Source organism: Helicoverpa zea, chromosome 26 (assembly GCF_022581195.2).
Source record: "Helicoverpa zea isolate HzStark_Cry1AcR chromosome 26, ilHelZeax1.1, whole genome shotgun sequence".
Taxonomy (NCBI): Eukaryota; Metazoa; Arthropoda; class Insecta; order Lepidoptera; family Noctuidae; genus Helicoverpa; species Helicoverpa zea.
This window is the reverse complement of record NC_061477.1, coordinates 901345-973433: the sequence shown is the minus strand read 5'-3', so window position 1 is coordinate 973433 and position 72089 is coordinate 901345. Positions and strand designations below refer to the sequence as shown.

Here is a 72089-nt window from a genome sequence, read left to right as displayed (position 1 = left end):
TGCGTTCTTACCCCTTCGCCCGCTATCCCCGCCGCCCGCTAAACGCCTTAGCAGTTAAACGTCAAGGAGAGCGGCGCGTGCGCGCCGCGAGCGCGCTGCAAATGCCGCAGGGCAGCAAAACGCGACGCACGCGCGGCGCCCGCGCCACTAACACGCCCGAGGATCGCGCACGCCTAATGTGGGGGAGGCCTAAGCCGGGACTCCACCGAAATGTTTGCATTAGTTCACGAATAGGCAAAATGTACGTATCTGTGAGAGTCCACTTCATGTGTTCGTACTTGAAACCTGTAGTTTTGCCAAGATTTTCAGAATGTACGCTCGCAATTTGTCATTTCTTGGTGGAGCCAGCAAATCAAAAGAAACATAAGTGTTGTATACTGTGAGTCACTACCGCACACCGGGAAAATTTCGCTCTTGCGGAGGACGTTTATATACCATATTTTGTGTCACACGTAAACAGGACGACAGTAAGTATCCACTGAAACACTTTCAAAGATCTGATGAACGAACAAATCAGACCTGACTTGGTCACCTGGGGCCAATCAGAGCTCTATGAAGTGATCATACGCTTTGGCTCCTACTGTTATTGTGGTTTCTGAAAATTTAATCACCTTATTCAACGATGAATGTAATTCTGATGGTACTATTAAGAACACTTGCTTAGCGCAGAAGCTGACGTTGGCAGGTCAACTCTTTTGACTTCTCGAATAGGATACCATTGGTTTTTGTGCAATACACACCTGCAATGCATTCTGGATTAGGATAGGATATAAGTGGATAGGATTTGCAACAGCGAACAATTCTGTCTTTTTGATTAAATGACATCAAACGTAGTTTTATATAAAAGGTGTTTTTTAGGGTTTTTTAGACTTGGCTCGGGTCTTACTGAGACTGTTCGTAATCGTGAACAGTGTATTTGCGATCAGAAGTTGAAAGTAAGCATGTCTCTGGTATGCGGCGCGTAATTTGTACGTTTTCAGACGCATAAAGCATTTTACGTGTGTATGGTATTAAATAGAGAGAGCTCCCATTTCTTATCTGCACTTTGAATCTGGGCTTGTTTTTAAAGCTACAGAATCCTACATTACCTTCCTCACGCTTAGCAGCGCTTGCGAGAGATAGATCCTCATTTCTTCTAGGATTAAGTTTACATATTTTGCATCAGAAAAAATAATTAAGGTCTACTTAATACTACTCACTCAAAGTAATTTGTTTTAAGGCCACCACATTAGTGGAAGATAAGCTAAACTATGTTTATGAAAAAATCCTGATATGAACTCCATCTGTAACTTTAAATGATAATTAATTGTTCCACTAAAGTCATCATTTTTGACATAATGTTCAAAAAATAATTTAGATGGCACCGTTTTAAATTTGGCCGAGAACTATTAATTTTCCTTTCATCAGGGTAATAATTATAGTTGGATTTTGATGTGGCACGGCAAACTGACAAACACTATTGTAATGTCTATCGAAAAATTACACTACGTGTTAAAATATGGTGAATTACGGAAAATACACAACTCCATCTGTTGAAATAATAATCCTCTATAAAGAATGTATGGTAATATTGTCATTTACCACCTCGCTCCTTTGACAAATTGATGATGTATTTTATTTACCAGAGATGGAGCTACTTTAACCTTGGCTAAACAAAATTTTCATATTTTTTTTTCTTCCGAAGTTACTTATAAAGGTGTGATTTTCTGTGTAAAGATTAATAATAGGCCGATCAACTAATATAAGTACAACATTCAAATGTACAGTTTTGACAAATAGATAGCGTGTCGTAATATTTTACATCTTGAATTCACAAAATTAATCATATCTTTTGATAGAGTGAATTGATTTCGATGAAACAAAAACTAAGTAATACCCCAAGTTACGTAGAATTTTTGTATATAAGCATTGTCTGCATTTAATTCGTAGATTTTACGTGAATCCCGAACAAACAAACAGATAAACAGACAAACAGACAAACAGACAAAAATGACAAAAATGACAAAAATGATGGAAATGGGTTCTGTTAGTTATCCTTTAACATGCTGGCTATTTTTTTTGTCAATTTCTTCAATGTACAAAAATTACTTTTCTACAGATTTATTATATGTATAGATCTATATACATATGTGCCAAGTATCATAAAGATCTATACAGCCGTTTGTACCTGAAAAAGTAACAAACATACATACACACGCGCACTTATCAGTTTTCATGCTTACCTACAATATTTATGCGATAGGTACCCTGTGTTTAAACAACAAAATGTTAAGTTTATCAGTCACCCGTAAAAAAAAAACATAAAAATACCTAAATCACAAGCTAAAACATATTTTCAATCAGCAAGCTCTCAGCCTACAAAGGTCGGGGTTCGGTTCTGCGCGTTGCATTCTTGAGCAAGGTCAGTGATGCGCTCGATAACTCCCTTTCTACACTTGGTTAAATAAAGGCGTAATCATTACCTTATTGTATTGTAAATATAGTTATTATTCTTGGTATTTTTAGTTTCAAGTATCGGGAATTTGAGTTTTAAAATATGCAATGCATATACAATTTTGGTTAAATATTATGTTTTTGATTTGGTAATTAGGTAGGCAGTAGAATTTGTTTTTTTTTTTTTGAGAGAGTGCTAGAATCTCACCAACCAAACCATTTTTATAATTAAGATTGATACTTACTAAAATGATCAGCTATCTACGATAGAGTGACCTAGTATCAAATATTAATTAAAGAAATATCCATTCCTTACTAATATGTATACTTTATAATGGAAAGATGTACCTCTATATTTGTGTATGATCTGCTAAACTAATATAGAAAACTTTCACCCTAAGGTTGACTAAAGAGAATGCCTGTGGCATTAAGTCCGCCTGTGTAATGAATTTTGCATAAAGTTAAATAAATAAATAAAACTCTTTTACCTTCAGAAAGCTGCATTACTTTTGAAATTCTTAAACTACATTTTATTTGAATATATCTACCTTCGGGGAGTATGTCCCTAGGATGCCGGAAGCGGATGCTGGGAAGTTTAGTACCTAATTCAGAACTTGGATGAAACCGCGGGCAACATCTACCTAGTATGTTCAATAAAGACAGTACCATTTAGTTTAGATATACTAAGTATTATATATTCTCTTGATATCAAAGGTTATTGTCTAAAGTATCATCAATCCCAGTAATGACGTGACGATATAATTGTAGTACATACTTACATCTGTATATACATGTATATATGTCGGTACAAATTGTTATTTAATTTACTATTATGTAATTGCAATGTCATGTGGATGGCGGTATGTGATACGGAGACAGTTTTATTCGAATTCATTAGGGATTGAGTAAAAACAATTAATCGAAACTATTGATCGGAGACTACAATGAAAGTATAATTAAATTAAATAGAGTTCTGGAAGTTAGGTTTTTGCTCTTGTGTAGCAGAAAACATAAGTGCACTAAACCTGATACCATTTAATGAATAATCTGCTTCAGAATGCGGCTTCACCCGGAACTTACTTTACGCACCCAGATAAACAGAAGACTTTCTCGATTTAATACTGAAAGTTTTTTTTTAATAATATCAGTAGTTCCTGAAATCAACACGTTCAAGCAAAAACAAAAAATGTTTCTGCTAGCTAACTAAATAATAATAACTTAGGTATAGAGGACTGTCTAATTATTATGAAAGCTAAGTATTGAATGATAAAACAACTAAGTAGGCCTACATCAAAAGATGTAACTACATCCACAGATTCTTATTTCACTCTCGCATGTCGACATTAACACACTTGCCCAGTGACCGTGCGCCCGACCTCAGCTTTGGCAAAAACTGTTTATTTGATATACTCTATTAAGGCTACGAATATGCGAGTCCCTCTGACATAATCACGACAATGTCTTAAGCAAGGTTTCACTCAATAAGCTTAGCTCTACTTGAAGATCAGAAATTGAATTTGTAGGAAAAAAAGAGAATTTTTCAGACAGTGTTTTAGTCTATAGCCGGTTAAATTGGAAGCCGACCCCCACATAGTTGGAAAAAAGGCTCGGAGGATGATGATGTTTTAGCACACAATATATGCAAATATTGTTCTCCGAAAGTCCGAAGTTATTCAACTTCACGATAGTAAAAAGCTTCTTAGTTAGAATGCAGAAACTACATATTTTGAAACGACTTTTTATTAAATAGTTCAATTGAAAATGCAGCTTAAATCAGTGTACTTAAATATAGTAATAGCAATCACCTAATCAATTGAATCATTCTTTTCAGCAGTACCTATTTATAGTTTATGTGTTTAATGTGTATTTGTGTAAAAAGAGTCTTATCAAGATAGTTTACCTTTAATTAGTACTTATTTAAACAGAGAGTACAGCTCTATGTATTTTTAAGGTGATATTCTACTACTTTTAAGTTACTGTTGGTGCTTACTCAAATAGAGGGTATGTATAGCTATCTACCGACTTTTGAGGTGGTATTCTGCTGAACCTCTAAATAGAAATGTTCGTGAATAGCCACTATATCCGAACGTTGCTTCACCGGCGCGTCTAAACATTGTGCTATTGTCTTTATTTTCCCGTGTAAATCCGATTTGTGCCAACGTTAATTATGAACTTGGGCCAAATTATGTAGCTTTACATAGATATTAACAAAACTATAAATATTGACAATGAAAATTAAAACTATTCTAGTAAAAAGCGAAAGTTACCTAAATACTAAAACCAAACAGCGTCCTGGTCCCCATTGCTGAAGCTTTTAAAAAAAATACGCTTTGCTCGGGAAATCATTAACCTATTGTATGGCGCTAATTAGAGAACAATAGAAAATCAATTGTGTCTCGCATGGATCCGCGCACCGGGATACAAGAGGTTAAAGGACCCCTCCGGCTGTGAGGGAGTGTCAGACTCTTACAAAAAACCCATCATGTTCCTGCTTAAGTCCTTTGTGTCCTATAGATGGATAAATGCTAGAAGTAAATATTACAAAATAACCAAATCTTGAAATACTATTTACTTCCGCAATATCCTATTGCTTCTAAACAATTATTATTGCTAACTCAAACGTCGCCAAAAAGTGTGACACCGTGATAATTGATCAGTTATGGTTGAAACTATTAAAAATCATCTACGGTTCTCTCATTCGACTATTATATGCATTTCTATGTCATTGTGACACGGTGGATCTAAGTGTCGGGTACACGGTGTCTGAAAGAAAATTTAATGTTTGCTATGTGTTGTTCCTATAACTACACGAGCATTATAATTAAGCGTAAGTATCGAATTTACTGAACAGAAAAGAAATAAGAATTTTTCTGTTTTTTCAAAGGGAGGGTCTCACAATACATTAAACATACCATCTGTCTACCACATTCGTTCTATCTTACAATGGAATTTTCTAACAAAAACGTTTAAAATATTTCACAATGGACTCGTGTACACCAACTCTTATCTACCTGAAGAAATGTCAGAAGTAAGAATGTCATAACATTTATTTAGATGTCACTGTGTAAAATTATTGCTGTAGTTGCTATTGTTTTGATGGAAAATCTTCAAATGAGTCCTCCCGCTGTGGGTTAGCAGCGGTGAAGGAGTATCAGACTCTTACTGACTAAAAACCGTCGTGTTTCTTCGTAGGCCTTTTATGTACCAACGCCGCGGTAACTCGCGCGAACAATCCCGCAGTCCCGGACCATTAGTGCAGCTGCGGCAGCAAGAATTCAAAACTTACCTTTATTACCTACTAGCTTCTGCCAGTGGTGTCACCCGCATCCCGTAGGAACTACTTTCCGTACCGAGATAAAGTAAAAGTATAGTAGCCTATAGCCTTCCTCGATAAATGGGCTATCTAACACTGAAAGAAATTTTCAAATCGGACCAGTAGTTCCTGAGACTAGCGCGTTCAAACAAACAAACAAACACTTCAGCTTTATAATATTAGTATAGATATTATTTTTTGCAAAACCCATTATTTGTGAACTTATGTCAAAGCATAGGTTCAAGTCCACAGACTACATAGTTCTTTACAAATGTGAAACGCTTGCATTCATTCATCGGGGAACACATTATTTCATTTAAGCGATAATTTTTTGCACGAGTTTGTTTTGCCACTCAACACTGTGGGGTAATTGATGGGGAAACAAAAAGATGGTAAGCGTGAGTCGTGCCAATGTGTGGGTGGTCTGTGGGTAATATTATTTTTTGTGCGAAGAGTTCTACAAACTTTAAAAATGTTGGGGGTTTTGTATGTCTAGATAGCGTAATTTAATCATAGAATCGTAAAACAGTATAAAATTCTCGTAATACATAAAGGAAGAAAAATCATTTAATAATATTTAGAGTAGAATAAATAAATAATAACACAAATGATGTATCTACTTATGCGATTGTAAAAAAACCTTCTGATTTTTAAACGGCTGAAAATGTACCAGCCCACGGAAGTACTTTTTGGGACCATTAAGAATTCAATGTACCTACGTATATAAAAACACGAAGTCGTGGTGGCCTAGTGGGTAAAGAACCAACCTCTCGAGTATGAGGGCGTGGGTTCGATTCCAATCCAGGCAAGTACCAATGCAACTTTTCTAAGTTTGTATGTACTTTCTAAGTATATCTTAGACACCAATGGCTGATATAAAGGTGAAGGAAAACATCTTGAGGAAACCTGGACTTTATAGTCTGAAATCACCAACCCGCATTGAGCAAGCGTGGTGATTAATGCTCAATCCTTCTCCGTGTGAGAGGAGGCCTGTGCCCAGCAGTGGGACGATAAAAAAAAGGCTGTAACAAAAAACAAAAACAAAAAAAAATATAAAAACACAAAAAAACTAGAATAGGTAATTCCTTTAATTTCACACAATTTCTTTCCCTTATGTACTAATACAAAATGGTTTCTTTTTCACTTTCCTTTCCTTTCCACTTTCTTTCAAAATGGTTCCATTTTTCTACCTTAACTCACTCCTAATTCTAACTGTAAGTTTCTGTACCACCTTGATCCAAAGTCATTGTTCTGACATTTCCTAGAGTGACTTCAGACAGTAAGGTCCTGGGTTCGAACCCCGGGTCGTGAACAGTTGATTTTTTCGAGTTTTCATCGGATTTTTCTCACAGCCTTCGATTCTGTGAGTATTAGTATAATGGACGTTTCGACAGTATTTACCTACGTGAGATTCTTATTCGATTATTAATTTAATTTATAGGTATTCAGGTTGTAAATGGTATTAATTAATGAAGCATTCTTTATTGAAACACAAGTGTGAAAATAGAAAATATTTCTTTTAGATATATTTGAAGTTTTGTATTGATATATGCGTATGTGTGTAGGTATCTATTACATTTCTCCTCCTTTTTGGAAAGTCGGTTTAAAATTGACAGGTACTTTATTAACAAACATGATGTCTGATAGTTCACAATATTTTCGCGGATTTATGCCTAACACATCGCTTTATATATCCCGCGGTTTTCTCACATCCTGAAAAAACTACTAGCGATACTCAGATAAAATATAGCGTACGATACCCCGAAATGATATATCGCTGAAATGTTGAAAAAAGTTTTTCCTAACTAAATACTGTTTATCTAAATACAAGTTTTGTCTTTATTTGTTACAGACATACAAATACCTCTTCACAAAATTACTCTCGCAGTATAGATGAGACGATATATCAAAGAGGACACACTTAATGGGTTATAGAGTCACAAATCATTTTAATATGTAGGTACACATAAATAAGGCCTAAACAGATGTACCAATACGACACACATTTATCTATAGGAACTAATATAATAAAGAGAAAACATTTTTCTGTTTGTACTCTAAAGGCTCTGAAACTACTAAACCGAATCGAAAAATTAGTTTCTTGTTGGAAAACTACACTCTTCGCGAGTAACACAGGTTACATTTTACCGGGAAACCGCGGGAAAACGGCTAATCTGTACCTACTAATATTATAAAACTGTAGAGTTCATTTGTTTGCTTGAACGCGCTAATCTGAAGAACTAGTGGTCCGATTAAAAAAAAAATCGGTGTTTTATAGTTCACTAGCAAATCTGGCGAACTCCATTTCGCCACCAGATGGCTTCGTTTTATGTTACATTTTGTTTGGTGATTAAAAGATAAAGATTTTTTTTTTTTGTTTTATATTTGTATAAACCTCACGGAGCCCGAGACCTTTCCAACGAATGCAAAACCGTGGAATTCGGTTCGTGCGTTCTGGAGTTATAGCGTCAGGAAGGGACACCCGACTTATTTTTATATAGTAGATTTATCTAGAAAGGCTATAGACTACTTTTTATCCTGATTCGAGTAGTTCAGTACAGGACGTGGGTGAAACCACGGGAAAGCGACTGAAACCGGGGTGAAACTGCTAGTATACCATAAATAAGGTCTAAGAAGATGTGCCAATGCGACACACATTAATCTTACAAATATGACGGCTACAAGTATATGTAGGATATTGCAGGTTGATAAACTATGCTTTGGGTGACTGGAAAACTGTATGTACAGTCAACTTCAGGTCAGTGGTAACAGTTTTATAGGAAAATCGTACTTATTACTATTGTTTAGGTGCATGACAGTTACCACTGATGTGCAGTCTACCGTACCTCTGTACAGTGAATGGTGATGAAGTTTCTTTGATAATTCTTCAGGATATAGGAACAGGTTTTATGTAGAGAAAATACAGTTCGAGGGAGGATCTCGGGGCTAAGTAACAGCCGCATGAGTCGATGAATTACATTATATTGATAGATCACACCTATAAGTAGGACATCTCTGGCAGTCGTTATGGGCATGTTAAATCCTTGCCAAATTATGTGCGGCTGCTTATTTTATTAATATGGTTGACATTAACACATCCTGCAGTTTAAATAATTAGTCAATTCTGACCAGCAATCAAAAACCCTATTTGGACTCCTAAAAGCCTACAATTAGGCCTAAAAACTTACCGTAACGACGACACTCTTAAGGCAGAGTCTTGTGCATTAATATTTCAAAAGCGAATTAAAATCAAATGCTTGTAAAGACGGATGGGGTAACTTGTAGGTCAGAGATCATTTAACTAATATTTTCTAATTAACTTTAACAACTTAAGAATACCCGCACAGTCTAAAGACTAAACAGTCGGCCGACAGTTGACCTGATGGTTGGCAAAAAATATTTTTTAAATAAATTCTGAAGAGAGTTATTTACAAGCTTTTGCAAAATAGAATATTATACAAGAGGCATTAACACTTAAACTAATTACTATTAATTTTATTTTCTTTTAAAAAGAGTGTCCATGAAGTTTCTTGCCGGTTCTTCTAATAGAGACCAACTCTTTGGAACCGTGCAACTAACTACTTTGACGTTTCGAAAGAGCTTTCATAGGCCTATTTGAAATAAAAAAAATTTACTTTGACTTTGAAGTCGGTCTGTTACGAGAAAAATACCTGTTACCAAAAATGTGATTTTATGTAAATAAAAATACCTGATCTTTCTTTACCTGATCGTCTTCAAACTGATTTACGAGCCCAAACAAACTATCGGCCGACTAAAAGTTTGCCGTGTGGTGGAACGCTAAAATAAGCGCCATAATCAATTATTACTATGTGTATGTACTGATGAATTTCCGAATGTAGTTATTTAGAAGCCTGAAGTAGTTAACTTAAATATTGAGTAGTATAACCACTATTCATAAAATTGAGGACAGAAAAAATGGGTCAATATCAAAATTTATTTTTAACACAGAAAACTAAAATGTACCTTAGTAGTTAGTGACTGGTAAAAGTTAAAGTTCTCCTATTTTTTTTCGCATTTTCTAAATCCAATTAAAACTTGACCCAGAATCAACAAAACCGTTTTATGTTTTTTAACAAAATTAAACACGAGGTTACCACCAAAAAATTAATTCCTATTAAACTAAGTAGAATCGGAAACATTATTATAAAACATGAAGAACAAAATGACTAGCGGAGATGTCATAACGCAAAATCTCCTAAGAAAGTAGCGCGACAACATTCGGGTGCTCGGGGGATGAGGAACGTTACTGTCTCCACCCTTATACGCTTTCTCTGGACCCGCCCATTTTTACCTATACCAAAATCGATAACTGATACCTATTTTATAGAACTTTAACGCCCCGTAAGTTCACTTGTAACTGATCGTTTTGGTCATGCCTACCTTATGAGTTTGACCTAGAAAAAGGCGCCTAACCTATCTGCCTTATGGCATCTCTGCTTATTCCTTACTCCATGTTTAACAACAAAAGCTCTCAAAATAGCGATGTTCTGATACAATTTGCTTTTAAAACGCAATATTATTAACAGCGTCCGACCGTGACGCATCTTATTTCCGCTCCATTCACTTAAGCTTTGCCAATTATACAGATAAGTTTTGCGCGTGACTTCTTCACTTGCGTTATGGAATTTGAACTTTCGGAAATTGGATGTTTTGTCTATTCATCATCATCATATGAGCCTATTCCTGTCCACTGCTGAATGCAGGCCTCACATTTTTTTTCCTTTATTTCAGGCAACTAGGGTCCATAGAAAATTTTATTTCTACAAAGTTCTATTAACTAATAGATCATACTAATGAGTGACTTTGGTTAGTCATTACTTACTCAAAAAATACAGTCTTTATATGAAAGTCCTATCTAATTGAATAAATACAGATTAGGTCACTAGAGTTTGATACACACACAATATAAATAAATTTCTATTAATTTGTTGGAATTACTATGATCAGGGTAGGGTCCCATTGCTAGTAGCCAAATATTTTCACAAGGGCTCGGACTAGGATACTATGATATATAATATATGAAAAACACTGAAAAGAAAAAAAAAAAACTATTCTTAGGTGCATCGGCCTAGAAGTCAGTGTCTAATGGGTGTACCTAAGTTTATTTCGCCACCGACTTCTAGGCCGATGCACCTAAGAATAGTTCTTTTTTTGCTTTTCAGTGTTTTTAGGAGTCGGTTTTATTTTTTAGTAAAAAGTTTTTTATTTTTAGCTTTTCAGTGACAAGCATACTTGTCACTATCCGCATAAGTGGAAAGTTCTCACAAAGTTCGAATAATATAAGCCCAAACACGAGGTAGTTTACATATTCAGTTGTAGAGTTCCCTCGACCTTCTCTGGTCTCCATCATCAGGTCAGCTCCAAACCTTCACTGCTGCAAAGGTCTCGTCAATACAAACAATATAAGCCCAAACACGAGGTTGTTTACACATTCAGTTGCCAAGTTCCCTCGACCTTCTCTGGTCTCCATCATCGGGTCAGCTCCAAACCTTCACCATTGTATAGTGTTATCAGACATACGCCTTAGTGACAAGTTTTTACTCTAAGTATGCCTACAATTTTCGAAAGTTGCCCTCGATTTCTCAGGGTTTCCATCATCAGATCTTGACCTGGTGATTATGGGACCACATGGGAGATAAACCATATCAAATAAAAAAAAAATTTGCAAATCAGTCCAGGCGTCTCCGAGTAATCGGTGAACATACATAAAAAATAATAAAAAAATAAAAAGATCCCGACGAATTGAGATCCTCCTCCTTTTTGGGAAGTCGGTAAAAATAGATTAAAGCTTGAAATATTATGATAAAGAGAGTAATTTAACCCATTTTATCGACCAACATTAAAAAATTGAACCAAATAAGGAAATCAATTCATAAAACCATTACTAGCTACGAACATGAATTTGACCTACTTACATCAATGTAGTAAGTACATCACGATTTATAGATCACTTGTAATTCATCACTATACTCATCACGATTATTACGCCCGTAGGGCAAAGTGCAATTAACTGAGTAATTTTATAATTTATGCAACTAACAAAGAAGAGTTTCCAGGGCTGCGACAAGACTCCGGGGCCCTTGAAAATAAAGAGCTCCAAAAGTCAAAATAGGTGAATATTTAATCGACTTTCTTAATTTGAAGTTATCTATTCGTATATCTGTGTGTGTTTTCAATCAGTAAAGAGTCAAACACGTCGTCACATTCACTAAATGGATCCAAACATATCTCCAATAATTGATAATCGCAAACTCCCGAGCAGCCTTTTTTACGTTGGCCAATTCTTATCAGCATATCTAAGAACGACGCCATAATGTACCGCACTTATTCGAAATAAAAGAGAGCCCTTATATCCACCCTTCAGGACTTCCTACATGTTTGCTCTTACACCACGCTCTCAAACAATTCTAATACTTATGAACCATCTAACTACCTTTATCCAATTTATAGAGCAGTCCAGCGCTAGGTAGACCTCCCCTAACATACACCATATCGCTTGATCCTCAGCTTTGACACACAACTTCTATCTGCAGACTACAGCATCTAGATCTGTACAGATCTGACTACAGATCGAGACCTATGTAACCGGACTTAAAAATGACCTACTGAAAAGCTCGAACAAAAATAAAATCGAGGCCAAAAAATGAACCCATCAATTTTTTTTCCTAACTTTTAAGCTAACTCTGAAAATATCGCTCCATTTTCATTCCACATTCGAAAAAAGATCACCCGGAAACAACCCCACCAGTAGCATCCTTGGTTGCTCAACCAAGTTAGAATTCAGAGCATCTATATAAACGTTAGGTTTTCCTTGCAACCGTCAGTCGTAGCAACATTATATGCGCGTGCGCACGTATCAAATAATTGTGTGTCTGTGATTGTGCAGTGAAGTGTAAGACCGAAGAGGCTTGTCAAAAAGTTAGTTGTTTTTTTTTTCTTTTTTTATTTATTAAGTTTTTTTTAAGTTTCGTGTGTGGAGGTTTTATTCTTAGTGTTTTTGGTCGTGTTTGTAAAGTATGATTGTATTTCTAAATAACAATAGTTCATGTTTGACAATAATATTGTGTTAGTTTATTTGCAATATCAAGACGAGTCGGATAAAATGCCAAACAAATCAAACGAAAATCGACTAAGTTACGATTAAGTTACAATTAAGTTGCGAACGAAGAATTATCATGCCTATATTTTTTTAAGTTACATCGAATCCTTATTAAAGTCAAAGTTTTTAATAACCATCATAAATAATATCTATAGAAAATAAACTGCATACTTCCTTACGAGCTAAAAACAACTTCCTAAGTTAACAAGTTGTAACTTATTTGCATAATCATGGAAGCCGAATCATTTGAATATAATACTAATTGGCGACTAACCACGTGAAGTTATAAACTTAAAATTACAGTTTTAATTGACTTAATAACACTTCGTTGCTTTTACGTGCATCACTAATGTAAAACCGAAAAAAAAAATTACAAGCTGTCAATTTGACAGATGTTTTTTTTTATATTTTGAAATATTGTAACGGTTATTTTACTTAACAATTACATAGAAACAGACAATCTTTAACCTCTCAGTAACTTGTCATTTTAACTGTAAAACAAGTATATATTGCAATTGCATTTACAAGAATTTATCTGACAACCACACACACTTAATTTCTGAATAAATATCAGCAATACGTCTTACTCCTTACTAATAGTATAAATGCCACTGTTATTCTGTATGTTGGTTTGTATGTCATACTTTAAAAGTAAAAGGCTCGAACAATTTTGATCATAGATAAGCTGTTTTTCCGCGGTTTTCCCGCGTCCCGAGATAACTTTTTCCCGTGACAAAAATCTCCTAAGTCCTTATCCCGGGTCTAAGCTACACCTCGAATTTTTAGCTTAAACCTTTCAGCCATTCTTGAGTTATAGGAAGTGTAACTAACACGACTTTCTTTTAAATAAATTAAAGGCTATATTGCCCGGGTGCTTAAAAAAAATCTCTTCATCTTTGACACTTCAAAAACTTACTAAGTATTGCACTAAATTCGAAGAGTGAGTTCATAGTTTATGAACTTTAAATAAATAATCGGCATGTTAACAATATGGAAACGGTTTTATATTTATGTCCACGTGCGTAAAAACTGTCAACAAAAACCGCGGGAAACACGATACATATGACAGCTGACTCCGCCATCTTTGTCACAAACGTCAATCTACCAAGAAGGTTCACATCGCCGAAATTACTTCACAAAACCTTTTCAATAAATGTTTAATTATAATTTTACGAGCATAGCAAAGTATTTAGGAGAATTAACTTGTGTAATACGAATGACAAAAGTACAGGCATGCAACTAGAAACATTGTAGGCGATTAGTTAAATAGTTTTAGTAATATCTCTTTAGGATTATTCGTTGGAAATTACGATGCTCTTATGAATAAAATTGCTGGAATATTTTAGTTGTTTCGCTCATAAAATTTACTTTGAAGACGTGATATAAGGCCCGTTTAAATATTTCTATGTATTACTACACTTTGTTTTTTTTTTTTTGTTACTAGCCCAAGTTTAAGGCTTGCTAGTTTTTTTATTTACGTTTTCTTTCTCAAATCTTTCAATCTTCTTTGTTTTTATTTATTTTTTAATTTCAAATTCAATCAAGATTTAAAAACTCAAAAATAAAACACCATGAATTATAATCGTCGTCAGTCTACATAGTTGAGAGAGTTTACTGATGGTTACTGACCTTCCCTAACTTTTGACGTACAGCCATAAAAAAATATTTAGAAGACTTTAGTAGTAATAAATCTTTAGTTTTCCTGCAAATACTTCTTTAATCCTACATCCTATATCCTACATCCTACATCCTACATATATTATAAATGTGAAAGTTTGTGAGAATGTATGGATGTATGTTTGTTATTCAATCACGCAAAAACGGCTGGACCAATTTGGTTGAAATTTGGTATGTAGATAGGTATACAGGATACCCTGGATTAACACATAGGTAACTTTTTATCAACACACCACGCGGGCGAAGCCGCTGGCGGAAGCTAGTAATACATATTTTTAAGTCTAGACAATTTTTTTTGGTAAAATAACATAAATAGTGATTATATTTCGGTTGAATACTAAAAGAAAAACTGCATTACAATACGAGTACAATAATTTATCAATTGTTCTACGTATAAGCTAGCTCATTTGTAGTGTCCACTTAGAACCAGTACACTCGAACGGTCATTGGTGTTAAGCTCATGTGTATAGGAAACTCTTCACCTTGACACTTTTACTACTATTTCCAGTAGATTTTACACTTAGCAATGAAAATTACTGAATTAAAAAAGTGATTATTTTTTACAAGTTTTTTTTTTGCGGTGCTATTCGTATTCCCGAAGAAATTTCCTCGCGAATTCTGCTAAAAGAAATTTACATAAATAAATAACAAGAATTGACAATTTTTATCACGACCGAGATACTGCATAGGGACTATAACTATGTACTTGTTAAGTCCTTTTTATTTTAATTACTACAAATATTTACAATAAATTCGTGCCCATTCAATCCTAACTTAATGATATATGTAAATGCGAATGTCATTCTGCCTGCCAAAACTACGTAACCCGATACGTCTGGAATCTGAGAAAGGTCTTCGGAGCCCAGGTGAAACAACAGGGAATCGGCTTTTCTATACTAATATTATAAAGAGGAAAACTTTGTTTGTTTGTTTGTTTGGTTGTAATGGATAAACTCAAAAACTACTTGACCGATTTTAAATATTCTTTCACCATTAGAAAGCTATATTATCTGCGAGTAACATAGGCAATATTTTATCCCGGTGCGGGCAGTAGCTCCCACGGGACGCGAGAGAAACCGCGGGAAAGCGGCTAGTATTAAATATTTGTACAGTAGTAAATAATAACGGCTTTTATGTCTGAAAACATCATTTAATTTGCAGGATTAAGGGTTAGTTCAAACCAAACTGTATTACCATGCATATTCGATAGACGATACGTTATTACGCTATATGCATAGACGTTGACGTTCGTCGGCTGACAATCAGTCATAGACGAAATCACTGCAACTAGTTTCCGAGATAACTTCTCTCATCATTCCATATGACTATTAGATTGACATACGCAATTTACTCTTGTATTACCTACTTTATATATTAATGGTTGTCTGTCGAAATAATTTCACATCGTTCTGACACGGGTCGGAAATCTCGTTGCATCCCATTGCGAGAGAACGTAAATGTATCAACGTCAATTTTATTTGATACTAGCTTCCGCCCGCGGCTTCGCCCGCGTAGAGTTTGGTTAATTAAGTATATCGCGTTTCCAAGAGAATTCTTCACTAGTTCGGGATAAAAACTATCCCATGTTCTTTCTCAAGGTCAACTCTTTCTCGGTATCAAATTTTATTAGAGTCAGTCAAACACGTGAAAGCGTAACAGACAGACAGAGTTACTTTCGCATTTATAATATTGAGTAGGGATGCGCTGGTTTCCGTAATTTCACCAACTGAAATCGAGTAACATTTAATTTTATGACATGACAAAAAACAAACGACCGTATTTTTCGTTCAAAACTGACAACTGCGGAAAACATTTGACACCACTATACCTCTACGTTTGTTTGCCCTGCTTTGTACATTATGTTTTAAATTATAAAATGTAACACCATTGGCTCAACCATTTTATATTCAAAACAAAGGGACCAACTTTCCCATTGTAAAAATATTGAAAAGGACTGCGTTTTCCAAATTCAAGTATTTTGGTCAATTTTTCATTGTCATCATTCTCCGAACCTTTTTCCCAACTATGTTGGGGTCGGCTTCCAGTCTAACCGGATGCAGCTGAGTACCAGTGCTTTACAAGGAGCGACTGCCTATCTGATCTGCTCAACCCAGTTATCCGGGCAACACAATACCCCTTGATTAGACTGGGTCAATTTTTCATAGTAAACTAATATTAATCAACATGGATACCTTCAAGAACATCATATATGTAGCCTCTATTAATAGAATTTTCGAAATTAGGTCAGTAGGTCCTGAGATTATCAAAGACATGCAAAATACCAAATATAATTTTAAATATTACAAATGAACGATAAAAGGAAACTAAAAATTCAACATTGAAGGTTAAAAGTATAATACTTAGTGCTTATTTAGCTTTTAAGCCTCTTAACAATAGTCTTAAAACGTTTAAGTAGTAAGTCGAGGTCTGGCCGAATGGATGCCATATTTATTTTTAAGCTCACCTATTTAGAGATAAAACTTGGGCTGCGGGATTGTTCGAAAGAGTTACCGCGGCCCTGGTACATAAAAGGCCTATGACGGAACACGACGGTTTTTAGTCAGTAAAAGTCTGACACTCCCTCACCGCTGCTAACCCACAGCGGGAGGGGTCATTTGATGATTTTTGACGTCGTTAAAAAAAATTAAAGTAGAGATAAAAATTTGTCAATGATGGCTGACATATATTTGTATTTGGGATGATGTTTCTAGGTTAACAGGTAAATTATTTAGGTCAAATATATTTTTATTATTCTTGGCATTAGGCTGAAGGATTAGCTTTTCTAAGCCTGAAATTAAATCTGGGGATAATTACTGCCAGTAACGGGATTTTAAATAGCCTATCTTCGTCTCCAAGATAGATTTATCTACCAGTGAGGCCCATTGGGAACAAAGCCTGCTGGGGCTGCGGGATTGTTCGAAAGTGTTACCGCGGCCCTGGTACATAGAGGGCTTAAGAAGGAACATGATGGGTTTTAGTCAGTAACAGTCTGACACGTCACGCTGTACCCAAAGCGGGAGAGGTCATTTGATGATTTCCCACTAAAAAAAATAAAGATGAAGATGATTTAATGTGCTAGGGTAAAAACAGACTAACTCATTTTCTAGTTTATATTATTGAGTAAGAAAGTAAGGATTTACAAATAAAATACAAAGTTGGCCATCCAATTAAAGGTAACCTGTTCAGAAAGTCTGACAAATGTGCATACTTACAAATTGCAGTTGTTGAATGCAATGTAACTGCATCGGACAAACTTAATCAAGTCTGTCCTTACGCTATTATAAGCTATGAATAGTGTGGTTTAGGGTTGTCAGAAATAAAAAATGACTTAAAAAATATAAAGATTATCATCCTCCGAGCCTTTTTATGTAATCTAGTTAAGATTGTTATGGTATGGGCAAGGATTTTTTGCCCATTATGATACAAAAGTAGTTCTTCTACAAAAACGGGCACCGCATCAGCATTATATTTACCTATTTGATAAAGCCTTACTAACATCTTAAATACGAAAGTCACCCTAACTGTTTGTCTATGCTTAGCACTTACACCAAAACTACAGAACCTGTTTAAGCCTCAGCATCATCCTCCGAGCCAATTAGGATGTAGTAGAGTATTAGTGATTTACAAGGAGCGACTGAGCGGGATCTATCCTACCTATCTGACTACAATCCAGTCGTCCGGGCAACCCAATGCCTCTTGGTTAGACTAGTTGTAAGATTATCTGGATTTTGGCTATAATTATAGTACGCATAATATAATCTGACAATAGTAGGTATTTCGTAGCTTTTAATTACATTTGAAAAATATCAAATCAAGTTCGTTTTATTTTTTTTTTGCACTGCATACGAACTGCATAAGAACGTTATTTGGTTTAGCTATGAGTCGATGAGACAGCCCTAACTTGTAGCAAATGAGCTCATTTACAATGTAACAAATAGGCCTACTCTAAGCTTAGTAATCCTACAAGTTTAAGCGTAGCTTAATAGTGCTTAATAACGTACCTATAAAGTTATCTAAGGACTTAGGCCCATTTCCTATCCATTTCCCCATCAAGAAAAACAGCCATCAGGTCAAATGTCGGCCGACTGTTTAGTCTGCAATACGCTTTTAATCGAACAATCTAAATTCGTATCATCAGTACCTACATAGTATCAAACAAAGTCGCTTTTTCTATCCCGTTGTACCGATTTTCATGCGGTTTTTTAAATAGATAGAGTGGTTAAAGAGGAAGGTTTATATATATAATAACGTAGATTAAATAGTAGGGAAATACTATTATCCTGTGCGAAGCCGGGACGCTAGTTTTAAAAATAAAGAAGCTTTATTACTCATAGCTACCCTAAATTTTGTTAATTGACAATCCGATTCACGCAAAACGAGCTCACTCTATCCTATGCCATCTGTTCAATACTCGCGTTGAGGAGTCACGAGAACCGTCATACTTAGCGTTAACTTTCGCATAATAACGTTTAGGCCTACAATAATGATGATTGTAGTTAAGTACATATTTTACTTCAGTGTTTGCCAAAAACAATTTGACTCCAAAAAAAGACAAAGAATTATCTATAACACATTGCAAGCGACCTCTTATAGACCACAGACAATAGAATACCGTGGGATTCTTGCCTCACGAAGGTAAACTTCGAACTTAGAGTACTTAACTATCTGGACATACCATTGCTGCACTTTTCTCTCTGCCAAAATATAAAGCTGCGTTGTAAATGCTAGTTGCTGACTGCAACTGCCGACCGCACTAACAATCAATTGCATAAAATCGGTCGATATCTGAGAGTAGTAGAGACACTGTTGTTGCTGCTTCGATCCAAAACGGTTTCATGTCAATATATAAAAACCAGTAGTGCAGCTGCGGCCGATTCAATGCAGTGTTCAGACACGTGCGATCGGCAGTCGGCATTCAAAACGTACCTTAATGATGTGACCGATAATCCACGAATGAGCTAACTCTATTTATTGCCTCGCTTCCCCGTGCATAAGTTGACAGACTTCTCTCATACAGATTACTATGCCTGTCAGGTCCATTCAGTTCAATGCTCCAAGAAACACAGCATAAGATATTAGCCATTCGTTACGTACGACAGACGGACGGCCTTTTTACACGCAATTTGATGGTTACACAAAATTATGATGAGTATGATAAAATTCGGCCAAGTGGTTCGCACTACGTGGACGTATGGTCTGCAGACCACATAATTAAGAATTAAACCTGCAGTAAGATATGTCCTTTAGACCTTTACCTAATTTTGTATGGTAATTGACAAAGGTGTTGATCATCATTCAACATCTTCCTGGTCTGGTCCTCTTCCACTATATCCATCCATGTCGACGCTCAAAGTTTCCTCACATGGCTCTCATTGCTCTGCATCACATGCCCAATAAATAAAAAAATAATAAATCCATGAGAGCTTTTTATATCAATGTAAATAGGTCAACTTACTTTTAGTTTCACTATTGAATGAGGCCTAACCGCGATGGCCTATCGTTTAAATTTCCTTTACACCTGTTAAATACTCCATTCTGATGACGTCATCAAAGTCTATCATTTCTGTAAAAAATCCAGATTTGGACAATTCACCACGCGCAAGTGTGCTAAGTTTCATACGATTACATACAAAGAATTCTCAAATCCGATTCTTTCGGCGTGTTTAATTCTGACAGGTGTGCATTCACCATAATTTCATTTAACCTAATTATAACTTAATAACTAGGTCAACCTCTAAACAACCTTGAGCAACCCATCAAATCACAGCAAATATTCTCACAGCATCAGATAAACGAACAGTTTAACTTACTGCGGTTGCCGTCAACCAGCGCCTAACCTTCGCGCCAACCGTTTGGTTCACGACTCTGACATATCAACCGAGTAGGCGAGATTTGTAATTTTCTAAGTTATTTCTGTTTAACGTTCCAAGCTTAGAGAACTAAATTATTAACAGAGATGTCGTAACGCAAAATGTTCTAAGAAAGTAGCGCGCCAAAATGCGGGTGTTCGGGGGACGAGGAACGTTACTAGCTCCGCCCTTACACGTCTTCTATGGAACGCGCCCGTGAACGCACCCATTATTTTCAAAATAAAACCACCAATGAATCAAAATCAATCTTTGATTTGACAAGAAACCCGACTGTCTTGTTAGTTCTAGCAACTGATCACGCCTACGTTGCTTGACCTACAAGAAAGCGCCTGACCTACCTTCCTTATGGCATCTCCGCTATATTTCCTTCCTCTGTGTTTCTAACATAATCGTGGGATTTACGGAACTTTAGTTAATGTTTGCGGCAGTTAATTCATTGAGTGAATTACTGGTAGTCGTTATTTAAAGTCGTAAAATTTTGATGTAAATGTTTATCGATGTAAAGATCACCTGCCTAGCCTTTTCCCAACTATGTGTGGTCGCCTTCCAACATAGCCGGATGGGGCTGAGGACCAGTGTTTTACATGGAGCGACTGCCTATCTGACTTCCTCAACCCAGTTATATGGCCAACATGATACCACTTAGTAAGACTGGTTGTTAGAATTCCCGTAACTACTAAAAGTGTTCAAATGACTGCCGAAACCCACCAATTTGGTGCCTAAAGTAAGGAGGAATCATAAAAAAAAACAAACGAGACAAGAGCTAAGCACTTTTATCTGGGTGTGGGAAGTAGTTCCATAGAGATGCGTCTGGATCTGCGGGGAACAGTTAGTACATACCGCACATCGCACCTCAATCTGTCAAATTTCTTCAATAGATTTTCAACCTTAACACAATAGTGGAAGGGGAATATTAGATTGGCAAAATTTGACAGATTCGGATAGGTTGACCTATTGGCGTCTATACCTTTATGTTCCAAGCGAATTCGCAATTAAACTGAATCAGTAATAGTGCTTAGATAATTGACATTTACCGCCTACTTTGTAGTTCATCCTGGTTAATAATTTACATGTTAATCGAATTTAAATTATAAATTGTGATTTTATTGTTTCTGTATTTATGCGTCGTTTATTTATAGGATGATGACTGAATAATATATACTTAACTGTAGGTTTGCCTTGCGCGTACCAATCTACGGAATTACTGTCTTTTTTGAAAACGTTAGTTATTAAGTACTTATAAGAGTTTCAGTTTCTATTGAAATTGTAACTAAGTCAAAGAAAACCAAAAAAAAAACAGTTGTATACTTGCAGCCCATTGGTCCAATCGGCGATTAGGCAACTGAAAATGATTCGGTTTTATAGTTATGGTTAAATGATGGAACTTGCCATGAACATAGTCGGGAAGAGTGTAGTTTCCAACAGTGAAAGAATTTGTCAAATCGGTTCCGTAGTTTCGAAGCCAATAGTCCAATATATATAGCCAATATATTTTCAACACTAATTTGTTATTTCGACTGTGATTGACTCTCTTAAAGTTTAAAAAAATCTTTCTGACCGTCAATTTCACTGTTTGCAAAGACTTATTACAAAATGCCTACTCCTGAAAAAAATTGCTTTATCATTCATAATTTACTGAAAAAAATAAAGAACAATAAGTTTCACACTTGCGAAATGTGATTATATCCATGTCATTACATTTTGCATACAATTAAGTTTGCAACATTTCGCTGTGCCAACAATTGCACTGTGCAATGTGAACGAGTAAATTGACAGGTGTCTGTGAATCCTTTGTTATATTAATGTCTTAATTAACACTAAATTATATCTTTATAATCTACTTAAAAACTGTTTGTTGCAATACCATTAATATCTCGAATTAATCTCTGTATATAATGTAACTTCGCCATTTTATCAATCCCGTTTTAAATTTTAAGAGACTAGATTCACCCGGATAAAAAACCTATCTCCCTCTCCAGGATACCATCTTTGTCCGTGATTATTTAATCACTATCAGTTCAGCTGTTTTATCGTAAAAGCATAGCAAACAAACAAGCTCACTTTGACGTTTGGAGCCAGTTCAGAATATTTTCTCCTTCCATACTCTTATGTCTGCCGTCGTCTCAGAAATAACGTTCTCTCTTACCATATAGGATTGTAATAGTATTTTACATTCACGTAGGTATACCTAAGGAAAAAAATATGGTGTATAATATTGTGTGACGTTTTACTAATGTTAAAATTTTTATTCACAGGTACATACATAGATCCTAATTTCAAAATGGTTCCCTCAGTCAGAAGGGTAAGTGTCATTTTATTTTAAATCCTATCAACTTTTTATTTTATCAATATAAATAAATGAGCTAGAATGAGAAGTCGTAATTTTGCATAATAGCCCTTATGATTAAAACCTCATTTAAGAGTCCATTCCATAACACCTACATAGTCTACATAATTACCTCTATAAAATATTTTTAAAATTATTTCTTCTATGCAACCCTATAGACACATGATGAAAACAAACCAAAACACAACAAAGGAACGCAACATATCAATTAGATACTAAAACAATATACCTATACCTTGTCAATCAATCATCAATACTAAAAACAATCAAGGCTTTTTATTTAAACATCAAATTAATACTTTATTACGTACCTTCATAGAAGGCCGAAAAAAAAAAATATAAAATTCTCACGCTAACGTATTGTGAAGCTCAGAGAACAGCCATTGATCGTTTAAATGCTAGACATTTGGTATAAACAATTGGATTTATTTAAACAATATATGTATGTAGTCAGGGATTCTTGATGACGTGTTAATATAAGCTGTCAGAGTAGATAAAAATATAATGATACCTATGTACTGCACTTCCTTTTGATATGTTTGAAATCGAAAGGGTTCCGTAGCGAGTCATAAAATGTATCAATCCATTTAGTTCGATATGTAACTGAAAGTAAACAATCTGAAGTGCAGAAGGAAATATGTGGCCACTTAGGTACTAAAAATGTTTCCAATTGCTTTAGTAAAATAACTTTTTTTTAATATTTATTTCCTTAAGTGACGACTTTTTTAGCTACTAATTTATCATAACATACTTATTTACCAATGTAAAGACAGACAACAAGTAGCCTTTTGTAATTTTCGCGTGAATTACGTTAAGGTCTCATAATGAGGTATGGGAAAAAAATAGCAAGTTAAGAGAAACCATGATCAAGGGATTACCACATTTCCCCCGAGTTTCCACAAAACATACCTATGTATGTACGCGTTGCCACGAATCTAAACATGCTAGTAGTCTTGTTTTCGATGGACCCCCAATTTTCAATTTCGAAATGTTCTTAACAAATGCGAAGAAAAATATATATTCACAAGCTCATAACTCGACAAAATAACTATAATTACATCAGTTAACAAACACCTTGTACATATAATTTTCACACCGAGATATCGATACCGATTTCCGATACCGATTTCACACCGATACCGATATTTAAGAATCGATAAAACACGATACTCATAAATCACTATAGTTTATTATACATTATTATAATCAACTTTTTGCACACTGTAAACTTTTAGTCGGCCGATAGTTTGTTTGGGCTCATAAATCAGTATGAAGATGAATGGCAGTACGCACATTACAAAGATCAGGCATTTAGCCGGTATCAGACCGACTGAAAACTCTGATTGGAATTATTGTTTAATGACTTATCTTTTTCTTTGATGAATGACATAATTTTGTATTGAAATTGTAATCATTAAAATTATCTATGTTATAAGAAAGACAGACGTTTGTTGCTGAGGAGTTTGTTGCGCCACTTCTTCTTCCCAGCAATAACACATAGAAAGTGGTTAAGGGTTAATATTGGGGGCTGTCCCATGGAATTCTGACGTTCGAAAAGTCCTGTTTTTTTGGCCTAATTTGAGTAAACGACTTTTGGCTAATTTGATTTAAAAATTAATTGCCAACTAAAAATAATGGTTAACTGTCGGCCGACTGTTTAGTCTACAGTATACAGGTACTCTTATTATAGTTGTGAAAGCGTCGTTTAAACTTTATTTTTTGTATGTCAGTATGTGTGTTCATGTATCTAAATTGCTGGCGTTATAACGATGTCTGCTTTTTGATTGATTGGTCCGTTATTATGTTTGGTAATAACCATCTTTGGTAAATGTGAATTTGGTTTATGAAATTACGCGTTAGTTCAGAGGTCTATTTTTGTGTGGTAATCGCCATAATTTGGCAAATAAGTGGGTATTTTTGAGCAACAATACAATACATATTATTGCAATGTAGTAATTATATCACAAGGAAAATTCTTGAAAACTCTTGAAAACCACTGATCAAAATTACCTTCCTTAAATAAATCCATAACTTTAAACATACTCGTGACACTGTAAGCCAGCCAAAAATTTATTTTTCAGGCTAATGTTTTGTTTTAGACTTAATTTGGCTGCCCTATAAAAAACTGGCCATTAAACCCAGGTTTCACCCGCGTCCCGTTTTAACTACTAAACCGAAACAAAATTTAGCTTATGTTACTCGGAAAAAAAGTGTAGCTTTCCAACGGTGCAAGAATTTTTGCAAGTACCTATAGAAATGGAAAAGCGCCTCTTACTAACCCATAAAGAAAAATCAAGCTATTCATACATACTCTTCCAAATACGAAAAAAACATACCAAACCGACATACTGAACTAAATAGTTCAATTGAATGATACTCGTATTTCCGTAACACGACCACGAGATCTTAAACCATTCACTCACTCCTTATACGGTATATTTTTTATCTCTCCAAAGGATTCTAGCCTATTTCCAAATGCCAGTTGACGTCCTCACATTCTAATTGAATGAGATATTTTATATCTTACGAAATCCCTACTAATATTATAAATGCGAAAGTTACTCTGTCTGTCTGTCTGTCTTTCTGTTACGCTTTCACGTCTAAACCACTTCTTCCTCCGAGCCTTTTTCCCAAACTATGTTGGGGTCGGCTTCCAGTCTAACCGGATGTAGCTGAGTACCAGTGCTTTACAAGGAGCGACTGCCCTATCTGACCTGCTCAACCCAGTTACCCAATACCCCTTGGGTAGATTGGTGTCAGACTTACTGGCTTCTGACTACCCGTAACGACTGCCAAAGATGTTCAATAACAGCCGGGACCTACAGTTTCACGTCTAAACCACTGAACTGATTTAAATAAAATTTGGTACAGAGATAGAGTTGACCTTGAGAGTTCTCTTGGAAACGCGATATAACCGAACTCTTCGCGGGCGAAGCTGCGGGCGGAAGCTAGTTTACTATAAAATAGTTTTAACGTAAATTGATAGGATACGAAAAGGCCGTAGTCGTAAACTGAATTAATTCGGTCCCATTCATTTGCTTTTTATGGTAAAGTGAGGTAAATGGTTACTACAAATAGTTTGTCTGATCATGTGTGCAATTTAGATTTTGATACCATCAATTAATTGAGCTGTGAAAATGCAGTTTTTACTTAAACTTTATTAGGCAATAAATGTATTGCGAAGTTAGATCCTTATTTTTTCATTAAGTTGATTTTTCGTCTTGGATATGCCTGAAAACTGAGGCTTTTCGGTCTTCCTACGCGTTTTTTCATAGGGCCCAGTTTCCGGAAATCCAGAAAACGGATAACTTAGCTAAAAGGACAATCAGCTAGTCTAAAAACAGTCTAATAGTCAAAAACATGAATTATGAAGTATTTAATTTCGAAATTGAATCAGATGACTTGTAAAAAATAAAACATTTCAAACACCTATCAATTTGAACTGGCCTGACATTTTCTAATTGATTTACAATAAATTCTTATATCCATTTCAAATATATTTCGATCATAATATTTGCAGTAAAAAATAATGGATTCCAATACTTGATATATTGGTGTTATAAATATTTTTGCTGTAGTTACAAAGACAGTTATTACACACCTGAATGATATTTGAGGAAATTGAGGTTTTGATAAAACATCTATTAAACTATAAAATGTAATGATTTGAATACTCGAATCAATTGATGAAATCGAATCTTTACGTATCTATACTAATATAAACAGGAAACATTTTTTATTTTCTTTGTTTGCACCCCGAAGGCTCCGAACTACTGAAAAATATTTCACTGTTGGATAGCTACACTGTTCCCAAGAAACATGCTATGTTCCTATTGGTAAAACCGCGGGCAAAAGTCTAGTAATTTCTTCTTCCTCCTGCCCTGTTCCCAATTTTATTTGGTTTCGGTGCAATATGTCATCCTCTTCCATTTTCCCCTGTCACTCGTCATACTGACACTCGTCTTCCTATTCATGTCATCTTTCAGGCAATCCATCCATCTTTCCATTCATACTTAGCACACACTTTGTTGCATGCGTATCATCCCTCCTCATTACATGCCCATACCACGACAACCAAATTTATATGGAGCTAATTTTCCAAATTCAAAATCTTTAATCGTGGATGGGTTATAGAAATACACCTCAAGATAGACACAGCTCATTTACTGTCACAAAGGCATCAAAAACAATGGCGTGCTGACAATTTTGCGCATACATTTCAGATAACACAAAACTGGGGTCACCAGTTTGACCCCAGCCACCACTATCACTACTAGGCATTGCACTTTCTCGTAAATAGCAAGAAACTGGTAATTTTACACTTCATACATCATTTAGGGATGTCACTGTGTCATAAAGTTTCATATATCCGAGTTTTTTTTTATCCGCAAAATGTAAAATTTGAAAAGGAATGCGTCCGAAACATCATCTGTCTAGCCTTTTCCCAACTATGTTGGGGTCGGCTTCCAGTCTAACAACTCTAACCCGAAAACTACACTATTTTCGGCTAGCATAACTATATTTTATCCGCGTACGGGAATAAGTTCCCCGAAAGATACACGGTAATATGAAACTTAATTAACTTGATAAAAAAAAAATTTTCTTCACACTGTAACTTCGCCTTTTTCATCTATACCAAAATAATAAAGAAGAAAAATTCTTTAACTCTTGGAAACCTACACTTGTTTCGAGTAACATAGGCTATATTTTATCTCGGTACGGGCAGTATTTTCCACGAAAAACGACTGGTATACCCACTAAAAACTGGAGTTAACTTAACTTAGAACATTTAACCCAGTCCCCCAATAACATTGAGCCTCTAAAGCCTAAATGTTAACTAAACACTACTTATATTTACTAACTTGAGCACTATTTACTTAAAGACCGAAGCTTGGTGTAACCACGGTAGGATCAAGTTACACTGTACATAAATATGAGTGTAAGTGAGAAAGGCCTTAAATATGGCTTTTATATGGGTCTTGTAAGCTAATAATGTTCCATCAGTGGTTGTGTGATTGTGAGTTTATGGGTAATTTTATAGGACTTGGAGAAGGTATTTTGATATGGGATAGCTTTGGTAATGTGCTAAATGTGTCTTTCAGCAGTTTAATGGTCTCCTTCGAGAATAACCGTCGTGGTACAAAATCGGTCGGATCGCCATTACCTATTAAAAAAAAACAATCACAGAAAGAAAATTGTCACTCTAAATACATCACTATCAGAAATATTGATTGTTTGTAAGTCCAAAAATGTATCTCCTGCTATGAAAAAATATGAATATTTGACCTCCAAAAAATATCGAAAATATTTTAAAGTTGGCAACCCTATCGTACACTATCATGCAACGCCTAATCGAATGGCGACATGCAATTTGTTACAACTTTATAACGGCACTAAATCATTGGAAAATCACCTCTCACTTCTTTGACATAAGAGTTATGGGGATCGCAAACAATTTTGTACGGTTAGCCATCAGACAAGATTGTATGAAGATGGTTTTAGAGTCATTCAGAGAATTTGTAATGAAACGGAACGGTAGCGGTTTTCTTAGGATATAATACCTGTCTGTAACACTAAAGAAGGTAGGCAGTATGTCGTGAGTCTGTGGGCGGTGAGTTCGGGTGGCTCATCGTTCATGTCTAGTTAATAGACAACAGACCCGTGTCGGCGGCGCGCGTTGTTCCACGCGCTCCTCAGAGAGATGTCAGCAACCCCAGCGGGGCCCAGTAGGGCCAAGGCCTGCCGGGGCTGCGGGTTGTTCGAAAGAGATACCGCGGCCCTGGTACATAAAAGGCCTACGACGGAACACGATGGTTTTTAGTCAGTAAGAGTCTGACGCTCCCTCACCGCTACTAACCCACAGCGGATGATTTTTTATGCAGTGTGTACATATTACTAAAATTTTTAACAGGTTACGTGATAAGCTAGCAATGTTCGGTACGGTCGGTTCATGGATGGGTGACCGTTTTGTCATGATTGTCTTGTGTTTCGGAAGGCACGTTAAATTCATGGGCTCTTGCTGTCATTTGAACATCTTTGGCAGTCGTTATGGGTAGTCAGAAGCCAGAAAGTCGGACACCTAAGTGGTATCGGGTCATTGTAACTAGGTAGTGTCTCATTAATGGGGTACCTGGGTTGAGGAGGTCAGATAGGTAGTTGCTGTATGTAAAACACTGGTACTCAGCTGCATCCAGTTAGACTGGAAGCCGACCCAAACTTAGGGTGCTTACATAAAGAAACAGGTTTCCGGTACAGACAAACCTGTACGGGTAGGTACCGATCAGTGCAGGTATAATATTTCAATACAATCCTATTCACTCACTTATAAAGAAACAGGTTGTAACTTACCTGTTTCTTTATAAGTGAGTCAATAGGTGTGCGTGTCCTACCCGTACAGGTTTGTCTGTACCGGCAACCTGTTTCTTTGTGTAAGCACCCATACGATGATATAGTTAACAACTACTTACTAGGTTCAACTTATATAGTATAGGTACGCGGTTCTAGAAGCCAGTCTACAATCATATGATTTAGTTCATAATTTTGCGTGTCGAAACCTCAGAGTATTGCAGTGACATTTTGAACTCTATTTCGTACGCCATAAAGTATATATTTATGTCAAAACTTTATATTGTTTATAGGTAAATGCAGTGGGTATTAGGTGCTTACAAGCTTATGAGCATATGTCATAAATAATATTACTATGTAATTGAAATTATTACTGTCTTATCTGGATACTAATATAAGGATCTATTTGTGTTTGTAGCGGTTTCACACTAGCGGATTTTCCGCTCGACTGTTCCACGCGCGACATTTACTTGTCGCATAGTTTCGCAATTTTTTGCGGTTCCACGCAGATATTTGCTTGGAAAATCTGTCAGCGTGGAAGCGATATTATGCCATATTAAAATATTAGAACAAAGAAATTGCTGTGTCCATGTCAGCTGCATCCGATTAGACTGGAAGCCCACCACAACATGGAAAAAACTAGGCAGATGATGATTAAGAGATTAGTAGTATCTCTTAAACTATGATGCAAAACGTGAGCAGTTATATAGGTAGAGATCTATAGGTATTTTTATGACTACCTGTTAGAGAAGTTTTTTTTCATAATGATACACGTATATTAGACGAATGCTGTGGACATACCTACCTATTTATAAAAATATAATATAAGCACTAAGCATTATGCGAACCTCCTTTTGCATGACCGTAATATTTTGACACAGGTCAAATATGGTGATATTTTTAAAGCAGCTTTGCATAATAAAGCTATAATGTCTCCTCTGTGTGACTGGACTGTATAGACCAATTTAACGTGCCTTCCAAAACACAGAGGAACTCGTCATGACTTTTCACTTGCAATTTCCAGTTCGAATTTCTCAGCCCAGATTTTTTCTTGAATTGATAATTTTCTTCATGTCATGCCAATATTAGCCGATTATTTAGTCTGCGGTGTTTGCCTAAGCTGCATCTGGTTCTAAGACTGGAAGCCGACCCCAACATAGTTGGGAAAAGGCTCTGATGATGATGAACCTTAAAGTTTTGTTATTTTACATTACAAAGCATTCGCTACAGCCTAGCGAAGAGCTCTCGCACGATATTATTACATATAAGTAAATTGACACAGAATCGTGCCAAATTGCGCCTCTGTGACCTCGAGTGCGCAACTCTATTGTAGGGTCACCACGTGTTGGAAATTGGGAGTACTGGGTCTTGGAAAATTGTACTTTATATTGAGAAGACTTCCCAAAAAGAAGAAAGTTAAAATAGCCGAGCCTTTTCTGAAATATGCTGGTCGGCTTCCAGTCTAACTGGATGCAACTGAGTATCAGTGTTTTACATAAAGCGTAGTGTTTGTGTGCTGTTTTATTTACAAGGTTCATCTTATTGAACCTGACTAACAATGAATTAGTTGCGAATTTGTCTGATAATGTTTTGATATGTTTCTAGTTAGAATGAGATTTTTTTCGTTTTCACGATTTTAATTATGTTTGAAGACCAAAGCCATAAGCAAACTTGGGTACATATTGAAATAACCACAAAAAAAATGATACTTTTCAATTAATCAACAAAACACAACCGATTTGAGTCTAGAATTCCCGTCCAGAAAGGTCAGTCTAGATCTAGCTATAAACATTCACATGAATACCATCAATTTCTCAGTTACAGCCGTCAAATAGTCAATTCGAATCATTAAACAGTTTACGATCGAAATAAATGCTAGAATATAACGTTTTGGTTCATAATCTGTATTTTCAATCATCAAAGATTTTAACATTACTGGATTTATGGAGTTTATTAATTACCTAATATGTCTGGTATGATCTATGGATCTTAGGAGTAATAAATATACTGCCTTTTTATTGACTTGTTCATAGATGGCTATAATACATAAACTGTTTAAATCAGCACTTCTGAAATAGGTTTTTTTTTTTCATTTTGTCACTTAAGTTATTTATACTCTTAATTATTATTTTGAGTTCACACCAAAGAAACAAGACATATATCTTTTTGGGATTTCGGGGAAAAATCGTAGGCGCTTTAAAAATGTCATTATAAAATATACAGCCGCTTACTTCAATAAATAACATAACAAAAGTTAACCTAGGTCCTCCTTTTAATAACATCTCTCAAATACTAGTACGATAGGCTCAATACACAAAACATTTGCCCTTTGAAAATCTAGGTCTAAGCAAACCTAGCTAGAAATATCATTAGCACATCATATCGCTTAACACGAATACCCATGTCAATCAAAACCTCATTTATTGCGAAACTAATAGAATAGGATACTAATTTTCTACAGAATAATACCACTCTTGAAGATCAACTGCGCAGGACATGTTAAAGTGCACAAGCATTTGCGCAGACACAGGTGCACTCCCTATTCCTTCACTCTCATAGCCCGATGGGACGGCAATCAGACACCACCGGAGAGAGATCACGTGCTCTCCGATGCACGGGTGTATCAATCACCAACTTCTAGACTACGGCCTGCTTTGTGAAAATTTCTAAAAATCTCAAAGCGATTTGAGTCCGACTCGGGAATCGAACCCGACACCCCAATCATAGCAGTCGTGGTTTTCAACCACTAGAACAACAGGGCAGTCATTTTTTCGTCAATTTTACAAAAGAGACTTGTCCTACATAATTTCGGATGCATGGTTACCCTACTGCTATGTTATTGATGATTGTAAGTCTTCCCACGTGAGTGAAGCATTCTGACTGGATTCCGGCCTTTGTCTAGACTCAAACTTAGTCTAGAACTAGTAAATTGTTGGGTGCGTTGCATTTTATCTGATAGTGGTAATGAATGGGTTACTGTTGGCTGTGTAAACGCGAATGTGAGTTTCAAGTTCAATTCTAGAGTAAAAAATTAGGTCAGCCGGTAGATCACTCATGATTATGTAAAACTTATGTGTTTGTTGAAAAGCTTCTGTATGCAATAAATCTGAAGTTAAATCAACTAAATCAGAAAAACTAAAACCGAAAAAATGTTGACATATTAATACACTATACATATACATCCCTTTTATTTCTATTTTGCTTTCGAAGGTATTTTAGAAGAAATTTGTTCAGAAATCAGCATTATCTTTGTAAAGTATTTATTTCCTGTTGTTTTTCTTTAATGTGAGTTCAACTTAAAACTTAAACGTTCTTCAAACCTTCATTTTAAAAAATATATTGTTCAAATGGGTTCGTTGACAGTAGTCGTTTATATACAATATCATATCAATCAAGCACTTTCAGATTTGTCCAGCAAGCAAGAGTTGATAATCTCTCCCACTCACAGGCATATTCACATCAAATTTTCTGAAGTCTAGGCTGCTCTAAGACCTTTTTCAGTATCTCCGAGGTCACTATGTACTTTAAGATTATTAAATTGTTATATTTTTAAAAATATCTTCGAGGTCACTACCAAAGTTCATTGACCTAAGTTATCACACACAAGCCCTACAGACGACTAATGAAGTTATAACCATACAAAGTTGCAATCGCCTCCCAATACAACACAATAGTAAACACGTCAACGTTTTGTCAGAATATAATAACCACGAATATTAATTAATAGCCAAAACGACCTTAGGACATAATGAACCATTATTTAACGTTAATTAACGGAATAGTTAATTGGGGTCATCTGTTATTTCGGCTGTCATTTTCAGTCGTTACGGGTAGCCAGAAGACAGAAAGTATGACAACCAGTGTTACTAAAGGGTATAGGGATATCCGTATTACGGTGAGCACGTTAAATTTATGGGCTTCGGCTGTCATTTGAACATCTTTGGCAGTCGTTACTCGTAGTTAGGGCTGCCATCCGTCCGGGTTTCCCCGGATTTGTCCTCGTTTGGAGGCCGTCCGGGGGCCGTCCGGGCGGGGTTTCAAGAAGTGTCCGGGGAAAACCCGGACACTTTTCATGTAACGAAGCACCTCATTTAATTTAAGTATATGTTAATAGTAAATGGATTACACATTAAGTATTATTTTGTTTTAAAAAATCGTACTCGTTCGGGGAAAAAATGCGATTTACGCCAAATGTCCGGGTTTTTTTAATGTATGTCCGGGTTTGGCAAAATTCGAGATGGCAGCCCTACTCGTAGTAGAAGCCAGTCTTACCAAGGGGTATTGAGTTGCCCGGGTAACTGGGTTGAGAGGGAAGCCGACCCCAACATAGTTGAGAAGAAGGGCTCGGGGGATGATGATTCTTCTTGAGTCCTTTATGTATCAGGACCGCGTTAACTCTTTCGGAAAACTCCGCAGCCTAAGAAAATTCTTCTATAGTAAGCTTCTCCGCTGGCAGAAGCTAGTCACTACATAAAACTAATGTCGATCTGTGTGTCCCTTGTGTTAAGCATTAACATCAATTACATAAGTAGGTATTTGCAAAAATGTACATATTATCTACTACTAACGAATTAAATACTGTTAGTCGTGTCGAAACGTCAGCCAAATGAAATACTTTACAATCTACATGTGATTAGACTGCGTGTGCGGACTGTTAATTTGAAGATGTAATTAATTTAAATTGAATTGAATGATTGAATATACTTTTATGTACCTAACTATGGTTTATCGTGATTGTGGATTGATCTTCATAGAATTTTGTATTTAATCAAAGTAGAAGATTCGTTGCTCATTGATTATCCTTCCTATCTCCTCATATAGGTCCACTATTTAATATCAAATTGAAGAACAGCAGGGTAATTAGGTACGTAATAACACCCCTCTTTTATCGTCGAGAGTTACGAAAGACTGACAAGTCGATACCAAGAAGGTTAATGTAATTTGTAAACCAATTCAATCAATGATAATAAAATGCATCTGTGTATAAAGAAAACTATAGGTAGCTTAAACAGGCATAGAAGGAATACGACATGTTCTAATATTCATACCTACTTATACATAGCTTTTTACTTGTTTTGTCCTTGTTGTAAGCATCTGAAATATTCAAAATCATTTGGGCTATCTCTCCTAGGTATTTAGATTACCCCTCACTAATCCCATAGGCGTTAAGTCGCGTGGATGCGCAAGCGTGGCCGGTGTCACCTAGAAACTGGTTGCAGACCGGCCGGACCAGACGCCGAGCCAATGTCGACTGTTCCTACACGAGTATTAACGTTACAGAGTTCTGTGTGGAATAGACCTATAGGTCATCATCATCTCCCGAGCCTTTTTCCACCTATGTTGGGGTCGGCTTCCAGTCCAACCGAATTCAGTTGAGTACTAATACTTTACAAGGAGCGACTGCTTGTCTGACCTTCTCAACCCGGGCAACCCGATACCCTTAGTTAGACTAGCCTACTGCTCGTAATGACTGCAAAGGATGTTCAATGACAGCCGGGACCTACAGTTTAACGTGCCATCCGAAACACTGTCATTGGTGTCTAAGACATACTTAGAAAGTACATACAAACTTAGAAAAGTTGCATTGGTACTTGTCTGACATGGAATCAAACCGCACTCAAACTTGAGAGGTTGGCTCTTTACCGCCTAGAGTAGTCAATAAGAAATAAATAATCATTTCGAAAGATGATTGATGTCTTTGCTAGCTTCATTTTCAGTAAGATAACTGAGCATTTTAAATGATGTTTAATTCTACAACCATGTCACATAGCCACCTTTAAGAATGAAGTTCGCACTCCATTCTCTATTTAATCATGGCACGGCACAAGTTTGTAGACCTTTGCTTCTATTGGCAATGTTAATTAGTAAACAGATATCATTGTAATTAAGGTGTGTTTCCAATTACAAGCAATGTTTTCTGATAGATTTTATTGGTACACAAATCTAATTTTACACGCATAATTTTAGAAACGCGTTGACTGGGTAAAATTCTTAACTTTGTAGGTCAAATATTTTATTCAGAACAATATGAAAAATCTTTAGTGCACCATTTTGGGGCTAATCATTTTTTATTTTTTAGCCAGAAAAAAAATGCACCAAGTATAATTTAATATTTTTTACAATAATAATACAGAATTAAAGCGCCAATACATAATGTAAAACCGGTACTATTTTTGTGAAATAGAGTTATTTATTCTATTATTGTACCAACAAGTACATACCTTATTTAGGTACCTACCTACAATTGTATTCAAAAAGGGTATTTAAACCTTCGCGAAATAAATAATGACCATTTCGTCCTCAAATATTAGTCAGCAATCAAATGATGATGGTTTTTGAATGACTCACCAAAACATTTGAATAATAATTTCGTACAAAGGGCATGAAAAATCTTCTAATGACCAGTAATGACTGCTTTAACGAGGTAAATACAAGTTTAAATATGCAATTGGTTGAATATCTACATTATTTATTTATAAATGGTTATTAAAATCGATTTAAAAATTCATTTATCTGATTGGTCTCGTTGACAGCTGACATTCGTTAAGCGATGACACCTGTCAAAGTGGATAACTAAAATGGCGCTAATATATGTTAATTACGTAATTATATTTGAAATAAAGGAAATATACTCATACTAAAAAAGTTTATTCAAATTAGACTGACAAGTCACCACATTCTATGTGTTTTTGCTGGGAAGAAGAAGTGGCGCAACAAACTCCCCAGCAAATAATACAGTGCTCAAGTTTATTTTATAAGGTACACTGATATTATTTGTCACTGTTTACTAGTTGTTTCGCGAGGTTTCACCCACTGCGACTTATTTGTATAAAAAAGTAAAAATTGTAAATCGAAAACCTACATAATATTACGAGATGCAGGCAAAAAAACATTAGACATTATACTTTAATTTCGTTTTTAAACCGATTGCGACTATTATAGTTCGGCCATTCAGAGAATGCGTTCCTGACACGTCGCGATTGAACTGACGACGTAACTTTGCAATGGCGTTGCAGTTACGATAAAAATATTTTTGCTGGTTGTTTACCGTTTTAACAATTGAGGAGCATTAAAACAACATTATTATATCAATAATCAATGAATGTAGTTACGTCGTCAGTTCAATCGCGACGTGTCAGGAACGCATTCTCTGAATGGCCGAACATAGTGAAAGTTTCATTCAAATAAGTAGGTATCTTATTTTTCAAAAAATATTGCGCTGCATAAAATTACCATAAAACTCGCGCAATAATGATTTGCATACTGAAGCGAAGATATTACAGTACTAAAAAATAAGCAAACAGTTAATTTCTACTGCGTTAATTAACAACATCTTCATTAAGAATGTTGTACTACTGTACCACTTCAACTGCTTAATTACATTATATCGTAAAACTGTATTTAACTGCTGTACAGTCAACTTCAGGTCAGTGGTAACAGTTTTATAGGAAAATCGTACTTATTACTATTGAGTTAAGGTGCATGACAGTTACTTTACGTACGTTTAATTTTATAACATGGATTAAGTAATTATAATCATTATCAGTTTTACTTATTTTGTACTTAGGGAATAATTTTGTTAGACGCTCAATCAAACTGTAATTTTTTACTTTCCGTAAAATCAGAGAAACTGTAATAAATCGAGACATATCTTAGTCCCAAGTCAACTGTACATGTTTTTTATACAATTTTGGCTCACCCCTTTGCCGAGATAAAATTTATCATATGCCTAGCCTTTTCCCCTTTCTATGTTGGGGTCGGATTCAGCTGAGTACCTGTATTTAGATAAAAGATCTACATTAAGGTCCATTTTACACTTTTGATTACGTTACGTTACAGCCTTTTTATCGTTGCACTGCTGGGCTGCGGCCTCCTCTCACACAGAGAAGGATTGAGCGTTAATTACCACGCTTGCTCTATGCGGGTTGCTGATTTCAGACTTTATAGTCCAGGTTTCCTCAAGATGTTTTCTTCACCTTTTAATCAGCCACTTGTGTCCAAGATTTACTTAGAAAGTACATACATACAAACTTAGAACTAAAAGTTGCATTGGTACTTGCTTAACCTTTTTTTTTTAACGACGTCAAAAATCATCAAATGACCCCTCTCGCTGTGGGTTAGCAGCGGCGAGGGAGTGTCAGACTCTTACTGACTAAAAACCGTAGTGTTCCGTCGTGGGCCTTTTATGTACCAGGGCCGCGGTATCTCTTTCGGACAACCCGCAGCCCCGGCAGGTACTTGCTTAATAACCTGGAATCGAACCCACACAATTATATATGATAGGTTGGTGCTTTACCCACTAGGCCAAAACGACTTGACTTTACGTACGGAACTCTAAAAAATACAACGAATGTTTAGAAACTAGTAATCACTGGTAACAGTAACCGTCTTATGTAAATACGACTAACAACCAGTTGTCTGTCTGTCTGTCTGTCTAGTCTGACAGTGATGTCTTGTTAGAGGGATGCACATTTAACTATAGGTGGGCTATTATTTCTTAATCATTAAAGTTAAAACATTTACAAGTTCGCCGACAATATGAACAACTGTTTACTTTAAAAAAATCACGTTTATTGTGGTTGTATGGGAGCCCCCCATCATATTTATTTTATTCTAGTTTTCAGTATTTGTTGTTATAGGGGCAACAGAAATACATCATCTGCGAAAATTTCGACTCTAACTATCATGGCTCATGACATACAGCCTGATGACGGACAGAGGGGTGAAAATAATAGGGTTTTACCCTTTGGGTACGGAACCCTAAAAAAATAACGTGAAAATTCGTAGTAAACAGTTATTTTAAGACAACTGACGTCGATGAACTTGGGCCTAAGAACATGCTAGGATAAATAATTTACTGTCTTTTTTTACTTTTTGAAATGTCTAGACTGTGATACAATAAACTAAGAGTAGTGAAATAACTGCATTCTAATTGTATTATCCATGTATTTACATCATAAGTGTAGCAAAATTACTAGGCCATATAAACATGTTAATTAATAGAGTAGACGTAATTTTTCTAATTCCTACTTAAGTATTTCCTGCTAACTAATTAGGAGCATAAGATTGTTCTACCATGTAAGTACGAATCGAATGTAATAACATAATTTTCTCACTTTCAAATTCCATCGAGATCAAGTCTTTTGCAATCGTAATGATTCATAAAGGAAGCATTATTATAAATATGTAACCAGCTCATAATAATTATAAAATAAGTTATAAACTTGAGTAAAAAAAGTGACACATAATTTCGCGGGAAACTTCATTTGACATATTAAACTTTTCACGTAAGACGAAGGTATGCGCGATACAGCCTATGATTATAAACTCATTTCTTGAATGTTCCAATTTTCTCACGGTATGGATGTAATCCGTGCACCTATCTCAAATTGCTAAATAGGTAATGCATTGCACTCTTATGGGAAAAGAAAATGCAACAAGAAAATTGATTGAAGGAAAATAGTTTTCCGTTTTACGGAATTTGTGCAAGAAATGGAAATGTTGAAAGCAGATTTTAGTCTTATAACCTTTTTGTAAGCTTCCGTGATTGTGTGGAAAGATATGGAGTTACTTATACTTAACTTTTTAGTTTTTGTTTTAAAACTGGTTCCGCACAATGTTGCAAATATTGTAAAAGAAGTTTTTCAGAGCTTTTCAGCTTTTCAGAGTATAGCCTACAATCAAATTGAATACATGAGGCAAGTCGTTGGAAAAAAACAAAAGTTCAAAATAATTTCATAACAGCTTTCCCATAAACAATAACATAAAACATTTATGTTTGCAAAACGGTTATGTTTTACTGGAAATAATAACCGTTTAGAAACCGATTACTAAATCGAATTGACGTTAAGGGGTATCCCATAATCGATTAAATCGATATGTCAAGTTTTTGTCAATCGTTAACGTTTGCGTAACTACCGTAATACGCAATGGCTCCCGTAAATAATTTTAAGATGGGACGTAAGAGAAAACTAATGGAAATCTGATAAATGGACATTTTGAGTGTTTATAAAAGTTTTTTGTGTAAAAGAATATTGTTTTTGACACTTCAGTTACCATGTTCGTGTATATGCTAATATTTTAAAAAATTGTAGTTTTCTCAAAAACTACTTTACCGATTTTCAAAATTCTTTAACCGTTAGAAAGTTACGTTATTCATCCTACATTATATATCCCGGTACGGGTAGCAGTCCCACGGGATGCGGGTGAAACGGCGAGAAAACGGCCACTCATTAATATATCCTTTCTGATCTAGTAAACGTCGATTACTGTATTTCTGTTATCTTTTATTTTTGTTTGTAGCATTAATTTCGAGTCTAAAGCAAGAGTCATTCAAACAATCAAACATTTTATAGGCAGCTACTAGGCTTTCTGAAGGCCATGATTAGGCCCAACGAGTCAAACACTACCTATCTTTAGCATCGCGTACAAAAATAGCAACACCTTGATAATAACCATCCAAATTGTTTGTTACAAGGCAAAGCCCATAATAGCACTTTAATGTTACATTATAATACACGTAATATTATCTAATATTAAACATGTATTTACTGTTCATCGACCTCAGTTATTTAATATCTGTCATCTGTCAAACAACAATAGACAATTCTTTGACATAAGTGACAGCTGGGATTGTCAGTGTTGCCATATTTGGCGACACGGTCAAGGGGCAACCCTGAGTGAATGAATGGCTTGTTCGTTGATTAGTGTATTGATCGATGACTCAGAGATTGAGAATGTGAATGATTTGGTAGTGGGATGTATCGACAAGAATCTTTCGTCTTTTGGTCGTAGGTAGAAAATTATCGCAATGAGGGTTTTCTAAAATGGCGTCCACGAGGTGGCAGCACCGAGTCGTCAGGTCCAGGTAACTGTCAAAGTGCTTATCTTTACTATGAATAGTGAACGATTTTAGTGTTTTTTTTTTATTTTATAATTAAAGCACTGCATTATTGTTTTACTATTGAGGTTGAGTAAATAAAAAAAACTAAATCATATTGTGTTAACAAATTTTTCAACAAGCTTTTCCTTAGTACCAGTGACTTTTGCACCCTCTCTCTTAGCTCAATTTTTAGTTCGGAAACCTTATTCTGACCGTAGTCCATAATAAAATCAATAACACTTCCAATATAACAGAATTTCAATAAACAATAAGTTCGGACCCTACAATTCCATACTATTTGACAGCTGTTTGGACCTGACGCATACGAAGCGCCGCCTGGCGGCAGAAAAAGTATCGAAAACCCTCATTGGCTGTTCTATGGAACTTGCATATTGTATACCAATTGTATATAAAGCTTTGTTGAAAGATTCTTCTACCCTACAGACAGACATGCATTGCTGGGGAGTTTGTTGCGCTACTTCTTCTTCCCAGCAATAACACTGAAGTGGTGAAGGGTGGGCATTTTGGGGGCTGTCTTTTGTAAATTCCTGACGTTCAAAAAGTGCTGTCTTGCAGCCAAGTTTGAACACTTGCTTAACTAGCTGAGAGATACCGCGGCTGGTTGACGTGGTTGACTTCTCGTGACCAAGAGGCTGGCTATTCGGACAAAGGATCAGCATGGCGATCCAATGAGGTAATGCTACCAGCCTCTTGGATACGTTCCTAGTCGACAGCGATGGGGATAATTTTTTTGACGCGATTTAATTATAGTGTTTTTTTTTGTTTTACTAGGATAAATTTTTATATGTATTGTAAAATGCAAATATCTATGTAAATAGGTGAACATTAAAGATATATTTAAAAATATATCCGAGTAAGAGAGTAAACGCACTCTCTCATTCTGATAGGGCCGTGATCTGACACGACCCTCCGTTCTGAAAACGGTCACCCATCCATAACCTGACCCTTGAACTTCAGATGCTATAGGTTATTGCTACTTTCAACATAAGAATGAAGATATAAGCCTAAAAACTTTAAAATTTCACTTTTTTATCTCCACAATAGATGAATTATCTACGCATATCTAGTATTGTGACTATAATAATGTCTTTTTACATTGAATAAGCTTATTAAGGCGTGAATATATCGAATTTGACAGAGAAAACCGAAATTATTGAATAAAGGCGTAAGTGTCATATTTGTTACATTGTCATTATGCCACCCATGGCGAAATAAAAATGTTTGATACACGGAATTTGCTATTTCATGATGTATTATCTACAGTTACTTAATAATATGACTACCTACATCTAAAGGTGACTTTCCGAAAAACTACACTTTTGTTCCAAACGTCATCATCTGCCTAGCCTTTTCCTATGTTGGGGTCGACTTCCAGTCTAACCAGATGCAGCTGAGTACCAGTGTTTTACATGGAGCGATTGCCCAATACCCCTTGGTTAAACTGGAGTCGGACTTACTGGCTTCTGACTACCCGTAACGACTGCTAAGGATGTTAATGTGTGTTTAACGTGCCCTCCGAAACACAGTCATTGGTGTCCAAGATATACTTAGAAAGTACATACAAGCTTAAAAGAGTTGCATTGGTAGTTGCCCGACTTAGAATCAAAACCACACACACATATTACATGCGAAGTTGGTTCTTCACCCGTTGAGCCACCAAAACTACAAAATTCTTATCCCTAGTAACCAAAATAACAGATAGATAGAATATAGAAATAAAGTCAAGTGCGAGTCGCATCAATTTTGTTGTCATCAGAGCGGCAATTAGGTTGATTTATGCGTGTAACTTGAACTTAGAAGAAGCTTATGTAACACTTGACACGCGACCTTACAAGCAGACGTTTTTACTGTAATTATCGTTAGAACTTCGGTTTAAGGTTAAGGGAACTTTGTAATATGTTACAAGTACAAGTAATAATGGGTTATTATATTACGCCTTTTGGTTGAAGGTTTGAAATAAATGATTAACAAAAAAATGGCGTTAAGTTTCAGTGTCATGTAATTTGGGATGAGCTTTTAGCCAGTAGACAAAAAAAAATTAAGAAAAGGTTTTTCTGAAAAAAAAAGCTGTATGAAAGTTATCCTTATACCTAACTTACCTTTAGGTACATCATCATCATCATCATCATAAGTTGCCCTCGGGAATTAGGATGGTAAATAGCCGATTGACTTTCAAATTGAAGCTTCGTGAGTATCTTCACCAGAGTTTGCAGAATTGACACAACTGTGCATTTGATTTTGTGTCATTTATATATGTATTAAAGTTTATTTAATATTATATATTTATATATATGTGTATGTATAATAAGTCTATGTACGTTTATATATTTTCGATTTGTCTTATATACATATTTAGTGCACCTGCCATGAAATTTCTCCTCCACCTAAAGGTTGACTGGTAGAGAACGCCTAAGGCGTTAAGTCCGCCTTTGTACATTGTTTTTTTTTGTAAAATGTGTGCAAAATGTATAATAAATAAATAAATAAAATAAAATAAAATCATCATCAGCCTATCGCAGTCCATTGCTGGACATAGGCCTCTCCAAGTGCACGCCACTGAGATCGAGGTATATAAGTGTATGGAAAAGTTACTCTGTCGGTTTGTTGCACTTTGCCGCTAAAACTCCTGAACATATTTAGATAATGTAGGACCATACATTAAGCTTGAGAAACGATAAAAGACTTGTTTTAATACCGGGAAACAGCTAAATTAAAACTTTGCGTAGCCATTATATACGTAATACCTATACCTATGAAATATTGTATTTAATTCCAACACACAAAAATATAGCAAAACACTTTCAACCTTCAAGAAAATCTTGAACAGCACAAGAATATAAAACTAGATAGAATCAATGTTTTTCTCACAAGTTATCAGCCCATCTCTGCCTGGTCCCCAACGATTGTGGCTTAATGATAAATATGTATTAGCGAACAAATCTCACAGATTCTAAATTATACTACATCAAAAATAAGCCTGCATTTTGTATCTATAAAAACCATTACAATTTTCAACCCTATCCTTTCTGTCATAAGATTCAAATTCACTTGACAAATATTTGTGAGCATATAAGCTTTTAATTTCAACTTTAAGGTGTAAGACATAAGGTTTAAATTCATTTGTGACGGTAAGTTTTGTGACCATTCCCACAAAAACAATAGTGACAATAATTAGGTTAAAAGTGTTGAATTATTTCACACAATTTGCGAGTACAAACATATGCGTGCTTGTAATGTATAGTTTAATTATAGTTTACCCTTCAGACAATTACTTAGAGCTCCCATGATTCCTAACTTAATACTAAGAGTATACCACTAAATGTTTTACGTGGTTTCACCCGTGTCCCGTGGGAACTACTGCCCGTACCGGGATAAAATATAGCCTGTGTTACTCGGGAGGAGTGTGTAGCTTTCCATCAGTGAAAAAAAAATTCAAATTGGGTTTGTACTTTTGACTATAAACAGTCAAAGAAGAAAAGTTTCGTCTTTTTTAAATGATACTATTGGAAATGTCTAGAAAATTGGGAAGCACTGGATGCTTGAAAAATTTACAATTTTCACATACTACGCTACAATTCAGAAGCTATACTCATTCAAGAAAATATTTTATGTTTACTTGCATATCATTCAGTACTTAGTTCACAGTTGGCCGCAAGCCTCTTATAATGTGCACCATATTTTTCCGGAAGATGTTCTGTAGAAATGAAGGAATTTAGTCTTAAAATGGTGAAAGAGACGAAACTAAGCTGAAGGAAACTCTTTGACAGAATCAACAAAGAACACTTCTGTGTACCTAATTCTATATTCCTAAGAAATGCATTACTTTTCCTGCTCCACAAAACAGACATTACAAAATCGTCCTCGCGGAAACAAAGCTACAACTTAACCATAGGAATCAAAGTGCTAATCTTCAGAGTTCGTAACATTTAGAAAGTTAATAACACTGCCCTAGTTCACTAGTCTCGCAACCCGGCGTCACTTGCTTCGTGACTCTACTTGCAACATTCTCTACAGGAACTTGGAGGTTAGACGAATTCCTTAACTTTAGTTAAAATTTCGGAAAACAATTTAAGTACTTACTTTTGCTTTAGACTGTGTAAATACCGCAGTTTTTGTCCATTTTTTTCAGAGAAATTGCTACTTGAAATCCGGATTTATGTAGTCAATAATATCCACCAATATTAGGGCTATCTTAGGTATAAATAGATAGGCAGTCGCTCCTTGAAAAACACTGGTAGTCAGCTGCATCCGGTAGACTGGAAGCCAACCCCAACATAGTTGAGTAAAAGGCTAGGGAGATGATGATGTTAGGGCAACCTTCGTATATAATTTCAAATCAATCGGTTCAGCCATGTTTGTAGTAAAATCGTAACTTAACCAGTAATATTTAATAAGTAATGTAATGATTCCGTTCGTACGACAAAAATGCATGTAACTTTGCCTTACTATTTCATATATCTGAATATGCAAAACCATCAAAAAGATGTTCCAACTAGTTAGCTTAGACTTTCAAATGGTAACAATGCTTAGTTAATTTTCGGCTCCTTGATGATAATCTTAATTAAAACTCAGCGTCTCACGTCGTTGAAAGGTTGAAACTTGCGACGCGATATCAAACGTTTTTGGGTAGGGCTGGTGCAGAAATACAAGGTGTTGATTTGCATTTGTGCCACAGTTCAGGAGGAGGACATACAATACGTAAATAATCGATTGGAATTACAGTAGATGGGAAATAACTAATATGCACTACTTTTTTTGTCATTGTAATGTCGTGGTATTTCCAAAGTAATCCAATTTTATGAATGAAATTTATGAGTGATCGTTGCGTATGCTTTGTGTTTGCGTTTGTGTGAGGGTGCAGCACGGGTTTAATGCCAGTAACATACGCGCCAACTTTAAATAAGGCTAGATGACATTTACGGAATTCCGAAAAAAAATTAAAGAAAAAAAATTACGTACCAATTTTTTTATTGATTTGGGTCGAGAATCATTAGCATAATTACCTCCTTGAATATGGCACGGATGCAAATCAACAGCTTGTATATACTGGTACACGTAGGCATAGAATTAACTTAATCATCATCATTGATTTTAGTCCAAAGTATGAAAAATATTCACCAAGAAACAGCTCCTAACTGCTTATGAAAATTCTAGAATACCACTGTGAAAACCTACACGAAAAAGTTACTAATTGTAGCAAAAAATATTAATATTTTTAACACTGCTTTTTACTGTTTTTGTTACTTAATTACTTATTTGGATATAAAAATTGAACTTGAATCCTACAATTCATCATTTCTATGTTTTCGCTAGCAATGCTTTCTAACGCGGGCAGAATTTCCATTTGTGTTTTCCGAGCATCATACTCATAACTCGATTCGTACTTGTGTCGTCGGACGAACGTTACAAAGGAACAAATAAAAAAATATTTTCTATAGGTATATGTAGACACATTACCATAGATTCTTACAGCATATTTCTGCAAGAAACCTTTACCATTGAATTCAAAGGGTTGCAATCAAAAGCACATTAAACATATACCCCGAACTTCCCACTACATACAATTATCTAAGAAATGCTCTCAAATTATACCTACCACTTGTACAACCCTACATTTAAGAAGTCTAACATTAAAATGTCATAGCTATACGCGATAGGTCGCTCTCGTGTGCTCTCCGATTCAATTACATGGTAGAATTGACACTGTGAGGTTGGCAACATTGCCCAATACTACCAATCTAAAGAAAATTTGCGAGTGACGTTACAATGACAGCGTCAATTTGACATTTGGTTGGTATACATGCGTTTTGTTTGGTGAGTTTGCTGTTTTGAGTGGGATTGATATAAGCAATGGATGTAGTGTAGGGCATGCAATTCCGGTAAAATAAAATTTACCGGTAAAAATTCGGTAATAAAAATATTTTTACCGGTAAACCGGTAAAACGGTAATTTTTGTATTTTTTTAAAATGTGATAATATAACCATAAAGTTGGGTAGTCTTTTAGACTAAGGCAAAAAAAAATAAAAGTACAAGGTTTAAGGTGGTAAATATTTTTGTGACGTGGCCGTAACAAAAAAACATGTCAGTACCATCCGTACGCGATGTCGCCGACAAAATGCAAGAGAAACGGCTGCGATGGTACGGACATGTAAAAAAGAGACCACCTGAATACATCGCCAATGTTATGTACTCAATCTCGATATACCCGGTCAAAGTGTTGGTTGAATGTCGTAATGAATGACATGAAAATCTACGAACTCGAAGAGGAAGATGTCCAGAATAGAGTGAAGTGGAAGAAGAAGATACGGAAAGCGGACCCTGTCACAAGACGGGATAAACGCTAAGAATTACCGTGAAAAAAAATATATTTCTTTCATTGAAGTGAAAGACCTTTTTTATGGTACATCGTAGGCATTTTATGGACCAGGGTCGCGGTAACTCTTTCGAATAATCCCGCAGCCCCGGCAGGCATTGGCCCTGCTGGGCCCCGCTGTGTTTGCTGATATCTCCTTGAGGAGCGCGTGGAACAACGCGCGCCGCCGATACGGGTCTGTTGTCTATGCAGACGGAGGAACAATGAGCCACCCGAACTCACCGCCCACAGACCGACGCCTACGGTGGCCGGGAGTCGTCTCTCGATACTCGGCGCCCGTGGTGTCTTCATGGTCCACTACAGCGGCTGAGATGAGTGGTGCGAACTCGCAGTCGCTCCGCCGTCTCCTTCTCGAGCATGACTGCTTTGCAGAAGGAGGCGACGGCTTCCCATTCACTCCGGACCATGGCTTGAACCAGGACCGGACGCGAGAGGTTGCCGCTGCCTATTGCCTCGACGACGACACGTTACCCTTGGGCGTTACTCTTCCCAGGCAGTGCACACCTGGACTTTGTGCTCCACCGTGTCCTCAGAGCTGTCCGCATGGTGGTGAAGTAAAAGCCCTTGCTCTGTAAGGTCACAGAGTAGGTAAAATAAGCGTAAGCTACATTTTTACCTAATATGAGCTGACAGGAAAATCAGAATAACCGAATAAATAAAATTTGTTTAGATATTATAAATTAAGATGAGAAAGAAGATTTGTTTCTAACCTAAAGATAGTTAAGGAGCCACATAAGTTTACTTTCCTAAAAAACAGCAACTTTAACACTCTTACAATATGTAATGTATGCAATATTAAATTATGTTCAGGCTTCATAATGAAGATTTGACGTCAAATGAACAATTGCTATATTTTATCAGAAAAAGGTAAAAACCGGTAAATTACCGGTTACATATTATTTTTACAAAGAAAGTCGGAAGTCGTGGTGGCCTAGTGGGCAAAGAACCAACCTCTCGAGTATGAGGGCGCGGGTTCGATTCCAGGTCAGGCAAGTACCAATGCAACTTTTCTAAGTTTGTATGTACTTTCTAAGTATATCTTAGACACCAATGACTGTGTTTCGGATGGCACGTTAAACTGTAGGTCCCGGCTGTCATTGAACATCCTTGGCAGTCGTTACGGGTAGTCAGAAGCCAGTAAGTCTGACACCAGTCTAACCAAGGGGTATCGGGTTGCCCGGGTAACGGGGTTGAGGAGGTCAGATAGGCAGTCGCTTCTTGTAAAGCACTGGTACTCAGCTGAATCCGGTTAGACTGGAAGCCGACCCCAACATAGTTTGGGAAAAGGCTCGGAGGATGAGGAGGATGATGATATTATTTTTACCGGTAATTTAAAAATCGCGAAAATGGGCGGTTTTACCGGTAAAACCGAAACCGGTAAACCGGTATTGCATGCCCTAATGTAGTGGTTTGAAAGTTAATATAGGTAAATCTGAAGAGTTTAGTTGTTGGATTCAACACGCTTATATATCCCAGAAACTAGATCAATGTTAGATGGATCCATTATAAAGGGTGGATTTTGCAAAGTATTAATTTCGAAACAAGTTTTCACCCTGGTTTAGGCATATACCTTTTATGTCCTGGTCCTAAGGTCTATTTTTAGGGAATTAAGTTGACGTATTTCCATAGCAATATTTAACCAACAAAGCATGTTAAAAGTTTATATTATACGTGTACCTATTAAATATATTATTACCTACTAAAGGAATGAGCCTACAATTTGCACAAATAAACATCAAATTCTTCACTAAACATTCAGCAATCACACTTAACAACTGACAAACGTATCTATCATTACAAACCAAAATTATACATTACCCAACATAATCATCTGCCTAGCCTTTTCCTAACACGAATTATTGGCAAATCTGCCCTTTGGCCAGCGTGGGGCGAATTGTCTAAAACAATGAAGCATCATGTCGCTCGCTCGAGTGAGTACAATAGTTTTATCTTCAGATAGAACATAATTTGTGACTTAATGAATGGTATCTATTGTACTAGGGTAAGTCAGGTTATAGTGACAGCGGAAAGCGGGAAGCGATTTTCGTATAAGCTTTTGGGCGTATACAAAAGTAATAGCGTTTACAAAAATGTAAATGGGAGGTGTAAGTTAGGGTTAGTTTTTTTTTTGGAAATGCGTCTTTAAGTTTCCATTGATGCTTCGTCTTATTTTTGCAGGAAAATAGAAAACTCCAATTATACATATTAAAAACTCGCCATTTTCTCGCAGATTCATCCACATCCCATGGAATCTACTGCCGGGATAAAATATAGCCACGGTGAAAGATTTTTTTAATCGCTTCTGTAGTTAGGCGCTTTTGGGGTACAAAAAATGTATTTTCCTACTTTATATAAAAATTTAAAAAGTTAAGAACCATTAATTGAACAATTGCTTTCAACAGATCTTTTTCTCGACACTATAAAATCGCTCACGAACCTCCGCTCCGCTTACAATGTCGCCACACCTTAAACTCTAATGAGGAGCCAAGTATCCAACCACGAGGAAAGATGGCGAAATAAAGCATTGTTTCACTATATTATGATATGCATCGTGAATCAAATATTAGACTGATTGATGTACTTTCAGACGTCCTTGAGAAGTAAGAGTCCAAATTAACCCCCTGACCTGCTGTATAGAAAAACGTAATAATCAAAAACGGTGTTTCTATATTCGAGTTAGGAAAAAACTAGCTTGCATTTAGGGCCGGATTAACCATGTAGAAGGAGCAGCAATTGCTATAGGGTCGGAACATAGTCCAAGCGGGCCCATCACTACTCTATTTACAGATTTTTACGATGTTTCTATAATTTAGTAAGAAGTGTGGTACTTATTAAGACTCAAATAAGGGATCCCCCGTCCCACTCCCACGCTACTTCTACTAATATTTTCTTACTTTCTGAGCGTTCCATGGGAACTAGATAGCGTATCCAGATAATAACCTGCCTCGATAAATGGACTCTCTAACACTGAAATCACATCATCCTCCGAGCCTTTTCCCAATCATGTTGGGGTCGGCTTCCAGTCTAACAGGATGCAGCTGAGTACCAGTGCTTTACAAGAAGCGACTGCCTATCTGACCTCCTCAACCCAGTTACCTGCGCAACCCGATACCCCTTGGTTAGACTGGTGTCAGACTTACTGGCTTCTGACTACCCGTAACGACTGCCAAATATGTTCAATGACAGCCGGCACCTACAGTTTAACGTGCCATCCGAAACACAGTCAATGTTGTCTAAGATATACTTAGAAAGTATATACAAACTTAGAAAAGTTGCATTGGTACTTGCCTGACCTGGGATCGAACCCGCGCCCTCATACTTGAGAGGTTGGTCCTTTACCCACTAGGCCACCACGACTTTTACACTGAAATATTGTTATTAAATCGAATCACCAGTTCCCGAGATTAGCGCGTTCAAGAAACAAACTCTTCGGCTTTATAATAATTGTATGCTCTGCATCGTTGCACCAAAATCTTGTACCCATACAAACAAGCATTCGTGGTAGCAAGCACGATTTGCGATACGCTAACACCAAGGCGATGTTCAAATGGTAGATAACTGCGTACTATTGTCACGCTTAAGATAAATGGAAGCGAGTCGTGAACATAAGATGGGTAAATTGTTTAACAAAGCTCGGTCTCGTGAGGGGTTTAATCGCACATCGTTTTGAGCTGAAAGTGGCCAGATGGTAAGCTTACTTTCATTACTTATAAGTTCTATGGTTGTAAAGAAGAAAGGGACATTTATTTGCATATACGAAACACAGGTACACGTGGGAACTGGTCAGCCAATGCTGGAAGATTGAGATAACTTGTGGGGTTTGAAGAATTGATCCCTTCCTTGGTCATACTGTCTATTTTAGCATGTAAATTGCATTTGGAAAAGAAGTGAACTATTGTTTATTATGACTGGGGTCAGGACTTTCTCGACCTAGGGATCGAATCTAAACCATCATATTCAGACACATCACTTACAACCAGCTTAGTTAAATAATCAGTATATTGATATTTTTAAACGATAAGAGATTGGATGCTATTTGGTATGTTATAAGATTTATGTAATGTACAAAATTTTTTATAACAACATGCACTTTGTTAGTGCAGCGACCGACCTCGATCTACGATATGTTTCGCACATAAATATATGCACATACCTTGCACATACATACAAACACTCGTCTTGTACGTCGCGTGCAATCAAATGCATTCACGTACGGCTAGCAGATGAGCTTACAATGCAGCTGGGTATTCTTTAGTCAGGAAAAGGTTTTGGTAACTTCGTCACTTTTTTTTGTGTCTTTGTACACAGTATTGATAATTTAGTGATTATTTGTTTGTTTCTTTCCTTCGAAGGCTTCGAAAGCACTCATCATCATCCTCCGAGCCTTTTCCCAACGATGTCGGGGTCGGCTTCCAGTCTAACCGGATTCAGCTGAGTACCAGTGCTTTACAAGAAGCGACTGCCTATCTGACCTCCTCAACCCAGTTACCCAGGCAACCCGATACCCCTTGATTAGACTGGTGTCAAAAGCACTCACTTATTTGAAAAAATCTTTCACTGTTGGGTAGCTACGCTCTTCCCGAGTAACGCTATGATATAGGCATTATGTACGGGCAGTAGTTCCCACGGGACGCGGGTAAAACTGCTTGAAAACGACTAGTTCTTTACAAAAGAAAAGTGTACTCACAAAACCTCTTAATTAATAATCGTTTTAAAATCGATTCGCAAGTTTCAGAGCCTTTAGGGCACAAACAAACAAACAAAAAAATGTTTCCTCTTTATCATATTCAACTATGTACTTTTTGATGGTAAATTAATTTAACTGTTTAAATAAAATCCATCCACGTTTCTTGCCGACCATATTCACTATAGACGGCATTGTATGCAAAGTTTACGCAGTGTTCTGTCCGCTACCATTCCTACTGATTGTCAAACGAAAACGACTATATAATAAACGACTTTATTGTAGTTTGTTTTATAATGCAAAACGTATCATTAGCCTGTAGTTATATTTCACATATATTCTCATAATATAGCACATACCATGAAGAACAAAATGACTAGTGGAGATGTCATAACGCAAAATCTCTTAAGAAAGTAGCGCGCCATCATGCAGGTGTGCGGGGGACGAGGAACGTTACTAGCTCCACACTTAAACGGCTTCTTCGCCCATAATTTTCAAAACGAAATCACCAATCAATCAAGACCAATCTTTGATAGATTGGGTTTGATTTGACAAGGAACCCGAAAGTCTCGTTAGTTCTAGTAACTGATCACGCCTACCGTACGTTGCTTGACCTACAAGAAGGCGCCTGACCTACCTTCCTTATGGCATCTCTATCATTCCTTCCTCCGTGGCACCTCTTAATAGTTTGTAATAGGTATTGTCAATGCGAAACTAATTTTCTGAAGACAACATGATTGGACGGTAATGTCTAGACGGTTAATTGAAATGTGGTAATTAAATATCTCTGTTACGGCTTGTACTTAGTTTGATAGGTATATGTGCATATTTTCAAGATGTGGTAAAAGCAGGAACTCCATAGTTTTAGTACCGATAGCTTATTAACTACTTCTCTATTTGAAAAGAGATCTGTGCCCTGCAGTCATCAAGGCCCAAATATAGCTACAACATAAACGTAAACTTTCTTGAAACAAATGTTTACTAAGAATTTTCCTTTTCAAGTTTCGAAGTATACAGTTGTTTAAAAAAAATACGTTTGTTTTTTAGGCGAACTTGGTCCTAAAAAAGCTGATTATGATGAAGGATGTACATTCAAAGCCAAAGTCAAATCATTTTATTTCATTTAAGCCTTTACAAGCACATAATATGAACGTCCAAAATTAAAATAAGTTTGACTCTAGTTGCTCATTCCAAAAGTAGCTTTGGAGAAGAACTGGCAAGAAACTCCATGGTTTCTCTTGTTTTCCGAACTACTCCTTGGTAAATTACTATCTACATAACACATTCTAACCATATCTTCTCTTCTCCTTAGATGTGGCTCTCCAGCATCGTGTGTTCCACGTTATTCGTGATGGCGATGTCTGCCGGGAACGAGTACCTTCCTCCGAGCAAGGGTTACAACTACGAACCGCCTTCCATACCCTTCCCTACTAATAATAATGGAAACAAGGTAAGAAACCCATAGGTAACATTTAGATTTATATGGTCAAATATCAGGTACGGTGTTCCTGTGACCCTTAAGGTATGAAAATGATGAATATTTTCAATACGGTACGGTGTTGAAATTATCAAGGGTCTTCAACGACAGCACAGTCTTCAGTTGAAGATGAATCATTCAGGCTTCTCAACCATTTTCTGAACTTTCAATAAGAAGCAATACGGAGTAGGCATAGACGCCTACTTAATTTCATTGGGTTTACTTAATCATAATTACCTCGCAATTAAAAATAATCTTCGTTACCAAGAATCTTTTTGATTTCCATTCATCCACTCTAACACTAATACTATAACTTATAAAAAGTAATATATAACTTGTAAAACGGCATATAATTTACTTAACAAACAATGGTCTACATTTCAGCAACCAACACAGCCGCCGTACAGGCCGACCACACCCCCGAGGCCGTACCTGCCACCCAACCCTCAGCCGACTCCCGGACCTGGACCCTCGCCTACTCCTGGGGTATGTAGCTCAACATCTTGGAAATTATATCCTAATGCCCCAAAAGTTTTATAATATACCAGTGTTTTACAGGGAGCAATTGCCTATCTGACCTCCTCAACCCAGTTACTCGGGCAACCCTATACCCCTTGGTAAATGTCCCGAAATTTTAACTGCTCTAAACTGTCGTGTTTTGAAGAACTTTTGGCTATGTAGCAGGATCGATCGATCGTAAGCAGTGCTTGGCGCATTCGATCCGAGAATGGGTAACCATCTTGTCATGACGAGTTTCTCCGTATTTCGGAATATTGTCCCGGTTGTTTTGTTTTTGACGTTCGAAAAGTGCTGATTTATCAGCCTATATAATTTGAATAAACGATTTTGAGTTTGAGTTTGAGTTGTCATTTGAATATCTTTGGCAGTTATTACAGAAGCAAAAAAGTCTGACAGCCAGTCTTACTACCAAGGAGTATTTATTAGGTTATCCGGCTAACTGAGTTCTAGAGGTCAGACAGGCAGTCGCTCCATATAAAATATGGAAGCTCTACCCAAAATAGTTGGGAAAGGGCTAGGCAGGTGATGATGTTATTAAGATACATAAAATAAATAAAACTCAGGCATCACATAAAACTATATTATTCGTCGTCAATATAATGATTAGGAATCTCTTCTGCGCTCGGGGCTAAATACTTCCCTTTAGGCACTTTTTTACCTCCACCATCGCCTTTATCTGAAAATATAATTAAATTATTTTCTAACCCGTATTTCAATATTAATTTCGTATAGAAACGTATAATGTTAAAAGATAGAAAATAGAAAAACAAAGTAATGGTCAAAATAAAATACAGTTCAAGTCTAAAATTATATAGATTTTGGTGAAATATTTCAGCCATAAAAAATAGGTATTTTATAAAAAATTTGAGCTGAAGAGGTTTTACTTGGACGCGACAATCTCAGGTATCTATTATTATAGGAAGGTAATCTTTCAATTAGAAAAAGTCTTGTTAGACATAGTTAATATTTCACATGAGCACCGCTCGACCGCGCGGAGAGTGCTACGAATCCGCTTACTGTCGCTGAATCCGCGTTCTAATAGTTTTTACAACATTTTTTTACGCTTACCTCCGTTAGGCTTTTTGGGCGCCCCTTTTCCCCCAATTTCCTCTGAAATTATTTATATTTTTAATAATCTCTTTATTAATTCATGGATAAATTACAACTAGCCGTTTACTGCGGTGTCACCTATATTTTGAGAATCCTATGATACTTTTCTATGATCTCCATAATTTTCATAGCAATTTCTTTAGACATTTTACTGTGAGCAAAACAATTAAGGTCGTCTTGAAACGCTAATTTCAGGAATTTTGATACGATTTGAAAAAAAAAATTCTGTGTTATATAGCCTTATGTTGATGAAGGTTATAGGATGCCTATGTCTAGTTATCACAAAATAAATCAAGCTTACCACTAGCTAAAATAAAATGATAGTTTAGTAAGTAAAAAAACATAAATAAAATTCAAAATATACAGTTTCCCTGTTGAAATACTCACTTGGGAAGAAATTTGCACTTACTGAAAGTAAAAATAATAAAAAAAATAGCACTTTAGTAAGTAATATGGTAGGTTTATCAAAATCCCGAACAACAATACTGTATTAATGTTTATTTCTCTTTCACGGAAAAACTATTAGTACGAATTTGGTACTAAAACTTGGTAGTAAAATTGCTTGCCTATAGATAGGTAGGTAGGTTTATAGATTATGAGTAGACATCGGATTATATGCATTTGCATGTTTGCATATGCAAATGCATATTATGCTATTATTTTAGCGTTATTGCATATTTTGGTACTTTTTCATTGATAGTGCATATTTCAGTATTTATACGTGATAGACGTGTTGTACTACGCCAAAGAGTATAATAATAATTAGTACGCTCTCCTCAGTGCGCTTTCGCCAAAGAGTATATCTCGGCAGAAATGGCGCCAAATTTCAAGTTCTGTCCGGTAACGTCAGTTGACGTCGAAAGGTCATTTTCAGCCTATAAATTAATTTTAAGTGACAAACGTCACGCGGCAGAAAACCTTGAAAAATATGTAATTGTATATTGTCACAAGAATTACAACTAATAGTACCTCTATGTATATTTAAATATATGTTCTGAAAATAAAAGTTAATTCTAATAGTGGTTTTTTAATTGTGCATATTTTGTGCATATTTCGCTCTTTTTTAGTGCATATTTGCATGCATATTTTGGCATTTTGATAGTGCATATAATCCGATGTCTAGTTATGAGAATACTAACATAGGCAATTTTTTTAGAAGTTCCTTCAAAACGCGGTTACTAGGAACGACTAGATTTTTATAAAAAAAACTAGCCGTTGTCCCGCGGTTTCACCCGCGTCCCGTGGGAGCTACTGCCCGCACCGGGATAAAATATAGCCTGTGTTCCTCGCAGATAATATAGCTTTCTAATGGTGAAAGAATATTTAAAATCGGTCCAGTAGTTTTTGAGTTTATTCAAATTACAAACAAACAAAATTTTCTTCTTTATAATATTAGTATAGATAGACAAATAATGTATAGGTACTGAAAAGTCATGTCGTGAAGAAGGAAGGTTTTGGGCATAAACGTGGACGAATATACACATAGTGGAAGAGGACGACTAATGGATTATGTGAAAGTCGATATGGCTAGAAAGAATTTTACTTCTTAGTTGACGGCAGATAGAAGAATGGAAGGAGAAAACATGTTGCCCTTATCTCTAATAAAATTGAGATAAGGGCTGGAGGATGATGATGATATAAATCGTAACTAATATTATAAATGTGAAAGTAACTGTGTCTGTCTGTCTTTCTGTCTGTCTGTCTGTCTGTCTTTTCTTCACGCCTAAACTACTGAACCGATTTGTGTGAAATTTGGTACAGACATAGTTTGGAATTTGAGAAAGAACATAGGATAGTTTTTATCCCGGACTTTTGAAGAGTTCTCTTGGAAACGCGATATAACCAAAACTACGCGGGCGAAGCCGCGGGCAGAAGCTAGTAATGTATAAATTCTTACATTTTGGCAAAGGTTTTTCCGTAGTACATCTGGTAGAGAGTGTAGACTTGCCAGGCGTGGTTACTGTCGTTTCAGCAGTTTCGCTCGCCGGAGTATTTTCAATATCATTCATACGAGCTATATGCAAACGATATTAACAGAAATATAAGTTCACACCAAACTTAATGGCGGCTTGCAACTAACTTCCGAGCATTCCTTGTGGTAAAGGCGTTACCAACTGTAATTATCGTTTCTGTTTAAAATAAAATGCAGGTATTTGATTGTTTTGACTTAAGATGTACCTATAATTTTTCTTTCCTTACAAAACGTGCTGAGTAAATGAACAAATTGAAAAGGATAAATGGTGATTTGTAACACAGGGGTAACCTTATTCAGGCATCATTTTCAAAAAAATGCATAGTATAAAACAAAGTAGCTATATGCTTAAATCTTTAAAACTACGTAACGGATTTGTTAATTGTATACTGTTAATTGCTTTATAAAATTAATATGAATATTATAGATTTTATACCTGTGTGAGACAATCTTACTTCTGTAAATTATTGTTGTATCATTGAAAATATTTTTTTTAAATTAGAGTTAAGTTTAATTTTTGAATTTATATTACATTACATTAACAATATTCTGAAAGTGAAGTAAGTTACCTAGGGAGCCCGCTAAATAATAAAATTGGGAAGGATTTAGTTTGCCAAAAAAAATATTTAAAAAAAACTCTTTAAAAACAGTTATTTACCTTCTTCAAGACCTAAAGTAAAAAAATATATATATAAAAATACATTTTTTTACAAAAATAAAAAATAAAAAATAAAAAACATAAAAAATATACTCACTAGTTAACCTGACGCCGTATTCTAATGTTTGATTATTTCTGAGTGTTATAAAATAATAATTATTCAAAAAATATATATTTACGTTAAGTGCAAACATATTTACCCATGTCCAATTCTTTCACTTTGAAAGCTGAAAAATTAACTTGAAAAAATTTACTTGCCGAACAAAAAATACAAGTTCCAAGTATTACTTAGTTATCCTTACGAAAAAACTAACCCAATTGAGCATCGTAGTTCGCTTTGCTTAACGGAATAATGGCTAACACCTGAAAATAAAATATAAACAAATAAAATAAAGTATTGTTACAATTCCGCAGAAAAGCAAAACACAAAAAAGTCGGCTTTATTTTTTGTAAGAAGTTTTTAATCTTTAACTTTTTTTTTTAATTTGTCATTGTCAATGGTAAGATTGGTTCTTATTCACAAAATATTTACATTAATTGAAAAAAAAAACTTTTATATATATACAACTTAAAACTAATAACTTTTTTAGTTTGTATCTAAAACCTAAAAATACTAGGAATATGGGAAACCGCATCAAAATTGATTCTGCAAAACGAGAGATAACGGCGCACAAACATACATACTGGAGAAACTGAAAACGGTTGTTACGACTTCAATTTTTTGAACTCGTAACAACCGCTATTTTACTCATTTACGTATCTCATAGACTTCGTAAAATTGTATCATACACTGATTTGAAAAAAAGAATAAACATACCAATACATATGAAATTGAATTTACAAAATTAAGTCGTAACTCCATACCGCTAGCTTACAACTAAAACTATAAAATAAGTAACTTAACAACACTTCAATACATTTCCTTATTTTCATTGCTTTTCTTATTTATTTTATGACTTATTTCTGTTTATCGATATAAAATTTTATCGACATTCTACAACCTTAAAATAAAATTAGAATTGACGAAGTAATAAGTATCGCTACCGGCACGGATGTCGGGCTCTCGGCGGAAGAGTGGGGATCGCTTTGCGCACCCGTACGCATAAGGCAATAAGGCAGTAAATCGCTTGTGCGCAGGTGAAGGTCAGGGCCCGACATCCGTGCCGGTAACTGTAAAATTCCTTGAGCTGGTCGCAAAGTAACAGCCATTGGTGGGTCCCAGTTCCTACTTTAAACATCTTTGGAAGTCGTTACGAGTAGTCAGAATCCAGAAAAGTAATCTTGTAACCAAAAGTTGTGATGCCTCGGTAACTGGATTTAGGAGGTCAGATAAGCAGTCGCTTCTTGTAAAACACTGATACTCAGCTTCGTCTGGTTAGACTGGAAGCCGACCCCGACGTAGTTGGGAAAAGGATAGTCAGATGATGATGATGACCATAAAACTATTAAAACATCACTATAAAAACTATAGATAAAAACACTATAATAAAAAAATGACTATGAAAACTTAAACTAATCTGGGTTTGATTAACTTATTGTCATCAAACCCCCTTTTTCACAGCCGTCCTTACAACAACTGAAAATTATTTATTTTTATATTTTATGCACAATGTACAACGGCGGAGTTAACGCCTTAGGCGTTCTCCACCAGTCTACCTTAGGGTGGTGGTGAAATAGAAGTTATTAAGTATTAAACTTATTTTGTTGTATTTTTCCAGCCCCACGATCATCCCCATGATCATCACCACCATGACCACGACCACGGCAATGGTAACGGCAACCATGACCACGGGGATCATCATCACCACGAGCCTGGCATGCCTTTCGACTTCTCCTACCAGGTATGATGAGGAAATCTAGAGGGAAAGCACTTTTCAGGAAGCAAGAAAGAGGGCCGGTCAATCAAAAAGTTATGACCAGTTTTTGTGTATTTATATACAGAAAAAAAATTGGATTGTTCTATAAATATGTCTTGTAAAGAGTCGGCCGTATACATTTTAAAATACCTACTTCCGAGTTTAGCATTAACATAAGCAGCAATTATAGAAGAAGTGCTATTGCCTACACCTACATACCTAGTTACTGAAATTAGTACCTACCTATGTACATTCCTGGCTTTGACAATTCAAGTGGCTTTGAAAGATCACTGCTATATTGTATCTACCATTACCTGAGATTGATACTTACTTCTTATACCGCAATTCTAAAGATGCAAGCACTTGTAAATACATCTAAAATCGTAAAATCAATCTTGAAAATAAATGTCTTTTATCCTTCAGGTGGCTGAAGATGGCAATGACTACAGCCATAACGCGATCTCCGACGGTGACATCACCCGGGGAGAGTATAGAGTAGCCCTGCCTGATGGACGAACTCAAATCGTCAAGTACACCGCCGACTGGAAAAACGGTTTCAACGCTGAGGTGAGTAGTTGTACTACTCGACAATAGATGGCGCTGTTTTCAATCATGCGCTCAAATCACACATGGAAATAAATGGCTGTGAATTCCAAATTTTATCCGTGGGTTAGGAGTTAATCTATACTAATGTATTAGATAACATTATTTTATTTGTTTGTATCCTTAATGCAAATTAGAGAACCAATTTGAAATTATTTAATTATTTCACTGTTGACTGGGAGCTGGAGCCCCTAGGGATGCGAGTGAATCTTCTGGACGCCGCTAGTAAAATTTAACTTAATCATAATCATTTTAGAGTTAAATAAACATTACTAGCGTTTAAAATTTTGACCTAACTAACAAAACTATTCAAATGTTTATTAAATTCTGTTCCGATTGAACAATAAATGTACCTAACCAAGCTAATCTTTAATTCCTCAACGCTCTAGGTGACATACGAAGGCGAAGCGAGGTACCCAGACCAGCCAGCTGGCGGATACGGCAGTGGAAACCCCGGTAATGGCTACGGCAGCGGTAGCACGGGCGGCAACGGCTACCCCAGCGGGTCAGGTGGCTCCGGAACTGGCGGACAAGCATACGTCCCCCCCAGCCAAGGAGGCGGCTACCAATACTAAATAATACCCAACGATAACGCAGGTTTATAATGAAGTTACGATGAATTTGAATTTCTTGCTAGAATTACGCGAATTGTTGTTTTAATAGTCGATTTTGGTGGAAACACCTCTATTTATGTCATGATTTTGGCAGCTGTCAAATTGAATCGAAAATTTCCCGCCATTGCAGAAACAAAAATGGTTGAACAATTTGAAAGAAAACATAGCCATACCTATTTGATTAGATATTCATAAATAAAATAACGATTCGCGTAGTTTTAGTAGGGTTTAGTGAGGATTACAAACACGTTTGTTAATTGCCCATTTAACTGTTTTTCTTTATAACGATACTAAGTTCTGAATCAAACTTTTTTAACACTGATGGCATGCCTAATACCACCTCTTAAAAGTCGACTAAAACTGTTTGTATCAGGACTTATTCGTTACAAAGACTAAACAGCCGAATAATTGTTTTTAATATAATACCTATAGTTTAAGTTAGTATTACATTAACATAGTTACCGAAATATAGTTACCAATTGTTATAAAAATATTTTAATATTAATGTACTTCGCTAGCTAGATAATCAATGCTGACAGTAGACCACATTTCCTTCTTTTTCCTATGTCATAACTTATTGAGGAATGTTCTAGAAATAGAAACAATACGTATACGATTTACACAACTTGTAAAATAACGTATACCTTGTAAACTTACATAAACAGCCTATATCTGCAAAAATATAACCTTTACCGTCTTACCACAAAAACTTTTTAACGTCAGTTTAAGACTTGTCTAAAAAAATGTCAAATTATGACGTTGACATAAGGTTCATTTTGGAGCCACATTTTTTTAGACAAGTGTAAAACAGTTGTTAAAGTTTTTGTAGTAAGGCCATTATAGTTTAAAATATAATAATAACATTTATTGTACCTTTTAAAACAACTGTATTGTATAAAAAAGGGAGCTAGGAACCATATTGTGATGTAAAAAAAATACAAAATTGCTTGTAATAGTTTTTAATTAATAATACTCATTACACTGCCGTATTTTGTATATTTATTGTATAGGATAGAGGCATAGAGGAGTAAATTTGACAATTCTTTGTTGAAAATATGAAGTGTCCTTTTGTACCTTATTTTTTTATAAAAATAAATCTAAGCTACAGTTAAACATGTTTTTTTTTCCCCGAAGAAAGGACCTAGGAGTTTCCTTTCATCGTGGGCTTGTTTCAATGGGAATATGGAAATTTATTATATACAATTTCAACCCGTACGTAATATAAACTATGCTGCCTTGATAAGTTTTACTACCGACATCTAGCGATGAATAGCGTGAGCTTACATTTTATGTCGTAACTAAACTTGATAGCATGAATTAAATGAAGCAATTAATTATAAACAGTTGGCCATACACTTTCGTACATAATACTTTTTCTTATAAGACTAGAAATAATACAAACAGCTGCCAACCTAATAACTTATGTAACAATTAAAAAATAATACATGGAACAAATACTGAAACTATAAAATAATTGCTTAAGACGATTTACACTCATTCAGTTTGTGCCTTATCAAACATAAAGATAGATTTATTTGCAAAAACCTTGTGTGGGTAATAAAAATAATAATCAAGTTTCAAAACATAATGTACCATGCACTTTTCTTAAATGCGAATTAAGATTTTTCTTCAAACTGAATTTCTTATCACAAATTACACAACATTCTGTCTTTTCCATATGTTTTCTCTTCATATGCTCAAGTCTTCGACCTGAGGTTATAAAGTCAGCACCGCAAATCTCACATTTAAAAGGTTTCTGGCCAGAATGCAACATTAAATGTTCAAATAAAGTTTTTTCATTGACAAATGTGTCTCCACAAATCTCACACGTTTTATCCTTCACTTTTTCATGAGTAACAAAATGCTGAGTTAAGTTGCTCTTCTTATAAAAGCCTTTTCCGCACTCGTTACATTTATAAGGCCTGATATTTAAATGGACCTTATTAATATGGGCTTCTAAACTGTTTTTGTTCATACTTTGGTAGTCACAACTACCACAGTCGTATAATTTTGATTTTCGTTTCCTTCTTGTTAACGCAACATGATTTTTCAAATGCAAATTGAAATGCGAGTGAGATTTCAATACTTTAAAACAATGGGGACATTGCTTTCTTTTATGGCCGCCCAAATGGACTTTTAATGTTGAATTATTTTTTAGTTCTTTGCCACAAATATCACAGATTCTAGCAGAACTTGTATTCTTATGAGTAATTTTATAATGTTTCTCAAGTAATACTTTAGATTTGAATTTCATATCACATTTTGAACAGTTTACAGCTATTAAACTATTAAGCTGTTCTTTAGTATTATTTATTATGCTCTCACCAGTAGGTAATTGCACCCTTAATTTGTACTTTTTTGGTTGTCGTTCACATACCATTTTGTTGTCAACTTCTTCGTTAATATTATTTACAAGGAGGTTCAACATTTCATTTTTGAAATAGTTCCTTTGCATGAGGCTAAACAACTTAATAATTAGGCTTGCACAGTCATCACATGCTTGTGGTAGAAATAAATCCTGAAATCAGTGAAAATTAATATTAAACCTAATTAACACTTATGAGTAAACTATGGAGTAAATTTTAGTAACATTTAATGTTGATTTCGAAATAGGTACTGTAGCATGTACCACACTCATGAACTTTCTGAGAATGTTATGAATAAAAAATACCTATATAAACAACCGCATTGTCAATGATGTGTAAATATGTGATTGTGAAGTCCCAAGTTTAAAAATAAAATTGAATGATAAATTAATAATAAGGTATAGATGTTGGACCCTGTGCCCGATATCGGTGGCAACCTATTTTTTATATTTTTAAATGTTTTTTATTTTTATATTTAATATTTAAAAATGTAATTAATATGTACAAGAATAAATAAAGTTATAGATGTTAAACCTAGCACCTATTTTAAATTCTAAGAAAGGTGATAAACTTATTAGTTAATATATTTGGTATTCTTTCAAAGTCAAATAAAATTATTCTTGTTGAAGGTTCCTAATTTTTTAAGGCTACAAGATACTATGTTGGGTCAGTGGGTCGTCTTAGGGGCGGAGTTGGCCTTTGGCTGTAGATCAAAAATTACTTACGTGAGATGGAAATAACTTTTTCATAATATTCCATAAAGTTAAATTCAAACTAAAATATTCATCGTGTATTTCAATATCTTCGTGTAAATTGGTAGTATTTTCGCTTTGTTTATAACACAAAAAACATACTCTGTTCATAGATTTTGGATTTATCAGTAAGTTTAACATGTCCATTTTTATAATTTTAAAATAAATAAATATTTATAAACTAGATAAATAAACTAACATTACACTGTAGAAAAATGTCAAACAAACAAAACTAAACAAGTTTTTAATTTAGAGTAGTCCACTCAAGATTTCTACAATAGTCGAACTTGGAAGCCGATGAATCGACTAAATTAGTATCCTTAAGTTGGCCCCTGTTGATAGATTCAGAAAATATCGTGATTTTTAGCAGAAACGCGCGACGCGGGGGGCGGATCGTTGGTTGTACGGAAGCATTCCATGTCACTGTTTTTCATAATCAGAACCTTTGACTTTATTGTGTTTTGCAATGATTTAATCATTTCTAAAATAACATTACTCAAGACAAAATATATCGCCCTTTCATTTATATTTGTGAAATCTTTGACCTTAAATTATTGCTTTTACGATCACTATCCGTCTCTGTCGCCATTCGCCATTCATTCTAAAATCGAAATTGACAGATAACTTCCAAAGCTAATTTTATCGAGTGCTCAAGAAATAAACTGGAACGTGAAAAGGCGTAAGGTGAGACGATTTCTAGCTCTGGACAAGTTATTTCATTAAATTGTGTTTCCTTTCTATTTGTACAAACGCTTAATTATAATTTTACGCAACCATTTTTCAAACTGAAAATAGATACGCCATTTTGTCCCACAAAATGTGTACGTAACATAACCTAAGTACGGGAATTTATAAAAGCAATACGTACCTTTGATCAAAACAATCTGATTCAGGTAATTCAGGGAGAAATATTAACATTTTGAGCAATGCTTACGACTGACAGAGCTTCCTCTCACTTAATCATGCTCAAAAGCTCGAAATGAGAATGGAAATTTTCCTAATGACATTTCGAGAGTTTCGTTGTCATTATTTTTATGTTTTTAGACTAACAGAAAACAGTGCTAAAAAGCTAATCGATGGCCACAGATTATTCTGAAGTTATGCTTTACTCAAACCGAGTTTGAAATTACATTTCAGTTTTTTGAACTTAACAAAATGCTGCTATACGCAAAGTTCCCGCCGTTTCACCCGTCCCAAGAGAACTACTTCCTTGTCATATGCCTACTAGGCAAAAGGTGCCCAGATGGTTTTCATCTTATTTTTAAGTATTCTATACGATAGAAATGAAAAACTGGACATTTTCAGAAATTTTCATTTTTTATGAAAAATTTTCTAAGTCCCAAAAGCCTTGCACACCCTTTGCTACACACTAACCCGGCTTGCAGTCTAGCCGTAGGTATGCAACTGAAAATGAATGTTCTACAAGAAGACTGCCTATCTGACCTTCTCAGTTCCCCTGGCAACGCAATACCTCTTGATAAGACTGGTTGTCAGAGTTTCTGGCTTATGACCACCCTAAACTGCCTAAGATAACAAACAAACAAAATAACTAAAGTACAGATACCGGCACGGATATTGGGCTCTCGGCGGAAGAGTGGGGATATCGCTTTGCGCACCCGTACGCATAAGGCAATAAGGCAGTAAACCGCTTCTGCGCAGGTGAAGGTCATGGCCCGATATCCGTGCCGATAACTGTACAAAACAAATACCTAAAAGACCGTAACGCGAAAGAACTTACATTTTTATTTTATTAAATAGTATCTAAGTAACTAAGACTTACTATTTTCATTTTACAGATAATTCAAAATGGAGGAAGCAGTGAAACCTAGCAATCCTGACAATGTAGACTGGATCAAACACAAACTGCAGACGTTATGGACTTCACCGCAGTTCTGCGGCCTGTGCCTGGAGAACAAGGGGAACTTCTGTTCCGTTGACATGGAGTTTGTTATTAGCCAGCAGAAGCTGTCTAAATGTTTGCAAGATATTTTAAATTATATTTTTAATGAAGACGTAAGTTAATTTCAGTATATACTTTTTAAATGTGCAGAAAAAGCAAATATTTTTATGCAAGCAACTCATTTTTAAATTCTAATATTTTTTCATAGTTTATCATGTTTGCAAAGTCTAAGCTCTGTAAAATAACACAAGAGTTTCTTCATTAATTTCAATTCATAAATGATTCTAATGAAAACTATGACGTTTCTTATTTTCAGACTGAATTCCTGATGTCAAGTCAATACCTATGTGACAGTTGCACAGAAAAAACAATACAAGCCTACCTCTTCATCCACAATACAAAACAGCTTACAAGAATCCTCAACAACTGCGTCTCAGATATTTACTCCAAAGTAGTTGATGTGGATTCTCAACTTGACACCACTATCACATATGAAACAGCCAATGTCATGATTGTCCTTGAAAATGACACAGATTTATACAAAACTATTAACAATATGAACTCCATGACTGAAATAGTTGTTACTGAAAAACCTGTACCAATGAAAGCATTTAAAACGGAAAAAGAAGATCTGAAACCTAAAATCATTCAGGTTTGTAGCATTGAGAAACCAAAAGAAATAACAAAAGAAGAACCAAAAGTTAACACAGTAGTGAAAGAAATAAAAGAAAAGAGAATTGAGAAACCTGATGGTACTCCGAATATAACCTTGAAAGAAGGTCACATTGTAATAAAACCTCTGAGCTCATCAAGAAATTCTACTCCTCGGTACAACACTTATGAATGCGCTGAGTGCCCAGACATATTCACAAATTTCAGAACACTAAAGGAACATGAAAAAGCTAAGCATAAGAAAACAGTGTTCAGATGCAAGTTGTGTGACAAATCTTATAATACCTTGCAGTATTTAAACATACATTACTTGACACATTCTAAAGCGAGGTGCAAGTTATGTCTACTCATTCTTCCGGAAGAAGAACTAATGGATCACTTGAGGTGTAATCATGCAAATTTGGTATACCCTTGCAATTTTTGCGATTTGGTCTACTACACCCAAGAATCATTGAATACACATTTCAAAATAAGTCATCTAGTTAACGATACTAAAGCTAAGTCTCATTGTGTGATGTGCTTAACCAACTTCGTAGAAGATAAGAACAAGAAACATAAGTGCAAGTTCTCTTGCTCAGAATGCTTTGTGATGCCTTGCATACATTATAAGTACCTCATGTCTTACAGAGAGCAAGTGTTGAATCACGTAAGTTACATAAAATGCGTAGACTGTGATTATGGTACTCGTAGAAAAGAGCACTTAATAGGACATGCAAACAGGGAACATTTAGATCACCATCCATTCACCTGTGCTGATTGCGGACAACAGTTTTACACTAAATTGAGTCTTAAGACTCACATAGTACAGTTCCATTCAGATCTGTCCTGCCAATATTGTGATTTTGTCTTCAAGGATGCTAAAACTCTGGAAAATCATAGGAAATCTTGCAAGGTTGTCATACGGCCATTCTCTTGCAGTCAGTGCGTTGCATCCTTTGATGTTTCTGAAGAACTGACCAACCATGAGAATTTAAGGCATAATGAAGGAGTACATGCTTGCACTCTCTGCAAGAGCAGATTCCTTACTGAAATAGAGCTGCAGGAACATCATGCAAAAACTCATGGTGGTATTCAATGTAAGAAGAGGAGAAAGCATATTGAATGCTCCCTATGTGATATCATGTTCAAAAACGTAAAAGAGATGCTTGAACATGAGAAATTGCATCCCGAAAATCAAGTTTACCCATGCAAGGCTTGTGCAAAAAAGTGTAATTCCTTAATGAAACTGTATATTCATAATCAAAGGCACTATACTAAGAGGATTAAGTGCACTCAATGTGGTAAGAAGGTTGCTGCATCGTTCTATGCGCAACACACTGTTAGGTGCCCTTACAAAAAGGATGCTGTTTTGAGTCATGTCTGCGAAGTATGTGGAAAGTCATTCCATCTGGAATCATTACTGATCTTCCATCAGAGAATCCACAAGGATCCTGAACCCTGCCTTCTATGTGACAAGACCATCAAACCGTCAAGTCTGAAACGGCATATGGAACAAATTCATGGATTCAGTGCAAAAGCAAAGGCAAAACCTGGCCAGGCCATAGAATGCGAGTTATGCGGGCACATAGTTAAAAAGAAATGTGATTTAGAAACACATATGAACAGATACCATTTAAAAATCAAGCCATTTGTCTGTCACATTTGTAGCAAAGATTTTTGTGGTAAAGTACGCTTGAAGGAACATTTAGCAACGCACACATCTGACAAAAGCTGCTTCTGTTCTATCTGCGGTAAGAAGTTTGCAAACCGCGTGTGTCTGAAAATGCACTTTAGAATGCATACAGGAGTAACTCCCTATGCCTGTGATCTTTGCGGTCAGAAGTTCAGATCCTCAAGTTTAATGAAGACCCATAGAATTAAGAAACATTTACAGAAAACTGTAAACTGTCCTCTCTGTGATAGTATGTTCTATATGGTCAGAGATATGAGGCATCACTTCAAAAAGGTTCATTGGAAAGGCAAAGATGGAGTGCCATTTAATCCTGCAGATGTAAAAGAGTTATCCAAGGAGCATTACCATTTGTTTGAAGATCGCAGGTTGCCTAAACTTACTTGAAACTTGTAATTTTTGTAGTTAGGCACTTAAATGTAGCTCATGAAAAATTATCTTATATTTCTTTTCCTGTAAAATAATATTTGATTTAAAAAAGGTGATGGATGGGTGAGAATGTTGGCTTTGTTATTTCAATAAATCATGTTCTTGAATAATTTTTGTGTTATTTTTAAACATAGGTGAAGTCTGCCTAACCTTTTTTACCCGACTGCCAAAGAAGGAGGGTAATGTTTTTCGCAAATATTCTAACGTTCGCGGCCTGTGCCGAAACGAGGGCGTTGCCGACGGTGTTTATCCAGAGCCTGCCGACTACATACATATTATCATGTAATTACAACTAGCTTCCGTCCGCGGTTTCACCTGCATCTCGAGGGAACTATTTCCGGCACATGGACAAACCATACATTCCAGTTACATCATGAAACTACTGAAAGATTTCACTCTGTTACGTTACCTACCGTGAGTTGCACAAAGGTCCATTAAAGTTAAAGGCCTCTTTAAATCTATTGCTGGCTCTTTCTTTGTCAACAAGATAATAAGTGATAGCAATATATTTAATGAAGCTTTAATTTTAATGGATCTTTGTGAAACTGACGGTTAAGGTGTTACGACACGAGACGCCGTAACGTGAAAATTCACGTGAGTATATAAATAATGGAATAAAACACATATTCAAACAACATACATACTATATTTCTCACAATGAACAAGGCATATAAATATCCACATCTTCCTCAGCAACTTTAACCCTCCTCCCATCGTGAAACAAATGATAATGTTCTTTATCCAACCCTTTCATCTCTCGAGGGTCAAATCTTTTATCTTTCTGCTTCCAATGCACTTTAATCACATGTCTCCTTAAATCTCTCACTGTATGAAACTTATTCGAACATAACGGACAACTATTGCTTTTATCCGAATGTTTTTTTAACTTATGAACATTCATTATACTCGAAGATCGGAACCGGTCTCCACAAATTTCACAAGTAAAAGGTTTCTCACCAGTATGCAAACGTAAATGCATTTTCAGGCATGCAGAGTTAGCAAAACTCTTTAGACAGACCATGCACATAACGCTTTTCATGTTATGTGTTTCTATATGTTTCTTCAATAAATGTTTTCCTATGAAATCTTTGCTGCATATATGGCAAACGTAAGGCTTAATCTTTAAGTGGTGACGGTTCATATGGCATTCTAGCAGTGTGTTGTTCCAAGTTTTGTAGTCACATCGCTCACATTTCAAGTTTGGCTGCTGTTTTTTAATTCCTGTATTACCAGGATTCTCCTCCATTAAATGTCTTCTCCAATGCCTGCGCAATCTAGCTGGGTTGATCATCTTATTACATTTAGGACATGGCACATTTTCCAAATGAACTTTTTGGTGAGATTTTAGCAAAGCTATGTTCGGAAATGACCTGCCACAAGTTTCGCAGGTCTCTATAGAATTTGTGTGGGTAGTTAGATGTTTTTTCAGAAGAATTTCTCTCATCTCTTTACCGCAGATGTGGCAAGTGGCAAATGGTCCGTTGTGTTTGCGGTAATGTGCTCTAAACTGTCTTAAGGTTTCATACTCAGTATTGCATATTCTACAAGGGTAGGTTGTGTTCGGTCCGTGAGACCTCATGTGTTGTACTAATTCCCCTTTAGTATCAAAGGTCTCTTGACACACAACACATTGCACATTAATGACTTTGTTCTTACTTTGTAGGCCACTATGTACCTTGACCATATGTTCCTTTCTCTTAGAATCTTTCAGAAACTTTTTGTTGCATAATCCACATGGGAAAACATCAGTACTATGTCTACATTTTATATGCTTAGTTAGATTATCTGATGAATCAAAGGAGGCTGGACACTCATCGCAAACGAAACTCCTTTCTATATCCTCACAGGCTTCCACATGCTGTGTATATGTGTTAATATTGCTGAATTCTGAATCACAGAATCTGCATACAAAGAAGTCTTCATGAAACTTGTGTATATGAGACGTTAGAACTATTTTGGAATAAAACTGTTGTCCGCATTTATCACATGTGAACGGATGATGGTCCAAATGTTCTCTATTTACATGTCCGAGTAAGATTTCCTTTCTTCTACAGACATAATCACAGTCTAAACACTTCGCCTTGCCTGCACGGTTTAATATCTGTTCTCGATAAAACATCAGATACTTATAATGCATGCACGGTACTTCAGAACATTCCGGACAATTGTATTTGCAATTATGTAACTTTAATTCTTCTTTGGTAAAAGTTTTAAGGCACATCAAGCAGTGCGGGTTTTCTCCTTTGATTTTGTGGCAAATTTTTTCATGTGTTTGTAGAGTGTTTAGTGTATAAAATACTTCATTACATTGAGAACATGTATGTAAAGAATCAATATGTTTTATTTTAAGGTGTTCGAGTAATTCTTCCTCGTGAAGAATTTTGTGACAAATCTTGCATCTCAAACTGGCATGCACTTTGTAATGTGAATTTAAGTATTGCTGATTTCGAAATCTTTTGAAACATATTTTGCATTCTATTTTCTGTTTCATACATGTGTATCTATGTAGCTTCAACGCTCTATATGAAGGTAGTTTTACAAGACATTTTGTACATTTGAATTTGGAATATTTTGTTTTTGGTGTTTCTTTTTTAACTTCTTGGAATTCATTCTTGTTTTCAGGAACTTTATTGATGTCATGTTTTAAAATATCTATTCTCTCCTTTTCTGCAGTTGGCTCAAGAACATTATCTAAAACTATAACTACATTACTACTTTCTATTTGTGAGTCAGGCAAATGCTGGTAGATTTCATCTGATTTCTTGAACAAATCATTAACATAGTTGTCAATAATCTTGAATGTTTCTTTAGCATTTTCTATGAAAATATATGCCTGTATTAGTTTTTCTGTGCAGCTGTTGCATATCTGTGTGTGCGCTAAGAAGTTTTCTCCCTGGAAAAATAATTCAAAACATCATTAGGTTGAGTAATGGACATATTAAACACACAATAAAGATATAAGAGATTTGTATATCATACTAGCTGACCCGGCGAACTTCGTACCGTCATTTGCTTTTTTGCTCACTGTTTAGACCTACCCTGGACTACGACAAACATTTTAAAACCAAAATCAGCTCAATCGGCCCAGCCGTTCTCGAGTTTTAATCAGACTAACGAACAACAATTCATTTTCATTTATATAGATTAGCAAATAAGGACATGGAATCTTGATAAAGACATAACAGTTCTTATTTGACCCTGCCATGCATACTATATGTCCATGCTTTATGTTCTGGTTCTCATTGAAAAATTCCACATCTTTGGCAGTAAGTACAGGTAGTCAGAAGCCAGTAAGTCTGTCAATTAGGATTACCAAGTCACAAGAGTCACTGGGTTGCTCAGGCTGGGTTGAGGAGGTCAGATAGATGGTCTCTCCTAATAAAACACTGGTACTTAGCTGCATACGGTTAGACTGGAAGCCAACCATACATACACAGTTGGGAAAAAGCTATACAAATGGTGATGATTATTTACCTGATTGAATACCACATTAATCATGGCACTTAAAGGATTAGTGCGAACTTGTTGATTCACAATAATTTCTATAACTTCGTCAATGGTGCTCATATTGTTGTTATCATCGTTTTCCAAACAAATTCCGCAAAATTGGCCGCTGTGGAGAACATTTCGGAGTTTCTCCTTGATATTTAACATGTTTTCATTCATTTATTATCACCACCTGCAGGTTTTAAGGTATATTGAGCTTTTAAATCACATATATTGCAATTTATTTACACAACAAAATATTATTTTGACATTTTCTTATTGTTTACAAAAATGGTAGATTGAGGTTAGGTTTATTTGTGTTACGAACTCTCAGATCAAAGAAATAGGCAGATAGAGCGCTCAGAACACGCGAGTGTGTCCACCAAAGCAAATACACAATCAAAAGCTAATACAAACAAACAAACTCGCGACAGTACCAAGCTACCTGTGCAAGCTACGCGTCGTCTCGCTCACACATCACTAGTGATTTGTCAATAAAATTCAAAATATGCCGTCTTGTGTGTTTAAACACTGCAAAAGTTGTTCACAAAATCTAAGAATACAAGATGGGATATCTTTCCACAAGTAACTCTTGTTATTATTATTGTTTTTCTTATTTATTTTCCATAAAATATTTTCGGCTCACTTGAAATATAAAACTTTGACAGTAAATCGTGTGTTGCTAATTTATGATGGGAAAATTAATACAGATGCGTAATTTGTGGAATAAAAATCCTCCGACGTCAAATGGATACTAAAAGTCTTAAAGTCTTCAAGAGGGTCCAATTATATATTTAATTTTATAAATTCACACATAACAAGCTTTTTACAACAACTGACATTTCATTTTTTTTTTTAACACACTTCTATCAATTTTTCGGCTATGTACATACCTAACCAAAGAGGTTGTACATACAATAATACTTTCCCTAATTGATGA

General features: G+C 35.7%; 4 protein-coding genes across 9 annotated transcripts; 2 read left to right on the top strand and 2 right to left on the bottom strand.

Moving 5' to 3' along the window:
* Positions 1 to 12588: 12588 nt before the first annotated feature.
* On the top strand, positions 12589 to 60324 carry LOC124643151 (pro-resilin-like). The gene is made up of 7 exons (XM_047182025.1): positions 12589 to 12685; positions 22669 to 22715; positions 52379 to 52516; positions 52928 to 53029; positions 58521 to 58643; positions 59082 to 59225; positions 59651 to 60324. Exons 2-7 carry the CDS (start codon positions 22695 to 22697, stop codon positions 59834 to 59836), a joined length of 714 nt encoding a protein of 237 aa, XP_047037981.1. The 5' UTR covers positions 12589 to 12685; positions 22669 to 22694; the 3' UTR covers positions 59837 to 60324.
* Positions 60325 to 60818: 494 nt separating this feature from the next.
* Positions 60819 to 64046, bottom strand: LOC124642974 (zinc finger protein 708-like). Of its 2 annotated transcripts, none has more exons than XM_047181802.1 (2): positions 62967 to 63354; positions 60819 to 62393 (listed from the first exon to the last, which is right to left on the bottom strand). In XM_047181802.1, exons 1-2 carry the CDS (start codon positions 63138 to 63140, stop codon positions 61446 to 61448), a joined length of 1122 nt encoding a protein of 373 aa, XP_047037758.1. In that variant the 5' UTR covers positions 63141 to 63354; the 3' UTR covers positions 60819 to 61445. The 2 variants fall into 2 exon arrangements, 1 of the variants encoding a protein (XP_047037758.1); XR_006985849.1 differs by lacking the exon at positions 62967 to 63354 and adding an exon at positions 63862 to 64046 and having other exon boundaries at positions 62256 to 62393.
* LOC124642973 (zinc finger protein 43-like) lies at positions 63387 to 67773 on the top strand. 3 transcript variants are annotated; one of them, XM_047181798.1, is made up of 3 exons: positions 63387 to 63677; positions 64790 to 65006; positions 65210 to 67773. In XM_047181798.1, exons 2-3 carry the CDS (start codon positions 64800 to 64802, stop codon positions 67619 to 67621), a joined length of 2619 nt encoding a protein of 872 aa, XP_047037754.1. In that variant the 5' UTR covers positions 63387 to 63677; positions 64790 to 64799; the 3' UTR covers positions 67622 to 67773. The 3 variants fall into 3 exon arrangements, with proteins under 3 accessions (XP_047037754.1, XP_047037757.1, XP_047037756.1); XM_047181801.1 differs by lacking the exon at positions 63387 to 63677 and adding an exon at positions 63755 to 63886; XM_047181800.1 differs by lacking the exon at positions 63387 to 63677 and adding an exon at positions 64043 to 64228.
* A 516-nt stretch (positions 67774 to 68289) lies between these two features.
* On the bottom strand, positions 68290 to 71806 carry LOC124643104 (zinc finger protein 11-like). 3 transcript variants are annotated; one of them, XM_047181959.1, is made up of 3 exons: positions 71587 to 71806; positions 71138 to 71342; positions 68290 to 70556 (listed from the first exon to the last, which is right to left on the bottom strand). In XM_047181959.1, exons 2-3 carry the CDS (start codon positions 71327 to 71329, stop codon positions 68316 to 68318), a joined length of 2433 nt encoding a protein of 810 aa, XP_047037915.1. In that variant the 5' UTR covers positions 71330 to 71342; positions 71587 to 71806; the 3' UTR covers positions 68290 to 68315. The 3 variants fall into 3 exon arrangements, with proteins under 3 accessions (XP_047037915.1, XP_047037914.1, XP_047037913.1); XM_047181958.1 differs by having other exon boundaries at positions 71595 to 71806; XM_047181957.1 differs by having other exon boundaries at positions 71138 to 71806.
* Between the last annotated feature and the right edge of the window lie 283 nt (positions 71807 to 72089).

Bases quoted from the DNA above. Each gene is read 5' to 3' on its own strand.
- LOC124642973 (XM_047181798.1), top strand. From the start codon at position 64,800: ATGGAGGAAGCAGTGAAACCTAGCAATCCTGACAATGTAGACTGGATC. The intron at 65,007-65,209 runs GTAAGTTAATTT...TCTTATTTTCAG, and splicing joins ATTATATTTTTAATGAAGAC to ACTGAATTCCTGATGTCAAG.
- LOC124642974 (XM_047181802.1), bottom strand. From the start codon at position 63,140: ATGGACATGTTAAACTTACTGATAAATCCAAAATCTATGAACAGAGTA. The intron at 62,394-62,966 runs GTAAGTAATTTT...CACTGATTTCAG, and splicing joins AAAAGTTATTTCCATCTCAC to GATTTATTTCTACCACAAGC.
- LOC124643104 (XM_047181957.1), bottom strand. From the start codon at position 71,329: ATGAATGAAAACATGTTAAATATCAAGGAGAAACTCCGAAATGTTCTC. The intron at 70,557-71,137 runs GTAAATAATCAT...TTATTTTTCCAG, and splicing joins TTAATGTGGTATTCAATCAG to GGAGAAAACTTCTTAGCGCA.
- LOC124643151 (XM_047182025.1), top strand. From the start codon at position 22,695: ATGGTTCCCTCAGTCAGAAGG. The intron at 58,644-59,081 runs GTATGATGAGGA...TTTATCCTTCAG, and splicing joins CTTTCGACTTCTCCTACCAG to GTGGCTGAAGATGGCAATGA. The intron at 59,226-59,650 runs GTGAGTAGTTGT...TCAACGCTCTAG, and splicing joins AAAACGGTTTCAACGCTGAG to GTGACATACGAAGGCGAAGC.